The sequence below is a fragment of the Chenopodium album genome, chromosome 18 (assembly GCF_948465745.1).
Source record: "Chenopodium album chromosome 18, dcCheAlbu1.1, whole genome shotgun sequence".
NCBI classification, from domain to species: domain Eukaryota; kingdom Viridiplantae; phylum Streptophyta; class Magnoliopsida; order Caryophyllales; family Amaranthaceae; genus Chenopodium; species Chenopodium album.
Genome location: NC_137851.1, coordinates 44413904 through 44485992, shown reverse-complemented (window position 1 = coordinate 44485992; position 72089 = coordinate 44413904). Strand labels below are relative to the sequence as shown.

Sequence of the window (72089 nt, the reverse complement as noted above, 5' to 3'; positions counted from 1 at the left end):
TACGCACATGAGTAGTAGTAATGAGGCCCTCTTGAATAGCATCTCTAACAAAGTGGCAATCCACTTCAATATGTTTGGTGCGTTCGTGAAACACGGGATTTTGAGCAATATGAATAGCCGCTTGACTATCACAATAAATTGGTATAGCACGTGGATGTTGAATGCCCAAGCTAAGAAGTAAGCCCTTCAACCACTTCATTTCACACGTAATAGCATACATGGACCTATATTCAGCCTCGGCTGAGGACGTAGCCACTGTATCTTGCTTCTTCGTTTTCCACGCAATTGGGGAGTGGCCTAAGAAGACGAGCCACCCCGACAGGGACCTCCGAGTGAGAGGGCACGCTGCCCAGTCGGAGTCACACCATCCTTGCAGCGCAAGTTCACTATCCGACCTTAGTAAAATGCCTTGACTCGGGGTACATTTGAGGTAACGAACAACTCTAAGGGCAGCATCCCAGTGTTCTTGCTTTGGTGCTTTCATGAATTGCGACAAAACGTGCACCGAGTATGTGAGGTCTGGACGTGTAACTCCCAAATAAACCAAGCGTCCAACTAGCCTCCTATATGCTGCTGGGTCCGTGAGCAGTGGGCCTGTGGCACGGGCCAAACGATGGTTTTGTTCCATCGGGGTGTTGGCAGGTTTCGACCCCATGAGACCCGCCTCCTCAATAATGTCAAGAGCTTACTTACGTTGACACAAAAATAGCCCTTTAGAACTCCTAGCCACTTCAATGCCGAGAAAATACTTGAGCACACCCAAGTCTTTCATGTGAAAACAAGAGCTCAAATAATTTTTGAATAATTTTATAGCATTCGAATTATTTCCGGCCACAATTAAATCATCAACATAAACAAGAACGTTTAGTTGAATGGACCCATTAGTATAAGTTAAAAGAGAGTAGTCCGGGTATGACTGAACAAAACCATAGTTCTTCAAAGCAGTTGTGAGTTTGGCAAACCAACACCTAGGCGCCTGTTTAAGACCATATAAAGATTTTTGAAGTCGACAAACAAGATCAGGGTCATCCGCAGTAAAACCCGGAGGGAGTTTCATATAAACTTCCTCGTGTAGATCACCATGAAGGAACGCATTGTGAACATCCATTTGATGTAGTTCCCAATTTTTCGAGGCGGCTATAGCAAGAAAAGCACGAACAGTTGTCATCTTGACTACCGGGGCAAAAGTTTCATCATAATCAATGCCTTCGGTTTGATGATTACCGTACACGACCAAACGAGCTTTGAGTCGCTCAATACTTCCATCAGATTTGTACTTAATTTTGTACAACCATTGGCTACCAAGGGCTTTCTTCCCGGGGGGCAATTTCTCCAAGGTCCACGTACCATTATTTTCAAGAGCACGCATTTCTTCACTCATTGCTAATTTCCAATCTTCATCTTGCATTGCCTCTTTGAAGGTACGAGGCTCTCTACCTGCTGTTATTGCTGCAACAAAATTTCGATGTTTTGCAGAAAACTTATCACAACTAACATAATGTGCTATAGGATACGGCATATCTGAGGGAGGTGGGATGCTTGGATTAGGTGAAGTAGATGGACTATTTCGAGAAATCCGAGTATGAGTGACAAAATCCTTGTATTTGCTATTTGCAAATTTTTGACGATGCCCACGACCCATAGCATCGGGGTCCGTGGCTGCCATATGCGGCTGCTGCTGTACAGGGGTCTCGGCCGGCTGCTGCTGTGGAGGTGGCGCACGAGCCACAGTCGGCTGCTGCTGAGGAGGAGCCTCGAGAGTAGTACAACTCTCCTCGGGGTTATATGGAAAAATCAAGTCACTTTCCATACCAATACTTGACTCAAAATTTGGTGTTGAAATATCAATGTTCGTACTCTCAACATCCAAATAGGGATACACATCCTCAAAAAATCGAACATCCCGTGAGGTAAAAAAAACCTTTTTATCTAAGTCATATAAATACCATCCTTTCTTCCCAAAAGGATAACCAACAAAGACACATTTACGACTTCGACTTGCAAATTTATCACCTTTTGCCTTTTGATTATGAGCAAAACACAAGGACCCAAACACACGTAACTCACTAAACAAAGGTGGGGTGCCAAATAACAACTCATAAGGGGTTTTATTATTAAGAAGTATGGAAGGTGTCCTATTTATCAGATGAGCCGCAGCAAGAGCACACTCTCCCCAAAAATAAATTGGTAACCCCCCTGAAATCGAAGGGCACGGGCAACATTAAGGATATGTTGGTGTTTTCTCTCAACCCTCCCGTTTTGTTGAGGAGTTCCCACACAAGAGGTCTGAAAAATAATGCCTTGAGCCAAAAAATAATTTTTCAAAGAAAAAAATTCGGTACCATTATCACTTCGTACTATTTTTATTTTCTGAGAAAATTGTCTATCAATCATGGCTATAAAAGACATAAACATCTTAAACACCTCAGTTTTATCAATCAATAAATACATCCAAACAGCACGAGAATAATCATCCACCAAAGTCAAAAAATAGTGAGCACCACAAGAGGAGGGTTCGGTGTATGGCCCCCATAAATCACAATGAACTATTTCAAAAATACGAGAAGCTTTATTATCACTTAAAGGAAATTTGTCTCTAGTATGTTTAGAACGATGACACACTTCACAATCTTTATTTAAATGACCTCTAGAATTACTAAGAAAAGGTAGGAGTTTTACAACTTTCTCGGAAGGGTGCCCCAATCTTTTATGCCAAAGCTTCAAGTTGGATGAGTCTTCAATAGAAACGGCCGCTATGGATGCCTCCTCTCGAAAATAGTATAGTCCATCTTTTAGATCACCCGTGCCAATCACCTCCCTCGTGCGTTGGTCCTGTATAGTACAAGTGATAGAGTTAGTTATGACTTCACAATTATTTGTAGAGCATAATTGCGAAACCGAAATTAAGTTACAATTTAATTTTGGGACAAAAAGAACATTATAAAGAGTGATTTTGTCCGTTAATTTTACAACTCCTTCTTTCATGGCCACAACACTTTGGCCATCCGGAAGACCAACATTGCAAGACGGGACATCATGAACATCAACCAAGCACGAAAGATCGCCGGTTACATGATGGGAGCAACCGGTATCCACGATCCACTTACCATTCACACGGTTGGTTGGTGGGGAAGAATTACCCATGATTAATTAAAAAAAATTCAAGATTTATTTATTGAAGCAACCTTAGCTCCGATACCATGATAATATTAAGAGAATTAGAAGAATTTAGAATTGTATTTCTTGATCATAATATTCCACCAACATCCATATTTATACAAGATCTCTCCTTGAGCAACAAGGAAACCAAAACTTATCTAACTTAGGAAACTAATTATCTTTTCCTAAGATAAACTATGAGAAAATATATCTTGTAATCAAATAATATATCATATCTTTCCTAATAATAATCATCTCATATATGATCATTACATTCTAAAAACACCATACTTGGTCTCTTCCGGAGCACAGATTCATTGAAGCAGAAACTCATAGAACAATAATTTTTCATGTATCTGCAGGATCAATGACATCAAGTGACCCGTCTTATAAAGAAATTGATGTATGGAAAGATAACATTTGACTGTCTTGGGTTTAAAGAATAGTATAGATGGGGAGTATTGCCCTTTTTTTTTTTTAGGGAAAATCCCTGTTGATCTTCATGATTGCTGAACTTTGTTAATCTAGGGGCATTTATGGTATTTCAACCAATTACTATGAGGATGCAATGGTAACTTCCTTGTGATGAATTGGCAATCTGCCATGACTAAGCTTCCATGTCATATTACCAATTGTTGTTTAGAGCTAACGCCATATGACAGCCGTTTATTAGCGTTGATTATTGCTCTTCAGTCTCTTCTCTGTAAGTTGCAAAACCAATATGGAATGAAGCAGGTTCATTATTTCTGATTTGTTTTCTTTACATTGTTTTGGTTTTATTAGTTTGACATTTTTTATTGCAATTATTTTTTTTAAGGAATATCTTCAACTTTAGCAGCACTCAATTTTATTTTTAGTTTTGGTTTTTTATTTTTAACCATGGTTGTGAGACTTGTGACGTTGTGTGATTTTTTGACTTATTTTTTTATTTTAATTCATTGTTCACTAGCTGACAGTGGCCTCAGTACTCAATAGGTTTGTGCTTTGTTGTTTTTTTTTTTTTCTTTTTTTTTTTTTCATTTAAAATGGTTATGATTATGTCTATTTAATGGCTACATAAAAAATGTAGCCATTTTAACTTATTTCAATCTTAATCGTTTAAATATTAATGATTAATCTTGTCCATTCATATATTTGACTTATTATTAAATAATTTTTAAAAACTACTTTATTAAAAAAAAAAAAAAAAAGTAACTGTCACTGCCATTGATAGATACAACTTCATGTATTCAATCTTCAACCTAATCTCAATTAAATACATATGGAAGAACAACTATCATGTATAGGATTAAAGTATAACCAATTACAATCAATGAAAAACTGCCAAATGACTTGAAAAAGGAATTAGATTTTATATAGTGGATAGTTTTATACGAACTACACTGATAATTGGATAGGATAATTTAACAGTTTATAATTATATAATTATTGCTCTTCATAACTCTCCCTGTTCATTCCTGCACTAATTGGTAGATTTCATGCTAAGTGGATTGATTTGCTATTCATTCTTTGCAAAAAATCGTCAATGGAGTAGTTTATTATGTAGAGGATTAAGGAAAAACAATTAAAGATTTTTTTTTTTTTAATATTTTTATGATCAACTTAAATCAACGGTCCTAATTTACATAATGAAAATCAAGGGTGTAGATTTCATTTTTGTGGTGGCTACAATTTTATTGCAGCCATTGCAAGACTGTCCTATGATTATTATGTAATTATGTGATGAAAATGTTACCTTAAGTGGAATTTTCTTTTTACTTATGTTGTATGGATTTTTTTATAATTATTTTTTTTGAAATTTTTATAAATTTATATTCAGCTGAATTTTTTTTACTGTACCCGTTTTTTGAAATTTTGATTTTGTCGTATCACGTCCTCGTCATACCCATTTTTGTCCTCGTATCCGAATATGTGCAACCTAGGTGAAAGGTACCAAAAAAAAGATGGTATATGAGAAATTGGACTTTTGGAATATGATGTGAGTGATGTTATGACCAAAACTACGGATGATCTTCACCACTACAAGTTTTTTGACTAGTAACCTATTGTATTTTGGTCAACATGCAACTTAGGACTTTTTCCCTCCCAAAAATACAATTACCTTACATTACTTACCTAACTGCATTTACTCCAAAAGACAAAGTGAAAAACCCCCATTAATGCTACAATGTAGAGTAGTTTATACTTGGTATAAAGCTAATATTGAATTGAGGAGTTGAGGAAGAAAACATAAACAGTGAAATAACATGTTATCATTGAGGTGGTATAATTATTGCCCTAGCTAGTTGATTATGAATACTATTGTAATTTAATGTAAAGTGAAATGTATTAAACAAATCTAATAGAATTACATGAAAGTCTAATTCATTCAACAAAGCTAATTGAATTAATAGAAAGTCAAACGTATTGAAACTACAAAGATAATTAAATAAAATCAAAGTAAAAAAATGTAGAAAAAAAAAATTGAAACATATGAAAGTCAAACACATTCAAATAAAGTTTAGTAAATCAAATGAATGTCAAATGGATTCTACAAAAGCTACTTAAATAAAATGTAAGTCAAACACATGTAAACAAAGTTAAATGAATTAAATGAGCGTCAAATGCATTCAAATTCAACAAAGCTAACTAAATCAAATGAAAGTGAAATACATTAATAAAAACTAAAAGAATCAAATAAAAGTCAAACACTTTCAAACAAATGTAATTAAATCAAATGAAAGTCAAACACTTTTAAACAAAGGTAATTAAATCAAATGAAAGTCAAATGAATTCAACAAAGCTAATTGAATCATATAAAAGGTCAAAATACTATATATGATGTATTAGTTTTGTTTTAGTTTAACGTGTTTTATGATGTTTTTTAGTTCATATTATCTGTCAAGTACATACAATTTGACCCTTACATCCAATAATTCTGAGTTTATCCGAGACGAGTTTGAGTTTGGGGTGGGTCGAATCGACTAGTAAACATATTAATTCGAGCTAAAATGGGTCTAGTTTTGATCGAGTCAATATCGAGTAGCTTGCTAAATGATTTGGTCTTAGTAGATCGAACCCACTATTTACCATAACATTTGTCCCTTCTCTTTAATATTGTAAATATATGAAATATAGATCGATGTGATGATTTGAGTACTTAAATATTATAAAATTAATAATTACGACTAATAAAAAAATATATTGTATAATATAATAATATTTATATTAGATATTTTCATCATTTCATAATAATCACAACACTGTTTTTTTTTTCATCCGTTTCATAATAATTGCAACACTTCTTTATTTAGTAAGGACCCACAACAATTTTATTGTATTATTTATCTTTCTAACCAACCCCATTTACACTACTTTTTATTATAATTATTATTATAATTATTATTATTATCATTATTTCACTCAAATATACTTTTATTAAAAAAATCTCTTTTTGGTCCTTACCTTATAATTTTCCTAAAACCTTGTGCCAAAAATATTGTTGCGATTATTACGAAACGGAAGGAATATAATATTTTATAAAGTAAATTGAGATTATCACGCAATTTCGAGTCGATTATTGAGATTATCGACTAGACTCAAAGGCCTGTTCTCTTCAGCTTAATTTCATTTCAGTTCATTTCATTCAGCTCAGCTCGGTTCAGTTCAGTTCAGTTTCTAATTTGCTTTTCTCATAAACAATTCAATTCAGCTCAACTCAGCTTAGTTCAGTTAAGCTTAGTTCAATTCAGTTCAATTCAACTCAGTTCAGTAAATGAGAACAGGATCTCATTAACAATTCGAGTCAATGTCAAGTTTGAGTCGAGTTAAGATCGAGTTTTACTGACTGGAGCTCAAATATCCTGCAAATTTTCTCGTACCATAAGTGTTTTGGGTAAAAATACCCCGCACGCATGGCTCAATCAGAGAGGGACACGTGTCACTCCTGGGTAGGTCCAACATGGACCACTCACCAGCTGACACGTGTCACCCTTAGATGCATGGCAAAGAGAATTGTGGCCTTCAAGGCCCAATTCCCGAGAAAGCCGTAAAACGACGCAGCCTACCAAATCTAGATCAGAGTGACCTAAGAGAGGGCACATTTTCCAATTACCCTTGTTTTGGGTGTTTTTGTCCCTTGGGAGAGTTACAACTCGAAGACTGGTCCGGAGGGCTTCTGTACCTGCAAAATCAACGAAGACACCGTTTGGGTGGTGCTCCACCTCCAACGCTCAAGTTAGTAACTTGAAGGAGAGTAAAAAGTGCGGAATTTAAGGTGGGGATCTGCTTGGATTCCAAGCTCAGGAGTTCTCTGATGAGAGAGAAAATAGGATGTAATAAATGTTTGGTGAATTTCTGAATTGTCCCCCATTTTGGGGGAATATCTCCCTATTTATAGGGTCCTTGGGAAAGGTGCCCTCCCCTAGGTCATCTGACCTAGGACAGATGGGTTGCGCCGCAATCAATGCATTTGGGAAATTGGGCCTCTGAAAGCCGCCATTTTGAGAATGTATCTGGGAAGGCCACGTGTCAACTGGGGATAGGTCAGAGGTGACATGTCAGCCCTTGACACGTGGCAGCCCCTCATTGGTTCACGCAGCTTGGGTAAAAAATCCCATAATCATTTGCCCCTCACAGGTGCCACGTGGCAAGCCACGTGGTGCCTGTGACGCGTGTCACCCTGTGAGAGGTGAGCAGTAAAAACGGCTAGGGTTAACGGTCATTTTTCCGTTTACCCTGCCTTTAAATAGGAGTTTACCCCCCCTCCCCCTTTCTCTTCTCTCACTTCATCATTTTCATTTTCTAGAGAGAGAAGGAGAAGTTTTTAGAGAGAGGTGCTCTAACTCCGACTGTGTACTTGCCATTTCAAGATTCCCGCGTGCTCACTCAAGAACACCCGGTCACCGGCTGTAGTTGCTTTCAGATTTTTCAGAGCTTTTTTTTCAAAGTAAGGTAACTATCCGTTTTCTTCCTTCAGTTTTCTTTTACTTGTATACATTCTTTTTTCAAAACAAAATAGATGGACTCTTCATCCACACACCGGCACGGCCTAGGACTCTCAGCCGGTCTCCTGGTACGGCTGAGTCTAGAACCGAGGGTGCCCTTTCCAGACAATCAGATCTCCTTTGCTCATCCCCAAATCCCTCCCTCTCTGTGTCTGTGCAGGACACAATGGCCAGATTTAAACAAACGACTATCAAGCCGAGACACCGGCGCGCTAGAAGAGTGCGCGCTGACGAGGTTTCTAGGGAGGAGGGCTATGAGAGTCTGGATGAGCCGGAGATTTCTGAAAGTGGCGCCTCCTCTCAAGAAGTGAGTGAGTCAGGCGACGAAGAGGCCGCCTCATCCTCTGAACCAGAGGAAAGAAATGGGTCAGGCGGCGAAGAGGCTGCCGAGAGATCAGGGTCGGAAGCTTCCGGCTCTGCACAAGAGAACTTCGCGGCCGACTATCAAGTGCCGGCGAAGACTGCAGATAAGCCTGACCCCAGAAAAATAAGAATGCTGCCGGCTGACAGGGCCCTACTAAAGAGCAGCTTCAAGGTCTTTAAAGAAAAGCATCCATTTGGGAACGGGTGGTATGTGACGGTTCCGCCTGCGGACGCCGTTATGGCCTGGAAGGATGATATCCCAAATGCAGACAACTACTTCGTCTACTACGAGGCGGTTATTGAAGCCGGCCTCCGATTCCCCCTCCATACTGGGATCAGGAAGATCCTCAAGGGGTATGATCTAGGGGTCTGGCAGTTAACCCCGAATTCGTGGGGGAATATACTCGGGTATATTGCCGCCTGCGAATTTCAAGATATAGAGCCTAGTTTTTCGGCCTTTGCTCATATGCACTATTTAAGCAGGGCCCCAGGCGGTCATGGGGCTTGGTATACTCTCACAACCTTGCCCCAATATCAAATAACTTTGGACAAGGTGTCCAAATGGGCTGGATGGAGGGAAAGGTTTTATTTGATTTCCTCTCCATCCCTTGAACACAACCGGACACTGCGCCGGTACAATCAGGAGCCGGCACTCCTGGGCGGGAAATGCGCTCTCCCGGAGCTTTCTACACGAGCCCGCCGGCAGATCATTGATCCTGGTTTCTTTGAAACCACCATGGCGCACATGGACGACGGGACGGAGATAATTGTCCCTAAGAATTGGATCCCCCATCCGGATTTTTTCAAGGATGAGAGGTTCCTATCCGCCTGTGGGCTTAGCACAATGTTTCCCCAGGGTAGATCCCTATACTTGAAAATCTTTGCCTTGCTTTCAATAATAATTTCTCTTATGTTTTTCTGTGACTGATATTCCGTCTGACTTTGCAGCCGAAGCTAAAAGGATGGTGGACCCAACAAAAACTCCGGCTAAGCCTGCTGCCCAGCTGCGCAAGGAGCAGCTGATGGCCAAGAAAGCGTCCTTGGAGGCCAAGGATGCAAAGAAAGGCGGGGTAAGACCGCCTGCCCCAATGCTCATTTTAACGAATTCGCTTAAGTATTTTGCCGGCTACTAACATTTTGTTTTCCTTGCTGCAGGGCACCAACAAAGTTATTCCACGCTCCTTCACCAAGCACGTAAAAAGGACTGGTGAGGAGCTCAAGACTCCGGCTACCAAGGTCAGGCGGACCCCTTCCCAGACAACCTCCACTGCCAAACCAGATCGTCCTACGACTGGTGGCAAGTCTCCCTCCAAAGTACAAGCGTTGAGCGAAAGCTCAAAGAAGACGGAGGGGAAAATGCCGGATGCCTCAGAGGAGGCATCGAAGAGTGGCGTGCCACTCAATGCTGCAGCCGGCACTGTAGCGGCTGGGGAGGGTTCCACTCCACAGCAAAGAACTCAAGGTAAGGCTACCATTGAAATCCCTTACCCACTTGACTTTCTGAGGGTCAAGACTAAGGTAGACCCATCCGGTGGCTCAGTGAGCAGCTGGGGACGGATGAATGCTGCCTATGCCGCTTCCCTCTCACCAAGTACTTCTTTTGGTGCAGATGCTACCTCCGGGGCACCTGACTTCCCGGGTTTTGCCAAACGGATGGTGAGGACCCTCACCCGGACAGAGAAAACCTCAGTACCTGATTTACAGGTAGTGGACTTTGACCGGATAATGGGCCAGCTGGCGGAGGTAAACTGTCTTAACTCTTAGGCTTATATTTTCGTTTCATTGTGTTAAGCGCTAACTTTCCCGGCTGGCTTACTCAGGTACTGCTGAGAGTAGACGGGCTCCGAGTGCCCTTCAAGCGGAAGCAAGAAGAGGTAAATGACGCCAAAAGAAGGGCAATCGAAAATCTCAACTCTGCTGAACATGCATATTATATGTCTGAACTTTCAATTAAAGCAGTGGAGTTGAAACAGGAGGAGCTGATTCAGACCCTGACGGCTGCTAACGAGGCTGCGAACAATCGGGCCAACGACCTTGAGCAGAAATTGAAGACTGCTGAATCTAGCCTCAAGGCGTTGGAAGGTGCTGATACTGAAAATACTCGACTCCGGGCTGATAACTCCCGGTTGGTGGTGGCGCTGGCCAACCAGAAGACTGAGCACCAGGATGAGCTTGCCAAGGAGATTGCCAAGGAGCAGGCCCGTCTGGTCCAGGAGAATGAGAAAGACACAGAAGCCCGCCTGCGGCTAGCCTGGAAACTCCTCAACCCAGAAGTGGACTTCGAATATTACAAGCTGAGGTACGATTATGCCACGGCTGTGTATGATGCTCAAATTCTGGGAGAGGAAGCACCGCCTCGCTTCAAGGTTTGGGCTGATGAGCAAGGATATGATGTCTCCGACGAGGAAGAGGAGCAGGCGGGAGAGCAGGCAGACGGTCAAATCGAAGAGGACCAGCCTGAAGAGGCTGTGAATGCTGAAGCAGACCTTCCCCGGCGCAGGACCAGCCGGAACCCCAGCAGCCAGCGCAGCAACCAGAACAGCAAACTCCCCAAGAGTAATCAAACTCTTGGATTCAGCGGCAGTATGCCAACCAATCAAACTTTAATTTTCTTTTGAATTTCCGGCCTGCGTGCCGAGTAACTGATGTATCCTTTACCGACCACGGGGTCGGGTAACAATGGTTTCTCTTCTATTTATGAAGTATACCGACTCAGTCGGTCTTTCTTATACTTGCAATTTTTCGGTTTTCTCAATTTTTCACTTTTGCATATATACTCAATATATACTTGTGATTGTGAATTTGCCTATCTTATAAAAAGCATGCGGCAGGCACATATCCGGCTGTCCTTGCCCCTGGACGGCTGTGTGGTTGGTTTAATCCAAACAAAGAGAGGATTGATTGCCTTGGAAACTTCTCATCCTTAAAAGAGTATGGGATGTTTGTAAGGCAATCAATCACAATGGTGATTTCCCCAAACCAAGTACACAGCCGGCCAAATAACGGGCATGCAACCTCTGCCCCAGTCGGTATCAAACCGTCTGAGTATGCTTTATAGCCATTACGCAAAAAAAGGGGTTTGTCCCAAAAGTACGTAACTTGAGGAAAATTTCTCTAAGTAAAAGACTTTCGATGTTATTCCGGCTGATACTTGTAGACAGCCGAAAAATTCTTAACCAGAAATTACTTAAGAGAAGAAATATGGACAGATGACTATGAGTTGACTGTTTTAGCCACTCAATTGTTGCCACCCGCATGGGCTTATAGAACAAGCATGGTGGCTGTTCTCTGCGACGATTGCACCCGGAGGGGTGTCGCCGGACGCCTATAGCCATGTTGGAATAGACGAATTTTGAGAAAATGGACAACCATCTGGCCCTTGGCCTCAGGTCTAGCTGTTAGACCGGCTGATAGCTACGAAACGGTTTTGTGCTTAGTTTTAGGATCCGGTTGTTTGCCTCTTGTCACTATGGACTTTTGATTTCATATGCTAAGTATCAAACTTAGTTTTTATCTGGCCATTGGCCTCAAGTTATTCACACGTTAAATTTACTACTGTACTTTTTCAACATTAGTATGGGTAAACCCAGACGAAAATAAAAAGACAATACATGAAACAAGAGCATTTCTCATTAATACTCCTTGTTACAAAAAACTTACAATACTCAGAAGTAGTACTTTTTTAAGTTGTCTACATTCCAAGTTCTAGGCAGGCGTCTACCGTCTGGGGTTTCCAGGCGGTATGTGCCATCCCTAACTTCTTCATAGATCCGATAGGGGCCTTCCCAATTAGGAGTTAGCTTTCCAAGCTCATTGGCCCTACCGGTTGCCTCCATTTTCCGTAACACAAAATCGTCCACTTTCAAAGGGCGTTTGTGCACTCTTTTGTTGTAGGCTCGTGTCATTCTCAGACGGTATATCTCATGTCGCAGGTTAGCATTGCCCCTGCGTTCCGGGAGGGAGTCCAATGCCAGCCGCATGGCCTCCCAATTTGCCTCTTCATCATAGAGCATCACTCTGAGCGTAGGCTCATAGTGTTCAATGGGTAAAACGGCTTCAGCCCCGTATACCATGAGAAACGGGGTTTCTCCGGTTGACCCCTTAGCAGTTGTCCGGATGGCCCATAACACATGAATTAACTCTTCAGCCCATAGGCCACCGGCTCTTTCAATTTTCTTTTTGATTCCGTCTGAGATGAGTTTGTTGAATGCCTCAACCTGACCATTTGCTTGAGGACGGGCGACTGAGGCAAAATAACTTGAGATGCCCTGATCTCCTAACCAAGTCTTGAGCTGAGGTGTTTCAAACTGAGGACCATTATCAAACACCATAGACATAGGTACCCCAAACCGGGTGATAATATTCTTCCATATGAAAGAGATGACATCCTTTGTCTTGATATTCTTAACTGCCTCCGCCTCCACCCATTTGGTGAAATAATCCACAGCCACCAAAATATAGCGCTTTTCGCCTGGAGCAGGCGTATATGGACCCAATATGTCCATGCCCCATTTAGCAAACGGGACTGGGCTGTGGATTGCCGTCAGATCAGTAGCCGGGCGATGTATTAGCTTGCCAAACCTCTGGCATTTATCACACTTCTTCACAAATTCCTTGGCGTCTGCCTCGAGGGTAGGCCAAAAATAATGCCGCCTGGCTCTGACGGCTAGGGACTTGCCGCCTATATGGGAGGCGCAAAATCCCGCATGCAGCTCTTCGAGTACCTCCTTCCCCTTTTCAGGGGTAACACATTTTAACAAGGGCTTGAGAAAACCAGCCTTGAAGAGTTCTCCGTTTCTCAACTCAAAGTTTGCTGCTCTCTTTTTCATGACGGCTGCTTCCTGAGGTGAATCAGGGAGCGTGCCGTCTGCAAGATACGCCCGGATGCCATCCATCCAAGTAGAACTTCGATCCAGAATTCCAATGGGCTCTTCATAAATACTTCGTTTTTCAAGAACTTCCCAAAAGACTGACCGAGGCGTATCATGGCAGGCGGATGATGCCAATTTTGATAGCGCATCCGCCGGGTGGTTATCTGACCTGGGCACTTGATTCAACCTGAACTCCTCAAGTGTCCCAGCCTCATCCTTGACAGCCTGAAGATATTTGATCATTGTCGGATGGGTCGCTTCATAAGTGCCCTCATACTGGCTAACAACCAACTGAGAATCAGAATGGGCGTCAATCTTTGTTGCCCCTGCTGCCTTACACATGCGGATTCCGGCTAGCAAGGCTTCATACTCCGCCTCATTATTCGAGGCCTGAAACTTGAACCGTAGTGCATACTCATATCTATCTCCTTCTGGAGATTCACAAACTATGCCTGCACCACAGCCGTTCTTTGTAGAGCTCCCGTCTACATACACCTTCCAAACCTGATCAACATTATCCGGGAGAACCGGACGAGTCATTTCAACAATGAAGTCGGCAAACGCCTGACCTTTCACTGCTTTCCTTGGTTCGTAGGAGATTTCAAGACTTTGCATTTCAATAGCCCATTTCAGCATTCTGCCGGATGACTCCAGAGTGGACATTGGCCGCTTGAGGGGCTGGTCGGTGTAGATTACAACCGGATGTGCCAGGAAGTATGGTTTCAACTTTTTGAAGGCCATATATAGAGGAAGACCAAATTTTTCCACCATGGGGTACCTGAGTTCAGCATTTTTTAACACATGGCTAATGAAATATACCGGGAGCTGTGTACCGTCTTGTTCAGCAAGGAGAACGGCACTGAGAGCATGGTCTGAGACGGCTAGGTACATGTACAACTTTTCTCTTGGCAAAGGACTAACAAGCCTTGGCAAAGAGTGCAAGTGTTCTTTCAACTTCTGGAATGCCGCCTCAGCATCATCCCCCCATTCAAATCTAGTCTTCTTCCTGATTGCTTGGAAGAAGTAAAGGCATTTGTCACCTGACCGGCTAAGGAACCTCCCCAAGGCGGCCAGGCAACCGGTGAGTCTCTGAACTTCCTTGACAGTGCGGGGTGACTTCATGTCAATTACCGCCTGTATCTTCTCAGGGTTAACCTCTATCCCCCTTTGATCAATCAGGAATCCGAGAAACTTCCCAGACTCAACACCAAAGACGCATTTCTTAGGATTTAACATAACCTTATGCCGCCTGAGTGTGGTGAAGGTTTCTCGGAGATCAGCAAGGTGATCCGCCTGCTGCTTGGATTTGACTATCATGTCATCAATATACGCCTCTACATTCCTCCCAATTTGATTAATGAAGACTGTATTAATCATCCGTTGGAACGTAGCCGGCGCATTCTTCAAGCCAAACGGCATCACAGTATAGCAGAATAACCCCTGATCAGTGACGAAGGCCGTCTTTTCTTGATCTTTTTTCCACAGAGGTATCTGATGGAAGCCGGAGTAGGCATCCATAAAACTCATCAAGGCATGACCGGCTGTTGAATCGACCAAGCTGTCAATTTTTGGAAGCGGATAACTATCCTTTGGGCATGCCTTGTTGAGATTTGTGTAATCTACACACATCCGCCAGGTACCATTCGACTTCTTTACAAGAACAACGTTTGCCACCCAGTCGGGGAAATTACAAGGCCGAATGAACCTGGCATCCAACAGCTTTTTTACTTCGGCAGCTGCCGCCTGACTTCTTTCCTCGCCGTGGTTTCTCTTCTTTTGCCGGATGGGCTTCATTTTTGGATCCACGGCAAGTTTGTGGACAGCAAGATCCGGGCTGATGCCTGGCATCTCTTCCACTTCAAAGGCAAACACATCTTTGAACTCTTTCAGCAGGAGGTGCAAGTCTGCACCCAGAACAGCATTAGCAACCGTCCCAACCTTAACAGTTCGCTCTGGACGACTGTCGTCCAGAACAAGATCAATACTTTCACCAGCCGGTTGGGGACGGAGTTCCTCTGACCGTTCACCGGTCAGTGATTGCTATTTCTTTTCTTTCTTCACCACCACCAGCTCTGCAGCTTTTCTCTTTTTTCCGGCTGCTGGTGGAGGTGAGGGAGCATCCTTGACATTGTCAAGGTCTATTGGTTCCTTCCCTTGGCCGTCTGCAGCCACAGTATCCTTGACGGCTGAGAGGTAACACTCCCTAGCCGTCTTCTGATCCCCGTTCAGGGAACCAACAGAACCATCATCCCTCTCATACTTGATGAGCATGAGAGAAGGGATGATTACAACCTTGGCTTCGTTGAGGGTTGGCCTGCCAAGAATGATGTTGTAGGCGGTCAACTCCTCAACGACCAAGAATCTGACGACTAAATGTCGTCCTTGGCCCTTCTCACCCAGCCGGATGGGTAGGTCAATTCTTCCGGCTGGATAGACCATCCCACCCCCAAAACCAACCAAGGGGTGGGTAACCGGATGCATGCTGTTGGAGTTGTATTTCAGCTTCTGCAAGCACCGGAGACTGATGATGTCTGACGAGCTGCCGGTGTCAATAAGGATGCGCCCAACTAACTGGTTGGCGACCTTGCATTCAACGACAACCGGATCGTCATGCGGGCGGCGGACACTGCCCCTGTCCTTCTCAGTAATGAGGACATCCGGAAAAGTGGAGCTGGCAGACGGCTGCTCCTCATCATCCTTATCCATCTTTCGAAGATGGCTTTTGGTGCCCCGGATGGTAGGGCCACCACAGGAAAATCCGCCTGCTATGGTGTAGACCGGATCCCTGTCGGTTTCCGAACTACTTGCAGGCTGGGAGGCAGCCTTAGAGGACTGGCTCTTGTTCTTCTTTTTAGCCCTGGCTGGGGACTTAGAAATATAGGACTTCAAATGTCCTTTGTCAGCCAGACAGTCCAACGTCCGCTGTAAACTGAAGCAGTCGTTGGTGTCATGGCCAACCTCCTCATGGAATTGACAATATTTGTTCTTGTTCCGGGATTGAACGGAACTCTTCATTGGATTCGGCTTCTCAATGGACAGCCGGTCCTTTACCTCCATGAGGATGGAGTTACAATCCTTGTTAAACTCGTACCGGGGAACGTACGGTTTAAATTCTTTTTTCTTTTTCTGGGACGGCTGCTCAGAATCCCTGACCGCCCAGAATTCTTTTCTTTTCTTGCTCTCTTCTTTTTTCTTCGCCGGCTGAGCAGACCAGCTCTCTTTTTGTTTGTCAGACTTCTTGGAGTCTGACTGGTTACCAGACGTACAGAGGTCGGTTGCTTGTATATAGCTTTCCGCCTCCCTCAGGGCCGCCTGTAGCGTGAAAGCCCCTTTTCTGACGAGGTCAAACTTAAAAGTCGACCCGTCTCTCAGACCCTTGAAGAAGTCTGTAAATGCTACCTCGTCAGACAGCCCCTGGATCTGAATTCTGACCAGGTTGAACCGCCTGACATATGAGCGTAGCCCTTCTCTCTCTCCCTGCTTAATGGTGCTCAAGTCTAAACTTGTCTTCTTAGCAGGGATGTTCATTGAGAAGTTGGTGGCAAACGAGAAGGCTAGCTTCTTGAAGCAATCAATAGATCCGGCTGGCAAGTTGCCAAACCATTGCTGGGCAATGCCCTTCAATGTAGCCGGAAAGCAGCGGCACCAGGTGGCGTCATCCCAACCTTGTAAACACATTAGGTTGGTGTATGCCATCAGGTGATCTTCAGGGTTGGTGGTCCCATCATAAGCACCCACCAAAATGTTTTTAACCTTGGCCGGCTGAGCCGCCTCGGTTATATTGGCTGCAAAGGCAGACGGTTGTTCGCCTAGCCTCATCAGCCGGAGCTGCCAGTCCAGTGGCTGGGCATTAGCATATGCCGCCTGACCTCCGAATGGGGGTGGTTGCATGAACTGGAGGCCATATTGCCCATACTGCGCCTGGGGTGCGTATGGCATAGACCCTATCATCAGCTGAGGTTCGGTGTTGACGGATTTACCGCCTGTCCGACTCTCATGCAAGGACATAGAGTTCCTTGAGGAAGCTTGCTTGAAGCTGTCTGGAAAGCTTGAGGTAGAAGCTGACTCAGACTGTTGCTGCCTCCTCCGATTGATGACTTCTCTAGCATCAAAGGTGGACGTTTTTCTAGCCTCCGGCTGGGGTCGCCGGGGCATCAGAATCTTAGACCAATCAAGTGTTACGGCTGCCTTCTCCTTTGGATGGGGAGTTGGCTGCCTGTCCTTGACCGGCTTCTTCTTCTTCCCATCATTGGGAGTCTTTTTAGCCGGCTGACTCTTGGAAGAGCCTGCCTTGTTGTTGATCATCTTCTTGATTTCACCCTTGAAGGAGTTCATGAATTTCATGAGCTCGTTCCGGGTGACTGGAGCTTCTCCTCTGGTCTTCCGGGTTTCCCCATCTGACCTCCCAGTAGGCCGGCTGCTAGGGCCTGCCTGATCCAGGTTTCGTTCCAGCTGATCTCTGGAACGGATGGATTTAGAGATGAGAGAACCATCCCTAGAGATGTAAGTCTCAACATCATTGTCTTCTTCTTCATCCTCCTCCTTAGTGAATACCTCTGGCTGAGGCTGAGGTGGAGGCTGGGGGATTTCAAATCCTACCGGCTGAATAACCGGTTGCAAGTCTTCCGGGTTACCCGACTGAGTACCCGGACGTAGAGAGGTAGAACTGTGAATCGGTACAGAATTTTGAATCATCTTGAGGTACTCTCCCCACAGACGGCGCCAAATGTTTTGGGTGTTTTTGTCCCTTGGGAGAGTTACAACTCGAAGACTGGTCCGGAGGGCTTCTGTACCTGCAAAATCAACGAAGACACCGTTTGGGTGGTGCTCCGCCTCCAACGCTCAAGTTAGTAACTTGAAGGAGAGTAAAAAGTGCGGAATTTAAGGTGGGGATCTGCTTGGATTCCAAGCTCAGGAGTTCTCTGATGAGAGAGAAAATAGGATGTAATAAATGTTTGGTGAATTTCTGAATTGTCCCCCATTTTGGGGGAATATCTCCCTATTTATAGGGTCCTTGGGAAAGGTGCCCTCCCCTAGGTCATCTGACCTAGGACAGATGGGCTGCGCCGCAATCAATGCGTTTGGGAAATTGGGCCTCTGAAAGCCGCCATTTTGAGAATGTATCTGGGAAGGCCACGTGTCAACTGGGGATAGGTCAGAGGTGACCTGCCAGCCCTTGACACGTGGCAGCCCCTCATTGGTTCACGCAGCTTGGGTAAAAAATCCCCTAATCAACCCTATAAATAGGGAGATTTCTCCCATTTTTGGGGCACGTTCATTTATTGCAAACACTAAATTCTCTCACCATCTGATCTCGGAATCCGAGAAAATCTCACTTTTACCTTTTTTGCACCTTCGTACATTCCGGTTCTAACTTGATCGTCGGAGGCAGAACTCCAACCACTCGGAGTTTCCGTTGTTTTACAGGTACAGACAGCAGAATCCAGTCTTGGTGTTGTAACTATCCCGAGGGAATAAATATATTCGTATAATAAAACTATCATAATATTATTCCAAATCTTTTATATATATCTGGTACAATAATTAATATATTCCTTTAAAGCTATTATTATTCCATTTCCCATATATTTTAAAAATGAGACAATAAATCATAAAAAATATTTCGTATTACTTTGTATGTCACATCTTCATAATTTATTCCTTCAAATGATGAATATAATTTAAATTAGGTAATTTGTAACAATGTTTAAAATGATGAATCTATTAAATAATAGATTTGTACTACACAAATTATTATTTTTATTATTATAAAACAGAATTTTTGATTTTTTAATGCTTTATTCTCACCTACTTCTATAATGAATAACATAAAAAAATGAAGAGGGTTTAACAAAATAGCGTATCATTTATATACACTTTATCTATGTACGTAATCATGTGAGAAATTTTGATTAATTAAAATTTCCATTTTTATTTGTATGTCTCATACTTTTATATATTATCATATTTTAGGAAAAAAAATTTAACCAAATATCATTAAATCAGGGTTATTATTCATGTCATTAAGTGTAACAAATAACTTTAAATACTTATATTGTTAATAATTAAAAAAAAAAAATTGATACTGATTTATTATTGAAATTTTAAATTATTCATATGGTCTAACATGTAGTTTTAATATACTCATTTGTCTAATCGATTATTTTCATTATATTTCATGTTTTATATCATTATGTATGCAAAATAGGAAGATATTACATAGGAAGTATGTTGTAGTTGTAATTTATCTATGTTATTTTTTATACAATTTTTTATATTTTATTATTTAAATGTAGTGAAATTACCATGCATGACACGGAACCTAATCTAGTTAGTATATTATAATTATTACTCGTATACAAAATTATTTAATTATGTAATGAAATAATTCTTTTACCTAGCAACACCCTTTATATGTATTAACACTTATTTCAACTGTTACTGTTGAGATTAATATGAAAAGGATGAAGTAAATAACAAGTATAATAATAAGTTGGATTTTCATATGAAGCGCACATTATGGATATTTACCCATAAATATCCAAAGAAGCAAGAAATTTTAATTGAAGTAGATAAAGTATCATACTGTCATACTTGTTAGGAAAGAAATAATTATAAGTCAAAGTCCTAACTTTGTATGGTCTATAAACAATCACCTACTTACAATAAATGAAAACATAATGCACCGTCAATTAACTCCCCAACTAACTAACGGAGTAACTTAGTATAAGCATCACCGTTTTGAAACCGTTTGCCACTGTGTAACTTTCTCCTGCTGACTTGGCTTGCTTTTACTCCATTTTCTGACATGGCATCAAAGATTGACATAGTATAGCAATCATGAAGATTAACTAGGCAGCCCCCTTTTTTTTAATGCTTTTATTGGTTCCTTCCTCAATTCCTAATAGGAGAAACAGCAAAAAAAATTGAGGGAGAATTTATATACTACCTGCGATTTTTATTATTTGCAAATTTGGGTATTATTTGTGAGATATAAAATATTTCAAAGTCGCAAATAATAAAAATCGAAGGTAGTAAAAAATATATCGTCTTTAAAGTTGAACTTCATTCTCGGAGTGGAACATATAGAGCTATCATCGTTTGTTCTACTTAATAGACATGAACACATAACAAAATCAAATTAAATTTGGAATAATGGAATTACATTGATAAGAACTCAGACATAAATTTGCATTAATCATATGAAACATTTCACTTATAGACAGACTTATATAGTGGTTTAGGGAAGCACAAAGAAATTTATGACCAAATACATAAGAAATGAAACCAACATGAGTGTTCCTAGGCTTGACTTTTCAGGTGCTCTATTATAAAAAGCATTAGGATTATTCACCCCTTTCTGATTATTAACTGCGAAAGGCAAATTAGGAGAAAATTGCCTATTATTAAGATTATTATTATTGTTATTATTATTAGCTAAAAATGGGATATTACTGCCTTTTTGAGGGTTGCCCAATTGTTGTTGTTGTTGCTGTTGCTGATAGCCTGTTTGAGATTGCTGAGTTGGGTTGTCAGAAGAAGCAGCCCCAATAGAGGGGATAGTCCCATCATTTGTAGGGGTACCCAATTCATTTGGGACACTTCCCAAGCCAGCTGACCCAAAACTATTGGGAAATGGTTGATCTTCTTGAATGATGGGTTGTTGAATTGATTCAACATTTTGAACAATTAAAAATGATATGGTAATTATGGCAAAGATGAGATTAGTGTTATGCTTGTGAGTTGCAAAGGTTTCCATTTGAAGTTTATTTGGAAGAGTGATTTGTGTTTAGATATGAATAATTTGATGGCACAAGAAACATACTAATATATATGCTTCATTTAGTGCATTTGGTTTTAGTTTTAAATAGTAGTTGAAATGTTGTATGCATTTCCAACAACTTTAAGCTTCAGATTGATTGACTAGTGTAGAGGTTAAATTTATTGTTTGGGTTGAGTAGAGAAAGTCTAACTAATTCATTTGAGTAATTTAGTTGAGCAAAGTCATACTATAAAGAGAAGACATAGATAATTTGTTTTATTTTGTATTATATATTCACATTTTTAATGGATTTATAGTTTATTAGATGCTTTATCATCACTTACAACGGAAGAGTAAACCGTGTTTTAAGTTGAGTAAAGAATTAAACAACTTAGTTTATGAAGTGGATATAGGATGGAGTTACGTGGTTTTAATGTTTTGACCACCTGATCAAAACACTACTTAATTCAAATAAAGTGTTTAACAACATATTAATTAATAATAACTTTTAGTATTTGAGTTAGTGTGTCGAAAATGGTGGTAAAACAAGCTTTTGAATAATGTTTGCCAAAATATATTAAATTTACCTACTCCTTCCGTCTCCAAAACTTCGACCCTTTTGGCCTAATTTTAGTCTCAAAATGATCGACCCATTTGCATTAAAATACCCACCAATTTACAACAATATTTATGTAAAATTAGCTTCCTCATATAAGATTTTGTTTTTCCATGTATTTTTAAACTGTATCTCTCTACTTCTTTTACAAACCACATGTAAATTTGTCTTTCCAATATGTTTTTATTTCTTTTTATTTAAGTTTCTTAATAACCGCAAAATCAATCCAACAGGGTCGAAGTTTTGGGGATGGAGGGACAACTGATTTTCACTCCTTCACTTTTTTAATCAGTGCAAAAATTTTCCCTTGGAATATTAAGGAGGTAATTAGAAAGGGTAAATAGACAATCAATCAATCAATAATTATATACTAAAAGACACATTAGCAATGACACGTGTTATTTCCTGGTGTATCCTTTTTTTTGTTATTTTTTTAGAGAATATAAAAAAAGATTGACCTTGATGATACTCTATTTCTTTGTAAGGAAAATAAAATATTACCTAAAATATTTTACTTAATATAAAACATCTTCCTATATTATTATATTATAAGAAATAATCACTAAATAAATTTGTTACTCCTTACTTAATATAACAAATTTAGTTAAGATCGTAATCATATGTTTCATCATAATATATACGCACAAGGTAATAGTCAAATAGTGAATATATATTTCAAAGAATTCTTGCATACATTTTGCTAAGAAGGTAGTGAAATACTTCGTATATACTGTCTCATCAACCAAAAAAAAAAAAAAAAAAAAATTAAATAAAAATTATGCAAACAAGTTACTATGATAATTTTTAATCATTAAAATCTAGATATTTTTACTTACTATAATATAATACATATGTATTTCATGCCCAAAAAATGACATTTTATAATAGTTACCGATAAATCAATCTATCTATCTATACATATACTAAAGTAATCTCCGTAAATATCCCTAAAATACATATGCCATCACCTCTTTCTCGCCAAAACTTTATTATATTGTTATTATTTATTTTTTTAAAGATATTTTATTTTGTAACTATATCTCAGGAAGAAGTAATATATCTTAAGAAAAAGTTTCGGCCTTACATTAGGGAATGAAGCTCAACAAGAATACTAGATTAATAGTGGTAAAGTATAAGAATGTTATGTAATACCATAAAATAGGATATTAGCTAATTGTATTTAAAATTAACAAACTCATATATAGAAGTACAGGTTTATATTACTCTTAATTAGACTAGATTAATAGTACATTATAGTTAGGGTCTGTTCTCTTCACCTTATTTTCAGTCAGCTCAGTTCTTAATTTCCTTCTTTCATAAATTATTTAGTTCAGTTCAATTCAGTTTAGCTCACTTCAGTAAATCAGAACATGCCCTTAGATTCACCGAAATACTATAAATAGAGTAGATATTGTCGAAAGTATTCATAATTAATAAACTCCTACTTATTTATTTAATTTCTTAAAAATATAATTAAAATAAACGAACTTTTTATTTTTTAATTTTTTTTTTTTTTTTTTTTTTTTTTTTTTTTTTTTTTTTTTTGTGTGTGAAACAAGGCCCAAAAGACAACTAATTTTCATTCATAGGGTCATAGGGACTGGGGAGCTCTACATTCAAAATTGGTACAATATAACAAGGATAAATTAAACTGACTTTATATACATTTACAATTCCTATATACATAGTTACTTCTATAACAACCTTACTCATTTTCAAAACACTATTCTACTAAGGTCTTCCACCTCATTATGGCACGACTATATAATTACGCCTTATAGTATATCATACATGAATATGTTTATTGTATTGCTCTTATTTTATTTTTTTACTTGCAATGATTCGGTTTTGTACATTTTTTAATAAACGAATAATGAAATACTATTGTATACTGTGCATGACACGGGTTCTAAACTAGTTAGCTAATATAGGCGTGTTATGTTATTGGTGTATAAGTTATTTTAGCTAATTTCGTCGGCCAGTTACTGGAACCAAAACTTGAACCTGAGAAACTCCACATTACAACCATTCAACAAATCTGAGTTAACTATTTGACTATATATATATATATATCTCCCATTTATATACCCAATCAAGAGTATGGTGTCAGTTGAATATAATGCATCTATATCTAAGTATGTACTACACAAAAACTCGCAATATGTGCCATTATATACATTAGAAATATAACGAATGAAGGGTGATGGTCTTCAGGCAAAATATTCAAGTAACGATTATGCAACTCCTCAAAATGGTGCTTCAATGCCACCACTCATCAAGTCCAAGTAGCCAACATCATAATAGCTCACAGTGCGATAAGATCTCAGCTCCTTGTATGGAGAACTTTCACTGCTCTTACTCCATGTCCAAGATTTGCCCATACTTTGAGAAGTCTTGCCAAATTCCTGACTTTTGCTAATTCCAGGAGTGCGTTTTGACTTGCTCATTATTTCTAGCAATTTTCGGTCCTCCTCAGTGAGCTCAACTCTAAGGGGCTTATTACCATCACATAGGGATGAGAAACTATTCAATGGTGAATTAAGAACCAGGATCTTTTTGCTAGGAGATTGCAGTGGGTGTAAAGTCTTTAGCCCATAATCTCTGCGTTTCATCCCGCTTATCAGTTGATGGAGTAGTGTTACAAGCACAAGGATGTAACTATCCATCCTCTCCCTACTTGCATGATAGAGAGTTTGGAGACGAATTAAGGTGCCATTTCCTGCTGCCTTTTTGCTGTATTCAATGCTGCACAACCAGAATAAAGATCTTAAATCCGGAGTAATAATAAATCTATCTCCAAGAATGGAAAAAGTGTGATCACAATAGCATTTTTGCATAATTAAGATACATCTAATGGCATTCTGGAGTTTTGTAATAAAAATAATAGAGATTGGATCATTTTTGGGAAATTCTTAGGTAACACTGTTTTTTTAATTCTCTTTGGTAAAAGAGAATTTCCCATCATTTTTTTATCCAACCACTGATAGAAGACGAGTACCTTCATGAATTTTCTGTCTTATGATGTACAAGTAGAGATGTAGAACTATGAACAAGAACTTAACAGTTAACACTATTGCCCCATACCCTCAGACAACTGCTCATGCTAAAGATAAGCACACAATAAAACTCAACTCTCATTTCAAACAAGTGGAGAATGAGCGTATGGAATATGAAAGCAGAGTTGTTACAAACCTGGAATTAGCCCACTCTCCAACCCAACCAAAACCTTGATGCATTCTGCTCCAAGTTAAAGGAAACAAAAGATAAATGAGAAACTGTAAATGTATAAGAATTGTGCACATGAAAATTTTATACTTTGAAAAAGAACAAATCAGGGTACACTAATAGAAGCATCAAAAGGGGGGGAAACAAAAACAAAACATAGCTTACTTTAGAGTGTTTGTCGCCATGGGAGCAAGCCATTGAAGAGTCTTCTCCATTTCAGCTTTAATTTGAGGGACATCAACCTATACAGATTATCAGAGCATCTTAGAATACAGTCAAATATTGATGAGTGCAATAAGCCAGAAGTGCTAAAGGCCTAAAGCTTCCAATGCCTCCCCCACAAAACAAAGTTCCAGTAAATTGCATAGACTTTTTTTTTTGTTATTGGTGTGAGAACGTGACAGAAGATCCATTTCGTTCCAACAGAGGCATACTGACATTACATTTTGAGGAAAAATGACATTTGTGAAAAGATTACTAATATACCTCCTCATTAATACGGACTTTCTGCAAACTGGAGCGCATAGAAGTCTTTACACCATCCGGTAATCCACGATACAATGTATCCCTTATATTAGGGGGAACAGAAGTGGGCCTGGACGCCTGAAGAGCATATATATTTGTTCAATATCATCATTTACATAAAATTAGGATTAATCACAAAATAAAGGATAGCCAAACTTACAATGTTGTCGATTTGGTTAATAATATTTGCATAATGTAAAGCAAGACCAGCAGGACCTAGCCTCTGAGCATCTATACCGGTCTCTTCTCCAGCTTTTACTCCACCTGCCATTTTATAGTAACCATCATCAACCATTCACCAGTTGGGGCACTAGTATTGTTGTATACCTAGGGATTCTAGATTACTCCCTCTATCTGAAATGAAGCATCTAATAGGCTTCAAGCAGAATTTTGGTATAGTAAAAAGCAGACAGTAATTTTGGAACAAATTTGAAATAGACCATACATATTAGGAAGGAGAAGTTTCTAAATAATCAGTAAGGCCAAAAGACTGAGTTAATCCCATATAGCAACATATGCCTTGTCTTTTCCAACATGAAAATCAGTGTAATATTTTAAGTGGAACACCAGACACAGATGTCTCTGTGTCATTAATAAATTTTGGATCTTAACCAGAGTCCTAAGAAATCCATCATGTCTTTCAAAAACAGATAAGGAGTACCTTAGGCTTTTGTATATCAGAAGTATATAATTAAAAGAACAATAAACAAGATTCAAAAAGCCATATGTACATTAATCGAGATTTAGAAACATGTTCCAGTCCCACAAAGATTGATAGACATATACCTGCTCCAAACACTTCAGTAATCTCTTGATGTATAAAGGCTACAATATCGACAAGCTTCTCAATGACCTGCAATTTGGAAAGAAAATGGCAAACAAAACAATGAGTTAATTGCGATTTAGGAGGAAGAAAACAAAAAAATCATATCAATTAAATAGAAGCAGTAAATGACTGAGATTTAAGTATCCAATATTTGCATTCAGAAAGATCAAACTGTATCTTCTATTAGAGCAACAGAACCAAATTGGAAGTTTTCTGTACAAGATGAGACAGACAGTTTACAATCAGGGTATATTCAGCTGTAATCATTCCATCACGTGTTGAAAAGCAGAAGGCAATAGATTGCTTAATACTTAACACTTCAATATAATGAGATAAAAATATATACCATATGAACCAATGACTACTTCAGCAATTGAGATGACAATAACTAAAGATAATACACGAGTAAAAGAAAAAGAAATCAAAGAGAAATGCAGCTTGAATTCAATCAATTTGCAGATAATCCCAGGCTAGCATAAACAAGTAGAGCAAGGTCCTTACCTCCTCCAATTTTTTTGACCAAAGAGATTTCTTTTTCAAGCTCATTACAATCTTCTTTTGTTGTTTTAGTTCATTGTTTAACATCACGAGATGCTCTCCTACAGTACAAAATAAACAAATATACAGAGTATATCAGTAAGGTCGTACAAAAGACGACAAGATTTCAATCAAGCAGATAAAAAGTAATCAATTTAAATAAATATACTTCAAAGATTTTTAACAGGCTGATAGCAGTGAAATATATTCTTTAGAGGGATCCTTGTGCATGATTAGAGATGTACTGAAACAATAATTCTTCTGCAGACCTCGAAGAAGTAAAAAAAGAAAATTCAATGGTAGACAATGCATTTTTGCGGGACATTCTTGACCATTTATTCAGTGAAGATAGATTTAGCAACTCCTAGCAACCCAAAAATGTGGCATTCAACGTCAATCAAGATAGATTTAGCAGCTGCTAGACTTCAGCTGGAAAGCATGAAAGTTCTGCAGCTGAGCTACCTTATTTTTAAAAAGCAAATTAGGTTTAATGTGGCGTTGAATGTCAACCAAGCCAGGCAGCTACATGTAGCTTATAATCCTGATCCTTAAACCAAGTCCCCAATTCATTTTCAAGCTGCAACATCCCTTGACAAAAGTATGCTTTTTAAAGGAACCAACATAATCTAGCTAAGGTTATTGCTTTAAAAGCACTAGTTGAACGAAGTAACCAGAAAGGAGATTAAACTCTTCAGATGCACTAATGAAAAGGTTTCACATAGTCAATCAGATAAGACCAACCTTTACGAGGCAACTTTAAGGACTTCAATTCTTCAACCTTCTGCCGATAATCTTGCTCAAATCTATCATAAGCATTCAGCTCATGGTACAATTCCTACGCACCAAAAATAAAACATTGACTGTTTTCAGCACATGTTGGAATGCAAATATTCAGCTATTGTCACTCTGACAAGAAATGCATATAGCTACCCCAAAATGGGCAGCCTCCTTGCCCATCAATGTGTAAGGACGTCTTTTCATAACAATATTGAGCATTCAACATTTAACAATGCAGAAATAATGATCTAAGTCCCCACCACCCCATATAGATCTGAGAATGCAACTTACAGAGGTATTCTGAGCTAAAGTCATCAATTCTTGCATTTTTGCTTCGACCTGTTCTCTTTGAGGTTCATGTACTGCATTTTCGGAATCCAGACTGAAACAACAGAGCCAGTTCCAAAGAGAATATGAATTCAGTTAGAATTAAACAACACAGCTTCAATAGAATTCAATATAAATAAAAGTTCTACCTTACTTTTGAAAAAATCGATTTAAGTTGTGCCATTGTGGGTCTTTACAACGGTCACCGAATCTAATCACTTCTTTGCAAAAGACATCAAGTTCCTCCCTAGAACCCAATAAAACATGTTATATTTTGTAATAGAAAACAAAAATGTTGTAAATTAACTATTTAAAGTTCCCTATAACAACCTTTTGTCCAAAGCAACTAAACTTAGCAACACCTTAGTGTCTGAAGAAACCAAAAGCTGAACCCCTTCTGATGGAATTACTTCCTCCTTTATGTACTTAACATTTTCCTTGGAGAGAGATTGCATGAGATTCACACCTCGTGTGATTGTGTTAGCTACTTCAAATGCCAATATCGATATCTTGTTCCCCTTGGCCACCTTTCCTGTCAAAAACCCACTATGACTCAAGTTTGTCATTCCACTTCCAAGTGCATCTATGACATCAACAGCCTTTTCCATTCCAGCAACGCTAGCTCTTCCTATAAATGAAGATCCTCTTGGAGGAGCCTGTAATAATAGTCAAATAAACTGAGAAGACCATAATCCCAAAGTAGAGATATAAGGTGAGGGCATATGGCTTTAAAACCATATTCATGTCAAAATTCAACAACAATGGCAACAACCAGCTAGTATATCAATCCTAACTAGTCAGGACTACACGAAAGGCTTGTTCTAAGAATAAGAATCAATTTCTTATCAAATGCTTGATTTTTATTCAATTAGAAAATTAAAGTGCTAGTGAACAACGGTGAGCTGTATCATTATGTCCAAGAAAGACACAACTTAAGAAGATTCATCTACAACAGAAACTATCATGTCTTTCCTCCCACAAGTAAATTTATCTTCAAAAAAACTTTCCAATAGTGGAGCAGTGGAGTTACAATCAAGTAACTTGAATTTTGATAAGTCGAAAGCAGCTTAGGCCAACAAACACTATATAAGTTTATATGTAGAAAGCTCCTCTCTATTTATGGTACAATGCTTCAATCTTTTGTGATTTTATACGTATATTTTTTTCAACTAAATATATTAAGGGCTTGTTTGGCATCATTTTTGGTTTTCAGTTTCCTGTTTTTTTGAAAACTAAAAACCAAAAACAGGAAACAAGAAAAAGGTGTTTTCACTTTTTTGTTGTCAGTTTTCAAAATTACCATGATTTTAATAAGTCTAAATATTTTTTGATCCATTATGTGACATATGTAATATACTTTTAAAAAACAAAAAACCAAAAAACAGAAAACCACAGCGATGCCAAACGAACCCTAAGTTATCAACCAATATCTATGCCAAAGTTATAGGTCTTTTCCTTTCCAAAAAAAAAAAAAAATATAGCTCTTTTGATAACCAATATAAAGTTTTTGGAAATCCGAATAAAATATAATTTTTAAAAAATGCATTCTTTTCAATTAAATAAACCAAACAACTAAGTAAAATTTTAAAAAATAAAAATCTCTAATATTACACCTCTTCAAATATCAATCAACTCTATAATTCAATCAATTCACCAAAAAAAACAATAACCCAACACAAAATTACTCAAAATACACCAATGTTCTCTTATTATTACTCAGACGGAATTTAATCACAAATCTTTCATACCCGCCCTCGTCTTTAGCCAACTAAGCTAGTTACTAATTATCGTTACTCCAAATTTATTAATTTACCATATAAATTAAAGAAAAAGAAGATATACCTTGAGATCGCCGGAAAATCTCAACTCGCCGGAATAAAATCTCTGAGGAGAAGCAGTAATAGGATCATCATCGGAATTCTTATTTTTCTTCTTTTTCAAATTTCCAAAGCTTTTAATCCTCTTCAACTTATTGTTGATCGTATTTTTGCTGCTGCTTTTGTTCTCCATCTCTTGCTCCAATTCTTCTGAACTAATCCTCCCTCCCATCGTCCCAACTGAACAAGCTCCTCCCATTTCGTTTATCACACAATCTAATCAAAATTGAAAAAACCCAAATCCCTAAAACCCTGATAAATGATTAAAATTGGGAATTTCCCAAAACCCTGGAAATTTATTAATTTTTTTTTTAAAAATCCCAAATTTACAAAAAAAAAAAAAAAAAAAAAAAAAAAAACAAAAAACAAAACCCTAAAAAAACGAAAATAAAAGAGGAGGATTGATTGAGATGATAAAGAAGAAGAAGACGCGTGAATTGAATAGAATGGGAAAGAGAGAGAAAAAGGAAGAAAGAGGAGAGAGAAAATTCCGGTAAGTAGAAAATTCCCTGGTTTTGACGAAGGAAGGTAGGTAGCAGTGTAGTCCGTAATAAAATGGGAGTTGAATTTTCAGCATTCTATTTCTTTAACAGTACCGCGCGCGTTTAATTAGTCGTCGCCCTAGTCCACGTCTTTTTTTTTTTTTTTTTTTTTTTATTTTGTTAATCTTGACTTTTTCATTGCGTAACTTTCATTGTACTTAATACTCGGGGACTGTAATCTTCCACTTAGTTCAGTTCAGTTTTTAATTTCCTTTTTGTATAAATAATTCAGTTTCAATTAGTTCAGTTCAATTCAGTAAATCAGAACAGTCTCTCACTCTGTATTTTATTATTAGCTCTATTTTTCGTGCGTACATATGATAAAATATCATAAAATTAAAGTTGGTTGAAGAATAAAAAAATTATTAAACAAAAATGAGTATAAGGCCTTGTTCACTTCACCTTAAAAAAATAATATTAAGTAAAAATAATTTCAGTTCTATAAAAAAAAGTTTAGTTCAGTATAATTAATTTTAGTTCAGTAAAATTAATTTAGTTCAGTAAAATTCAGTTTTCTTAAGAAGAATTATAACAGAAAATCAATAAAAATAATTTCAGTTCAGCAAAAATAATTTCAGTTTAGTAAAAATTAATTTCAGTTCAGTAAAATTTATTTCAATTCAGTAAAAATAATTTAAATTTAGCAAATATAATTTTATTTCAGTAAAATAATTTCAGTTCAGCAAAAATCAGGTGAAGTGAACGGGGCCTAAGTGAAGAGGAGAGAAAAATATGATATGAGGAGATTTTTAGTGAAGAGGAAAAAAGTAAAATATTATTATAAGTTTTCAAAAAAATCAAGCAAGTAATAAAATACGGCAGCAAAAAGAAAGTGAAACAAGTATGGAGTAATAAAATATTGAGAGTGGGTTTTTTTTTATGATGAAAAGTTTTATACTCAGTACTCTATAATAGTTTTATGTAATTTTGAATTGGGAAAAATTAAAAAACAATGATATTTGAAAATTATATTTTGTTATTTAGAAATATACTATAATGTTCAAAATTTTGAAATATGTAGTGTAGTTTGATTTTTCGTATCATTATAATAGTACTTCGCATACAATGAAATATGTAATAATTGGTCAAATATATGTAGTTAAAACCATACAAAATGCAAATAAGAACACCCTCTGTTTTAATATTTGACACTGTCAATTTTAAACACATAACTTTATTTTAATATAATTAAATATAATTAAAAATTATATTATGAAACTTTATATTAATACCTATCTAACAACATATTTTATAATTAAATATATTTTTATTATGTTAATAAAAATTACAATAAAATCTAATATTTTTTTTTTTTGAAAGAAATAAAATCTAATACATAAATAGTGAAGAAATACCCAATGTCCTATATAGTGAAGAAATACCCAATGTCCTAGATATGTTGAAGGGGAAGACGAATTGAAGAGATGGTGACGGAGGAAAAGGGGAATTAAATGTTGTTGTTGATAAGATTTGTAAGGAGTAGTGAAACAAACGGAAAAAGAAAGAGTAAAAAGAGGGGCAAAATAAAAAGAGAAAAGAGCTTCAGCTGACCTAAGAAATGTTTGTTGTTTATTTGTTTGTTTGTTTTTTTTTTTTTTTTTTTTAAAACAATTAACATGATGACACTATAAATTGTACAAAATCAAAGTCTGACTTTCTTTCATTCGTAAGAGCAACCACACTGTTCGTGTTTGTGTTCCAAACTTGTTAATTAATTAATGATGGGTCCCTTCGCCCCTTACCCACTAACCGTTCCACACCTACACTTATTCATTTCATCCAATTGGAAAAGGAACCCCTACTGTATTCATTTTAACATTAATCATTTAATGGTGAAATGAGTTTCAATTTTTTTATGTACCGAGTCTCAATTGTTAGAGTAATCTTCATAATAGGTTTTGCGAATGATGGGAATTTAGATCTTGTTTAGTTCACCTTATTTTAACTTATTTCAGAGAAAATAAGTTAATATCAAATCACTATTTTATGTGCAGTTTTTTATCGCTAAATCTAATATATATATATATAAAGGGGAGTTTTTTCCCGAGTTTTTAGAGAGCCACGTAGTATTTAATTTTCTCAGCGCGCCATGTAGGATTATAAATCTTAGGAGTAGCCAATTAAATAAGAGATTATTAATTTCTTTTAGAATTAAATAATTCAAATGCCACGTAAGCAAAATCTAACCTAATCTAATCTAATCTAATATATATATAGGGGAGTTTTTTCCCGAGTTTTTAGAGAGCCACGTAGGATCTAATTTTCTTAGCGCGCCATGTACGATTATAAATCTTAGGAGTAGCCAATTAAATAAGAGATTATTAATTTCTTTTAGAATTAAATAATTCAAATGCCACGTAAGCAAAATTGGCGAATGAGATTTTTAAGTTTAAATTAATTGAATATTAAATATTATCTTTTAATATTAGGAATTTTATCTAAACATATAACAAATATTAGCTCATAAAAAAAATAATAAAAAACAATCAAACAAAACGTGCATCGCACGGGCTTCATCTAGTATCTTTAATTTCGTGATAATAAAATTATGAAAATCACGTATTAATAAAACAAACATTATTACGAATCTAACAAGACACCATTTGATAAAAAAATTTCGTATAGATTATCGTATATTTAAGGTCAAAACTTGGTCAAATTTGACATTCAAATCAGACTAGATTAACAAAAATAAGGTAAACCAAACAAGGCTTTAGTCCTACATTGGTAGATAGAAGTTGGTTATATAGGTTAGTCTATATACCTTAACATTGGGATAGAAGTCCTACATTGGTTGAATGGAAGAAGTTAGCTTGTTCAAATCTATTTAACTTGTTTAGGAAGAAAGTTCCACGTTGGTTGAATAAGGGATATTAGCTTACTCTATTCTATTTAACTTGATGTTGGGAAGAAACTCCCACATTAGTTAAATAGAAAAGTTTAGCTTGGACTCTTGGAGCTAGTGTGTAAGTTACTCTATCTATTTAACTTGATGTTGGGAAGAAACTCCCACATTGGTTAAATAGAAAAGTTTAGCCTGGAGCTAGTCTATAAGTTTAACATTTGGAGCATAACAAAATTTTAATGTGAGTCATAGTTTATGACCACTGGCTCGGTCGGGCGCAAGCATATACTTAGAAAATAATATTTGCTCGCCCGATAGGGCAAAGTTAGCCCGATCGGGAGAGAAAACTTATTTTGAGAAGTGTAAATGGCCCGATCGGGCGGGCTTTGCTCGGTTGGGGCCTACAAATTGTTACCTACACCCCGGGGAAGGGAACACTGCCTACACCTCCTACATCTTCCGCGCGTGTCTCACCCTTCTCTTTTCATTTATGAATTTTCTGTAAATTTTTATAACATGTTCATTTCTGTAATGGTTAATGTTCATTTTTGTTTATTAAATGTTCATTTTTTAGCAAGGAGTTTTTTATTCTAATTAATAATTCGTATATTTTCTGAATTGTATTTTTAGAATATATTATAGATAAACCTGAGAACAAATTTATCTATCAGGATTACTGCACGCAAATCATTTTTATTATAAGAAGAATTACATTATCAAACATTCATTTTTTTTATGGTTTTTTTTTTTTTTTATGTTTCAACATATATTCTTTTTTGTTTCATCAAATATTCATTTCAAGAGTTATGTGTAACTGTGTAAGTAATATAATAAGTTGCATGCAAATACATACATCTAAGAATTCTATTTATTTAAATAACATGTTGTTAAAAAATAATCTCCAATATAAAATAAATTTAATTTAATTACAATAATAACACATTTCTATTCTATTTCATGTAATTGCTTCATAAACATGAAAGTGAACCATTTAATCCTAAATGTACATATGTGTCTTGTTAAATGAACATTATTAATTGTTACATTTGGTATAATAAAGTGTCTATATAGATATATCCTCCTTGTTGCACCTCTAATCATATGAAATTTGTGTGTTTTCCATGAAAAATATAATCCAATGAGCACAATATATTTTCCGCCTTCAACTTCTTTGCTTGATTATCCTGTATAATAAGATATCATGTTTTTCAAAAAAAATTAATAACAACCATGAACACATTCCAAACAAAAGTACGTGTAAGGATTCAAAATTGAACATTTACGAATGAATAACAATAACGAATTCGAAAATGAACACACTGTAAAGTAATAAATTAATACTACATTTTGTACGATGAATGAACAACATGTGATGATTTTTAAACATTTTATGATATGTGAATGAACATACATTAATATATGTGTAAATATACATTAATATATGTGTGAATATACACATATCCAAATGAAAATCTATGTATCAATATTCAAATAAACATTTGTCAATATTAAAGTTAAAATGTATGTATATATTAATTTAATATAAAGTTGAACATGTTTTATTATAGCCTATGTGACTATTTTCATTATGAGAATGAACATGTACGTATTTAAATCTAAATGAACAATTGTTTAAATCTCATTATACATTCATTAATATCCCAAAACTAGGGTAGTGTTCTCTCAAGACTGGACCCTAGTTGATCTTATCTAAGGTAAGAATGCGAATGATCATATACTAATATCATAATGAACATCTATCAAAATAAAAATGAACATTTATCCAAAAATCATTTTCATTATAAACTAATTCAAATTTCAATAATTCAACGAAAGCTCAACTATTTATGAAAATTAGCACAATTATACTCTATATTTCAGTGGCAAATAATTTCATTATTCCTTATGATTTCTACATATGAGCATTATATAAATATGTGAATATACATATATCCAAGTAAGGATGAACAATTTATGTATTAATATTTGAATAAACATCTATCAATAAACAATTTTCATGCATATAGTATCATTATCCAAATGAGACTCATGATCATTTCTAAATAAGAGAATGAAATGAATGTGAATTTAAATCTAAGTGACTATTTTTCTCAATATGAGAATGTACTTATATAACAATCCAATTGAACATTTATAAAAATTAGAATGATCACCAATTAATATGTGAATGAACATATATATAGGTCATAATGAGCATTTATCAATATGAGAATGAATGGTATAAAAAAGAAATTTCCATTATAAGTCATAACAATTATAAGAACTAGAACAAGTTGTACATAGTTTTTAACAATTTTAGGCCAACAATTAATAATATAAAATCATGCCTTAACACAAAACTAGAGAATATCAAACAATAACATAATTCAACTACAATTATAAGACTCACTTACTTCCACAAAAAAGTTTAAGAAGTCACAAATTCTTACTCAAAATCTTTAATTCCAGAGAAAAAATTTGATGGAGATGACAATAATATGAACATATATCAGAAATTTAATGCTCGTATATTAATATGCGAATGATCATCTACTAATATGCTAATGAACATCTATCATAACAAAAGTGAACATTCTTCAACAATTATTTTCCACACTAAACTAAATTTATATCTCAATAATCTGACGAAATAGATCAAACTATTCAGAAAATTAGGACAACAACACTCTGTTTTCAATTAGTTATGTCTAATAATTATATAATATAATAACACACCATAAACTAATTCAACACAAGAGTACATCAAATATTGATATAATTCAATCAACATATTAATTTTTTTTCTAAGATTGACAATCAATTTGGGGGAAAAAATTACAGTAATCAAATAATACTTAAGAATTATATCAAATCAATGAAATGAAAAAAGGAGAGATAAATTAGTACCTCATCAATGATTTGCGTCAACAATGAGCCTCTCATAAGAAGTGACATGAATAGATGATGATTAAATTTCTATGATGAAAAATATAAAGGTTTTTAGAGAGAGAACATTAAGGATGAAGGTTTTTAGAGAGAGAAAATGGATATGTTGAAATTTTTTGGAGAAAAAAATAAAGAATGATGGTTTTTGGAGAGAGAAATTGTAAAATGAAGCTTTTTAGAAGATAACAATGATGATATACATATAATCTGTATTTATTTGGGAGAGAGGTAAATTGATGGTGGTGGTAGGGGGGGTGTAGGTATATTTACCTACACTAGGGTGTAGGCATTAGTAATTAGGTCAGGACCTAGTTAAAACTTTTGTCCGTTTTTGCCTGACTGGGCCAAAGTTGGACAAGACGGGCTTGGCCCGATCAGGCTAGTGTAAACGGTTACTTTTCTACGATTAAATTTGATTATGATAATAGTGACTATTCATTAAAAGTCAGATTATCTTAATTAATGATAACCCCGATCGAGACATTCGTTAGTATTTGCTTTTTAATAATACTCTGCCTATGTTGTTTAAAACTTGCATGTCTTACAATAGCTTAGTGGTATAATGGTACATTTATATGTGTATAAATTTGACCTTATACATTGAGACTACTTCAATAATATGACTAATATCCTACACAATAATATATATATATATATATATATATATATATATATATATATATATATATATATATATTTAATAAGTAAATGTGATAAATAACACATGTTTAATATACCTGAATAAAGATAAGTTCAAAGGTAATAATGACCACCTTTAACTTACCGCTGCCTCTACATTGACTACATATGACTTTGTGGGACAAGTTTAAAATAAGGAAAACTCAACCCTTAAAAATGGTAAATAAACATAAGACGTGGTCCATACAATTAATCATATTATCTATACAAGTAACCATATCATCCAAACATTAATATCATCATTTCAACCTATACACTTAAAGATATCGATCATCCATACAATTAATCATATTTGTAGACACCTTAAAATGTCTCCCCAAAACCAAATCCGATGATGAACAATATTTCACCGCCATTATTGGTTGGGTTGAGTATTTTAATCTTTGGAGTGCTTAAATCCATATTCAGTCCAATACATTTCATAAAGCAACCCAATTCTTAGTCCATTTCTCCAAATCATAACTTATTTTCCTCTTTTCGTGTCCACATCACAAAACCGTGCTTAAATGATTTGGTGGCCCTAAATTTTTGATCCAAATATTATTTTTTTGGATAGGCCTTGAAATAAGCTTTCTAACATTATATCACAAACCCTATTCCGATTTAAAACAAAGAAGATATGAGCAAAACACTAAATTCGGCCCAAAATCAACACCCTTGCTAAAACGGCCATATCTTAAAATATACAAAATATTTTGAACTAATTTTAATTGGATTGGAAATTAGACTTGATAATCTTTCCAACGATATATTAAATGTCTTATTCCGAGTTACGAATCAAAAGTTATCATAGTTTTAAAAACGCGTAAAAACTGGAAATTACAGCACCGCGGTAAAAATACCATGACACGGCAGACATTGCCGTGTCACGGCAATTTGCACCGTGAAACGGCAATTTTCACCGTGACACGACAATTTCTAGGTTTAGTTTCTTCGCGGCGCTTCAATTCTAGGGTTCCGTAGCTCACCCCTCATATTTTCTCTATAAATACGAAGTTGATTTCTCTAGTTTCGGGGCACCAAATAATTCTCTCTTCCTCTCTTATACACCACATAATTCTCTCTTCCTGTCTTTGGCACCAACAATAATTCTCTTTTCTCTCTTTAGCCTAAACACTAGCCTTCCTATCCTCTCACAATACTTCCCTTTGGCACTCCAAGCTAAGGAGTCCATACTTGACTCGAAGTTCGATACCTAAACCAAGGCGTGAAAAGGTAGAATTAACTGAGGGTTTGGACCAAATCAACTCTACTTTTATTAATTTAAATTCAATTTATTTTTATTTTTTTATTGAATTTACTAATAATTTATTCATGATGTAGCAATTTAAAGAAGCGCGGAACGTGAGTAATTAATTCACTTAATTACTCTTTTTATTATTCTTGTTGCTAGTATCATGATTAGGTTTATTATTATTTGATTTGACTAACGGTATTATGGTTAAATTGCTTCTAATTTTGATGTTGATTTTTATTATGTTTGATGATCACCGTATTGCATGTTTAAAGGGAATATGTAATTGAATATTATGCTTAATAAGATAATTTGGACGACCAGTTTAGGTTCCTTTTTAATCTTGTTGTTTAATCAAGTGATCACAATATTTTATAATTATGTGTTGCATTAATATTTAACCAATTTAGCCTAATATTAGTTTGGAGCAAATTGAATCTTTGTTTTCATGCCTTCGAGATTACAGGAATCGAGTAGAGGCCAATACGAGCGAATGTGACTCCATGACTCACTTCGTACTATCATCCCCAATCATCCTTTCATGCTTCCGAACTATATGGAGTTAGTAATCTTATAGATTATGAATGGGGTGTAACCTTCATGGGTCAATCATTGTTGCCTATCATTGTCCTTTTTATCGTGGTTGCCTTACAATGATCCGTGAACGGTTTACAAGTTCCTTAAAAACTTGTTAGCGGCTCCCTACTTTGCTTTGTCCCTAATCGTATCCCTAATCATATGTCAATTCCCACTTCCTATGAGTGTCAAGCATATTCACAACATGCTTAACGTATGTGTGCTTCGAATGACGCCTACAATATTATCAAGACAATTAACCATGTCATTGATCCAAACAATCACCCAAGTAATTATTGATATCATCTAGGCAATTAACCATGTTATTTAGCCAATTAATTCATATCATCTAGCCTATACAATAAAAAATCATTCAAGTAAAAACCGATATCATTAAGATAATTAGCAATGTCATTTAGCCAATTAATCATATCATTTAGGCTAGACATTTAAAAAATATCATCCAAGTAATTACTAATATCATCTAGATAATTAACCATGTCATCTAGCCAATTAATCATATCATCTAGTCTATACACTTAAAGATATCTCCAAGTAGTTAATGTTGTCATCCAAACCATTAACCATTTCATTTAGCTAATTAATCATATCATCTATCTTAGACTCTTAAAAATATCACAAATCTAAGTAATTAATGATATCGTCTAGACAATATCATTATTAGCCACTGATTTTAAAACCCTAGAAACCGTACATCAGAAAATTCATAAAAGTACCGATACTTGCAATAAACAAATTGACTAACTCCATATTATGTTCTTCGTAATTTAAGAATTAGAAGAATTACCATCGAATTTCCAGCAAATTACAGAAATCCACTTAAAATTTTGAATTAAATTTCCAAATACAATCATTAAGCTAGTCATCCACTAATTGCAAAAACCCATTAAACCCCACATACAAAAAAAAAAAATAAAAAAAATAAAAATAAAATAAAATAAAATAAAATAAAATCATAAAAATACCAATTAAATCACTAAACTAATATTTGGGCCCGAGCATAGGACAAAGCATCACATTATCCTATAAATATATAAAAGACCATATAAAGGTCACATGACTGAGTCCGAATCCTCTATCCCATTATTGTGCCTGGCCCATTCCATGTACCACTCAACATTATTGGTCCATATCTTTTTAACTATCACTTATCTCTCTTTCTTTTCTTGTATACTGTTTTGGGTGTCTTTGTCCCTCGGGAGAGTTACAACTCGAAGACTGGTCTGGTGACGCTTGTACCTGCAAAATAACGGAGACTCCGGGTGGTTAGAGCTCCGCCTCCGACGATCAAGTTAGAACGTGTTGGAGAATACGAAAAGGTGTGGAAAAGTAGAGTGAGATCTTCTCGGATTCCGAGATCAGGTGTTTTCTCTGATGTAAGAGAATGTAGGGTTGTTGTAATAAATGTATATCTCCCATAAATAGAGGAAATCTCCCTATTTATAGGGTCATTGGGAAAAGTGTCATTTCTTAGGTCATTCTGACCTAGTTTGGTGGTCGTAATACGACTTTCTCGGGATTTGGGCCAGAAAGGCAGCCTTTTCTCCCATTTGTTTGAAGTGACACGTGTCATTAGGTGAGAGATCCATTTGGGCCTCTCAGAGGCTGACACGTGTCAACTTCTGATAGGGCCACGTGTCTTGGGTAATTTTACCCAAAACATTTGCCCCTCACAGATGTGACGTGGCTTGCCACGGGGCATCTGTGACATTTGTCACACATGCATTGGGTGGTCAGTTTTACTGTTCACCCATCTAGTAAAATTGCAAGGTTGCCCCTGGATTCACCCTCTATAAATATTATTGTTGCCCCTCATTTTTCGCATATTCACAAAAAAACTCTTAAGAGAATCTTTGACTTTTCAAAAGAACTTTTTGCCTGCCGCTTGCTTTCATCCGTCTGACACAGTCGGCTCAAGCAACTTTCAACAGCACCTTCACGAGGTAACCGTATGCTCTTTCTCTCTTTTTATATTTCGCTTTTCCGTCTGTGTTTGTTTTTCCCTTTTTACAAATGGTATCACAAACACACATAGCACGGCCTAGGATAGCTGCCAACCAGTCACCTGAGACGGCTGAATCTAGGACTAGGGGTGTCGCCTTCCCCAATCTGCACTCATCCCCAAATCCGACCGTGTCTGTGTTTGTGCAGGACACTATGGCCAGAACTAAGAGGACAACTCAGGCGTCCAGTAATGAAGAGGACGAGAGTCCTATTAGGGTGCCTAGGATTGAAGTCTCCTATCATCCGTCTGGCATCCCAACTACGTCGGATGACTCTATTTTGGATGAGTCAGAAAATGAGTCTAGCGAAGAGACATCCGGCTCCGAACAGGGGTCGTCCCAGTCGGATGATGTCTCAGGCGGCTCTAAGAGCGAAGAGAGGCCGCCTGAGGCTGTCGAAGAGGAATCTGAGGGGGAGGCCACCTCCGTCGAACAAGGCCAGGAGGAGAATTCTTCCTCTCTTCAATAGCGGTACACCCCATACTTTACTCACATTTCTGCTGCAACTCAAAGGCTCATGCGGAAAAACTTAGAAGAGATCCGGGACACCTATGTGATGGGGGCCGGCTATAAAATAAAAGTCCCAGCCCTTGATGATACAATCGTCTGGCCGCCTGACCAAAGCTATGAGGATTCTTGCTTTGGATGTTATGCGGCCACAATACAGGCGGGCCTTTGGTTCCCACTGGATCTGGCCATCGAGGAGATCCTTGATGGGTACTGCTTGGGGGTATGGCAGCTAGCACCCAATTCTTGGGTCAATATTTTAGGATTTGTATCTGCCTGTAGGATGCAGGGAGTGGAGCCCAACTTTGAGGCATTCACCCATATGCATTACCTAAGTATAACTCCCAAGTCATCCGGACCTGGCTGGTACACTTTATCTTGTAACAAAGGTTACATGATGACTCTGGGGAAGGAGAATAAGTGGAAATATTGGAGGAATAAGTTCTACATCATCTCTTCCCTAGACACCATCCGGAATAAAAAGTTCAACTCTTGGAACTAGAACCCTTATCTTTTGGGTCAAAAAGCAATTCTCCCGCCTGTGTCTGATGAAGGCTTGGATCAGATTTTGACGCCTGGCTATTTAAAGTTGAAATAAAGACGGTAAAAGGGGGATCTGAGAAGGAGATCATCCCAAATAGCTACATCCCTAGGTTTGAATGGCTCATGGGTCCCTTTTTCCTAGCCGCCTGTGGCCTAAGCATAGAAAAAGGAAGAGGTGGGCAGCTGGATGAGTGTTTTGTAGAGCATTTAAATTTTTACTTTGCTTGTTTTTCTAACCACCCAGTCAGCCTTTTTGCAGAAGAAGTTATGTCTCAACTGGACCCCAGCAAAAAGCCAGGCAACTTAGCCGTCGCATACCGCTAGATGGTTCGGCAGAAGAGCCAGATCTTCAAAAAAGATCAGCTGGAGCATGTAAGCTCTCTTGCATCTGCCAATTTCTTTTTGGACTTGAATTTTATGCTTTTGCTAAGTGTTGTGTTTTTCCAAGAAGGATCCGTGAAGCCTCCTGTGTTGCCGGCTTTGGAGCAAAAGCCCCCCAAACGGCCCGCTTCTGAGGAGGGGCCAACGCCCACAAAGCATCGGAAGACGATTGCTCACAAACCTTCTGCGAGCCAATCCGAATCCCACCCCTCAACAGGCAGCAAGTTGCTGGCTGCGATGGCTGCTCTTAAGCAGGTGGAGGAGTCCAAGTCTTCAAAGGACAAGCCTCTGATGGGTGCTGCCGGCTCTCCAGGCGGTCTTTCTAACAAGCGGAAGGACAAGAACGCCCAGGATCTAGTCGTGGTTCCAGGTACCTCCGTCTTTGACCCTTTTCCTTACCCTTGCAGGGTTAAGACTTATAGCCAGTCGCCATCAAGCTCTGAAGCCAGCCGGTCTTATGGCCGGACCTATGCCAGCCTCTCACCCAATGTTGCATGTGCAGATGCTCCTTAGACGCCGGATGCTCAGCAAATAAACCAAAGACATGCTCAAGTCCGTCTCTATTGAACAGCGTGACTCCATTAAAGGAGTTAGCTCCCTCAACTTCGATGTCATTCTGGAAAATCTAGCGGAGGTAGCTTTCTTTTTAAGTTAGGCTATTATTTTGAATTTTGACCTAGCCGACTGCATATTAACCGCCTCCTCTATTAACCGGATGTAGGCCATGATGAGAGTGAATGGTCTTAAAAAACCATTCAACGACAAACAAAAAGAGGTAAGGGCTGCCAACCTAAGGGCCGCTTCCAATCTTGATAAAGCCATGTATGATGTAAATAAGACTGAGTTGCTAACTCAAGATATCCTGTACTCATAGGCAGCTGCGAATTTACGAGTCAAAAAAGATTTGGAGGCGACCCAAAAGAAGGTGACTGAGCTGAAGCCGGAGCTGAAGATGGCCAAAACTGAGTTGGACAAGCTACAAGATGTTGGCAGGGAGACGGATAGTCTCAGGCGCTTAAATGAGAAGTTTCAAAAACAGCTTTCCAACCAGGAGAAGCAGCTCACGTCCAAGTGGACCGCCCGGATTGAAGAAGAGAAGAAGCTGCTCATATAGGAGAATGAGGCCGACTACGTCACTCGCATGAAGATGGCGTGGAAGTCTCTTTTCCCCAAAGACAATTACGCCGTCTGGGAGTATTGTTATGAGCAAGCTACTAATGAGCTTGATGCGCATGCGGACCTAGAGGCGGAGGGCGGGCCAAATGTCCACGATGAGGATAAGGAAAAGGAGCACAACGAGCAGCATCCGACCAACGAAGAAGTGGCCGATGAAAATGAAGCTGAGTCCTCTCCTGAAGCCGATTAAGTTTTTTCTGCTGCCGGATGGCCATTTCAAATACATTTCCGGCCTGCATGCCGAGTATCTTTGTTTTTACCGACTGAAGAGTCGGGTTTATTCAACAATTTCTCTGTTTCCCCCTGATGTATTCTAGGTACAATGTTTAATTTTGCTGGCCAAGGGTTAGCTTTTGTTTATGAATCAGCCGGCCATCTGGTCGGCCTTTCTTTAAAAGTTAAGCTCTTTTAAATGCTTGCGCGTATGCTGCATCTTATTTGATACAGGCGGCGTACCGGGTGTTATTGCCCCTGGACGGTTATATGCTTGGGTTCAAGAGTGGGTTGATTGACTTGAAAATTTTTTATACCTAAAAGAGTATGAATAATTTCTAAGTCAATCAATCACTATGGCGATTGCCCCAAACCAAGCGTACAACCAGCCACTGACCATCCGGTTCTTTTAGACAAACGGCCTTGAACCTTTTTCCAGGCGGCCGAATGACTATTATGTTTGAGCCTTAGCCCTTGAATTCTCACCATTACGCTTAAAAGAAGCAGGTGGAATACAATGTTTTATCTGCTCTCGTCCGCCTGCATTGCTCCGTTTGCAAATACAGACGGTCATACAACACTTGAGGTATAGCAGGCGGTCACATAGGGGCCGCCTGCCCCACTTAAACAGGTGTGAAGGGAAAACTTAACTCATAAGTACCCAAACGAGCAATAATAATGATTTTTATTCATAATTTCCAAAAAACATGTTACAATTTGTACTTCTGAGCTACTAAATTACAAAATATTGAAGTACAGCTAACACCACATGCATTTTTACCCTGCTCCACCGAAGTAATTTTCGGGCTTTACTTGTGAATTAGCAAGTAAATTAATGCATCCATTAGCTTAGGAGGACCACTAGCCCCACAATGTACATGAAGTACACCCGTATCATCCTCATGTCTTCCTCAAAAGTAAAGACATGCTGATCTTCTTGGTTATCTTGAAACATGGTGGCCGAAATTAATGGTGGTTTTTGTTTGGTTTTTTTGGGTAAGGAGCAATGGCGGACCTTAGTAGGGGCGAAACGGGGCCTGGCCCCTGATAACTTTTGAAGAAAATTTTTTAAAGCCCATTTAAAAATAAAAAAAAAATAAAAAAAAAAATTAAAAAAAAACCAAAACTGATGCTTTCTATCTTCTAGGCGGCAGTTAAATCAAAGAAAAGGAAAGATTCCTTCCCAATTCCCAATTCCCTAAAAAATCACTCTAACAATTGACAAACCTATAAACCCTTGGTCTTTCCCCTCCCTTTACTCCTCCGTATTACAGAGTACATATTCCATTAAACAATTCACTTTTTCGTTCCAATTCAATTACAACTTCCAAGAACAAATTACAAATTTACAATATCACTATATCAGGTATATACTCGACTACTTTCTCAATTTTTTGTTTTTAAGTTTTTGTTTTCAATTATTTTTTTTACTTTTTGCAATTAATTTTTTTTATGTTATTATACTATGTACTAATGATTAATTTGAGCATTAATAAACAAATTGATAATTTTAGGTGACAAGACGTTATCAAAGTTAATTAATTACTTAGTTCAAAGTATAGAGCACGTTTTGCCTTCGGTACGTCGTTCTTTATTTCTCTATTAATATTTATTGATTGATAAGTTATTTTTAACTTTTGATTTATACTTGTGATTTGTGAATTGTAATGCATTGATGGTTAACAAATTAGTCGCTTATGAATGTATGCTTGATTGCTTAAAGTTAGTTTCTTGTTTTCTTTCATATTATTTTCTTTGATTGGTTGCTACTTGTTAGAATTAAATAATTAATTAAAACGTAATTGTTGACATTTCTAAAATAAATTTAACATATAATTAATTTCAGGTAAACAAATATGAACAAACAAAAATCTATTACCTCCTTTTTCAAACGAAAAGAGCCAGAAAATGACACAACACCCGACGAAAATAATCCAGTTAATGAAGATACCCCTACCCGAACACATAATCATGAAGAAGGTCCATCGATTATTGATATTGACAATGTGGATATTAATTCTTTAGAACGTGATCCAGGGTTACGTCCTCCAATATGGGCTTACCCAATTGGAAAACGAAATGAAATAAGACATGCTTATATTAAATTGGGGCCTTATCAACCTCAATTGGCAGAATATCCATTTTCAGGGCCTACAAAGCATCGTCGCCGATTTCAATCTACTTGGTTTGCTAAGTTCCCAGATTGGTTGGAATATTCACCTTCTAAAGATGCTTCATTTTGTCTACCTTGTTATCTGTTTACTGAAACACCAAATTCTCGGGTAAAATCGTTGACTTTGACCGGATTCAAAAATTGGAAAAAAGTCAATGACGGGAAACGTTGTGGGTTCCTTGCTCATATTGGAGAAGGTCCATGTACAACTCATCGAAATGCGGTTCAATTATACAGGACTCTTCCTAAGCAAAAAGCAAAGATTCGAAATTTTTTTTACAAACAAAGTGAAATGCAAATCAAGAAAAATCGATTGCGTTTAAAGGCCTCTATCGATGTCCTCCGCTTGTTGACTACACAATCTTGTCCTTTAAGAGGTCACAATGAAATAAATAATTCTGAGAATCAAGGAAACTATCTTGAATTCAGAAAGGTGTTGGCTGCATATAATAAAGATGTTTCCAAAGCTATACGACAAGCTCCTTATAATGCCAAATATGCTGCTCCCTCGATTCAAAAAGAGATTCTCCGTATTATTTCAAATAAGGTTCGCAACTATATTAGAGAAGAAATTGGTAACTCTAAATTTTGTATTATAGTTGATGAGGCTCGAGATGAATCTAAAAGAGAGCAAATGGGTCTTGTTTTAAGGTTTGTTGACAAATATGGAACAATTAGGAGCGATTTTTTGACCTTATACGAGTTTCCGATACCACGACAGCAACACTTAAAAGAGAATTGTGTTCAGTTCTTGCTCGACATAATTTATCTGTTGAAAATATTCGAGGGCAAGGATATGACGGTGCTAGTAACATGAGAGGTGAGTGGAATGGTTTTCAAGCATTATTTCTTTCTGATTGTCCCTATGCTTATTATGTCCATTGTTTTGCTCATCATTTACAATTAGCATTGGTTGCCGCATCTAGAGATGTTAGAGTAATACATCAGTTTTTTTCAAATTTGACTTTCATTATCAATGTCATTGTTTCATCTCCTAAACGTGTTGACCAATTGCAATCCATCAAATCTGATGAAATAAAAAGGCTTTTATCTATTGGTGAAATAGACAGTGGTGGAGGAGCTAATTAGACGAGTACTTTAAAAAGAGCTGGAGATACACATTGGGGTTCACATCTTTACTCTATTCGTAGCTTGATGAAAATGTTTGATGCAACAGTGTTAGTACTTGAACACATCTCGAATGATAAGTCTTGTAATTCTTCTCAACGTGGGGATGCTGATGCTGCTTTAGATCTAATGATTTCCTTTGATTTTGTGTTCATTGCCCGTTTAATGGAAGAAATTTTGGAAATTGCTAATGTTCTATGTCAAGCCTTACAACAAAAGTCCCAAGATATTGTCAGTGCTGTGAAATTAGTGTCTACAAATCATGCACTAATTCAGGAAATGAGAGAAAATGGATGGGAAAGTTTTTTAGAGTCGGTGGTGTTGTTTTGTCACCAACATGATATTTTAATACCTGATATGAATTCTCCTTATATAGCTCGTAGGGGTCGAGCTCGTCTTCAACAAGATCGAGTTACAATGAATCATTTTTATCGAGTTGAAATATTTTTAGGTGCAATTGACAAACAATTACAAGAGCTAAATCGGAGATTTAATGATGACGCTTTAGAGCTCTTAACTTTATCATCTTTGTTAGAGCCCAAAGACGGATTTAAAAATTTTGATCTTGAGAAGGTTTGCTTGATTGCAGAAAATTTTTACCCCATGGATTTTACGGAGCAAGAAAGGTACAATTTGAGGTATCAATTGCAACACTTTTTTTGTGAAGCAAAAAATGAGCTTAGTTTGACTCATCATTCTACCTTGGAGGAATTTTGCGAACACTTGGCACAAACAGGAAAATCAAATGTATACTTTTTGTTTGATAGACTAATACATCTAGTTTTGACCCTTCTTGTCTCCACAGCTACCACTGAAAGAGCATTTTCAGCAATGAAGATCATGAAAACAAGACTACGTAACAAGATGGAGGATGAGTTTTTGGCCGATAGTTTAGTTATTTCCATTGAAAGGAAGATTTCTAAGTCATTTAGTACTAAATCAATAATTGATGATTTCAAATTATTAAAAGAAAGACGAACCTTACTTTAATAGTGTGCTGAAGAAATAGATTGTGACATTTGTATTAGAAATAATTAGATTGTGACACTTGCATTTTTTTTTAATTGTTTGGTAATATTTATTATATTTAGTATTCTTATACTCCTTATTATTATTGTTTTAGACGTACACTTATGCTAGATATTATTGGCCCCCGAAAGAAAAGATTTCAAGATCCGCCACTAGTAAGGAAGGAGATGGAAGAAGATAAGAATTAAGTGGTGAGTGAAGATTTTGGATAAGGGTAATTTTCTTTTTATAGTAAAAAGTAGGCAATTTATACTGTATTTTTATACATGTATATGTATAATAATCGTATAAGTATAAAGTACAAAATTTTTTGTTACACCAGGGGGAATATGTCATTTTCTTTATAAACAAGCATTGTTTACTCCTTTAGAGTATAATAAGTATATTCGTATGTTCACTTAGATTGTTAGAGTATTTTTTTTTTATTATTTTATCTAGTGATTTTTGCCATTTGTGCAATACCCTATTATATGACCAATTTACTTATAAAGTCCGCTACTCTAAAGACTCATGCCCAACCAATGTAGCGAGCGCTGGTGCGGCAACACAATGCGTGGCCCCATGTTAGATTATGCAGACCTAGTGTAGCAATTTCCGGGTTCCTTGGTACGCCAGTTAGCCCCTATAAGAAATTTGACATGATTGAGAAGTCGGCTTGATTACAATCGCAATAAGTGATCGACCTGACAAAAGATCGTCTCACTTAACTTAAAGCGCCTAAGCATTGGCTCATCGCAGGCACCGACGTAATGGTTCACAAAAAGAAAATGCGCTGACGTACTGGCACAACAGCAATTTCAACAAGTATCTACAACAAAAAAATTCAAGTAGCATTAAGGATCAACAAGCGTTGGTCTTCGGTAGTTTCCTTTGGAATATTATCGCAACAACTGAGGATGACTTCAAGTGAAGTTATCTTCGACAGCATTCGCTAAGATTGTGGAGGTTGTCAGTAAGATTTGAGAAGATAACACGAGATGGGTGGTCTTCGACAGCATTCACTAAGATTGTGGAGGTTGTCACTAAGATTTGAGAAGATAGCACGAGATGGGCGGTCTTCGACAACATTCGCTAAGATTGTGGAGGTTGTCACTAAGATTTGAGAAGATAGCACGAGATGGGCGGTCTTCGACAGCATTCGCTAAGATTGTGGAGGTTGTCACCAAGATTTGAGAAGATAACACGAGATGGGCAGTCTTCGACAGCATTCGCTAAGATTGTGGAGGTTGTCACCCAGATTTGAGAAGATAGCACAAGATGGGCAGTCTTCGACGGCATTCGCTAAGATTGTGGAGGTTGTCACCAAGATTTGAGAAGAGCGGTTCGTGATGAGGCGGTCTTCGACGACTTTTTCTATGATTGGGAAGGTCGTCACTATGATTCAAGGAAAAGGCTCGAGATGTAGCAGCATTGGTCGATGACGTTCCCTAACTTACGGAGGGTTGTCACAAACAACTGGAGGTGATTTCAAGCGAAGTTATCTTCGATCATGTTCCCTAGCTTGCGGAAGATGGTCACAAGGCGGTAGAAGATCGTTTCAAGCGAAGCAATCTTCGATAGTGTTCTCTAGCTTGCAGAATACTATCACAGTGGAAATTGGAGGCAGTTACAAGCGTAGCAGTCTTCAGGCGGTATCCCCTAGCTTAAGGAAGATCGTCACAACAAATCAGTTACCTTTAGAGACGTGTGCTCGACGGTGCAAGATACGCGTTTCTTAACTCTCTTATCTGTTTAACTAACGCTAGTTTGCAGGTATCAGCGTTACAAGAATGATTTAGGATCGCAGAACGTTCTGAATCATTCTCCGTCCCTATCGCTACTTTGAGTTTCGTTTTCGGGGGCTTTTATAGACACCCAAATGTGTCTCCCCAAAACCAAACCCAGTGATGAATACCTTTCATGTCATTTTATTATCGAACGAAGTGAAAGTGTGAAATGTCTAGTGATGAGGATGATTTTATTAAAATATCTCTTCTTTCTGTTTTTGAAAATATTTCTTTTCTCACCCTATTTTATGAAAACGTCCAGTCCAGTTTAGTTTGGTACATGAAAAGAGCTTTCCAACGATATATTATAAGCCCAATTCCGATGAATAACGAGAAAGTTATGGCCAAAATACTAAATTGGGCCCAAATCGGATTTTACCTACGGCCCAATGATCGTGTGGAGGGTCCAAAGGTTTAATCCTATTCCTAAACTAATTAGGATTTATTAGAAGCTTCTATAAGTTTCTAAAAGATCTTAATTATCCTTTTTTGAAAAGATAAAATCATAGAATTTGAAATTGAATAAAAACTTTCCTTTTTTAAAACTTTCTTTTTTTAAGTCCTAATTCTATTCGAATTTAAAGATGTTCAAAGACAGTCAGATATTATTTTCGTGCCTCATAATTTTTATCCAAATCTTATATGGTTAGATATATCTTGAAATTATCTTTCCAATGATATATTATAATATTAATTCCGAGCTATAACGAAAAACATATGAATGGAATACGAAACTCTATCCAAAACTGACACCCTTCCACTATTTCGGCCATATCTTTTTATCTACAAAATATTTTAATCTGATTCTAATTGGGTTGGAAATTAGACTTCAAGATCTTTCCAACGAAATATTATATGACTTATTTGGACTTCTGGATCAAAAGATATGATAAAAACAAAATTTGCAAAAACTGCTGACCGACGAGTTTTATTTCGATTCGAATTCGGATTCTTTTCTTATTCTTCGACTCTCTTTTTTCCTATAAATAGAGGTCATATCTCCCCTTTTTTCAATCATCTACAATCCACAATCAACAATCATCATCTATTTCTTTCTCTCTCTAAAGCTAGAAGCTTTCTCTCTCTATTCTTTTTCTAAACCTTCCCTCTTACAAAATTCCTCATACATTAGCACTAGACACTCCTAGCCAAGTTCGAAGTTGCCTTCGACCTAGACGTGAAAGGTTATAAGGGTTTGGTCCCCAATCTCTATTTCAATTATTTAGTTTAATTGTTTGTGTTATTATTTTCCTTGAAGTTACAAACACGTGTATTTTGTTATTAGAAAGAGATACGAGGCATCAAAGTATGTAGTCTTATTGCTCTATTCTTGTAGAAAGCATGTTTGTTATTTATTAATTCCTAGCATCATGTTAGGATGTTATTATTGCTTTCTAGTATCATGTTTAGGGTGCTTCCTATGCTTTCTAATATCATATCAATATCATGTTAGTATTACGTTAGGGCTAAAGCTTTGATTTTTATTGTTTAGTGACATGCTAGGGTTTGTTATTAATCTTGTTAGTATCATGCCTAGGATCTTGCTAATATTATGCTTTAGCGTTGATATGATTATGGTTATGATTATGATTGTTAATTATGATTATTATGATTGATTATTATGTTGCTTGATGTTTATTATTATTGCTTGATCACACCTTTTATGCATGTTTAAAGGAAATTTGTACTTGTAATCACGCTTAATAAAATAATTAATAATCTTGTTTAGGGCTAATATGATTATAATTCAAGTGATCGCCAATAATAGATTTATTTGTGCATTAAATTCAACCAACATAGATAAACAGGTTTAGGTTTAACCTATTGATTGCATGTTAGTCAGAAAGCGCACATGAATACGAGAAGAATGAAGTAGAGGCCTATTTTTTAGGGCAGGTTCAATCTCTTTTAGGTTGGATTTGTACCTTCATCCCCGAACTTCCAGTCTTGGTTCCAGACCTATTGGAGTTGACGATCTCATGGATCGTTAAGGGGTGTAACCTTCACCCTGTGAACGGTTTACAAGTTCCTAAAACTTGTTGGCGACTCTTTTGCTCTAGCTTTCTTCCCTTTGGACGCCACCATATTTAAGTGTATGATCACAGTGGGGTTCAAGTTTGGGATGGCTTGAAATATTCCCTACAGATACGTATGTATAATTGTGTATGTTTGTTATGCGTAGCTTTAGATGAATAGTATATTTTCAGCGTTATTTTAGGATCGAGCTTTTTCATTCTTTCTCTTCGCTGATTAAATGCATGGCTTTCTGACATATTGTTTTGGCCATTTCGTTTTGTTGTTTTGTATTACTTTTTTTTTATTTTTATTTCTTCTTCTTTTTTGTCTTTTATCTTTTTTTTTTAATTTTTTTTTATGATTTGTTTATTCAGTCTAGTTTGTGTATTCTTTCGTCAATTTTGATAAACAATCGTCAATAGTGAATTAATGTTACCTTTTTTTATCCCCCGCGATTAATATTGTATCCAATAAATTTCAATTTGGATCAATTGTATCAATATTAATCTGACACTAATTGGGACAACTAGATTTCATACGCGTCACATATTGCATATCACTATTCAAAACACTATTTGACACTATTCAAACACTATTTGACACTATTCAAATAGTACTTTCCGTTACGTTGCCGACGTGAATTTGGTCTCCTGTTTTATTCGTTTTCCTGTTGTTTTGATCTAGTTTTGTACCTTTTATATATTTTTTCTCCTTACGACTATGATAAATATAAATTTGTGTTTTAGTAGAGTGAGGTAAGATAAGAGTTTACCCTTTTTTTTTTAAGGTTATTCTGTTAAGGGAATATATTTTACTCCAAATTACCTTAAATTTATGTCGTATGACTTAATATTGTGTGATTTTACATGGTGTATTTTCACTTTGATCATGCCAATCTTATGATTTTATATGATTTACCTTACTTTATACTTTTAGTAAGAGTTATTATTTGTAATGCTCGTATTTATAAGGTTTTTGTCGTATGGTTAGATGTTCTTGGGTAAATGTACTGTCTAATAAGGACAGGGATTTTTTTTTTTAACTTCTTATATAAACTCTGAAATATTATGTCCAACCCTACTAGTATTGTAACCTAATGTCTTTGTGTAACTTTCAGACCTGACATCTCAGAGCTGATATTTATTTTATAAGTGTTGTTTTAGTACCTTGGTGAGTATAATAGTCACTAAATATAGGCATTCTGTTATCGTATACCATGTGAGTATTATTTTTGAGTTATGACATGACTTGGTCATATATTTTCTTTTTTATAATACCATGACATTTTAGAACCTTTTTATTATATGAATATTAGAGTTGATTTTATTACGGTTTTCTTTATTTTATCAGTTTAAGTGTTGCAAAACAGATTAAGTAGTTTGTTACATATAAAACGAAAGAATTTAGTATCAAGATTCTCATTATTACCAAAATCTTGATATTTACCAAAATAATCCTTGAATTATATTTTATTTATTTATTTTTTTATTTACAAATTAACCCCTTTATTTTCCTATAAATACCCCCCTAATTTTCTCATTTGAGGACACCAAAAATTTCCTACAAATTCTCTCTCTAAAAATTCTCTCTAAAAAATTCTCCTCTAACATTTTGCTTTAGTTAAATTCTCTCTAATTTAGCCTTATTTTTAAGTTATTAGCTTATAAAAAGCATCATATAATTAAGTTATTTTTATTTTTATTTAAGTATTGTTATTATCTTCAATTCCTATAAAAAAAAAATATTTCAAGTTCAAGTATTGTTGTTATTTTCATCTTTGTTAAAAATTTAGTTAATTATTTAAGTATTCCTATTCTATATTAAAATAAAAAAAAAGTTTATTTGTTAAGATTTAGTTTTATTTTTCAAGTTTATTTTCTATAACAAAAAAAAAAAGAGTTCATTAGCTTTATTTTGCACTAATTTCTTTTAATATCTCAAAATTCCAAAAAATATCACTTAATCTCTTTCATTGCATTTTAATTAAGGAGTTATCACCTTTTCATCCTTGAAAAACAAAAGAGGTTATCCAAAAATTGCTACATCTAGCTCAAAGTATTATCTTTATTCCTTTCTTAATTTCCTTAATTATTATTATTATTATGCTAACTAATGTGTTTGTTTCCATGTGATGATACCAATAGGGGTAATAACGATATTAGGTGTTAAATTAGCCCTAAATATTTCATTACTCCAAATTAGAAAGCCAAGCCTATTGGTGAGGTGATGGGTTACAAAGATGGGGGTTAATTGCATTTTGCATTGCATCTCTTTCTAATGCATTTTAAACATGAAAGGTTAATACATTCATGTGTTTGTCTAAGATATATGTTTTAAAAATAATTTTCTTCTTAAAGTGAGCTTAAAGACCTAAGGAATTAAGAGTTTATGTAAAGGATGTTCAAGAGTAAAGAGTTACTTACTATGTCGCAAAGATGGCCTATAAAACAACCCTTACGTCCAAAAGCAGTTCTATTTATTTAGCTCAAGTGATAGAACTTTTCAATTGCTTTCCAACCGCATCTCACAATAATTTTTTCGATTTTTATATGATTTTTAATGATTTTTTTAGTTTAAGCTATCAAAGAAATGAAATATGCACGTTTTTCTCTTAATTGAATTAATTAATTTCAAGAAACTAATGGTGTCATGAAACCTATATTACACTATATCATGTATTTATATTTGTAGAACTTTAATTATTGAGAGTTTTAAGTAACTTTAATTTTATCTAGAGATGACTTTAGAAATAAGAGTTTTTCACAATCTTTAATTCTAAAAAAAATGTTTTAAAATCTTTAATCTTATTTTAAAGATGACTTTAGAAATAAGAGTTATTAACCAACTTTAGTTCAAAATGTTGTTGTTTTAAAAAAAATATTTAATATTATTTAAAAAATGACTTTTGAAATAAGTGATGTCTTAAGGACTTTAATTTTATTTTAAGACGACTTCAGAAATAAGATTTTTAACAAACTTTAAAATCTTTTATAATTTTGTGAACCTTCTTATCTCAAACCCTTTCGCGACACAAGAATGAATCGTAACTTTGCTTCTTTGTTTTAATAATTATAATATAAGGTTATGACCTCATTTCCAAACATGAGGTTTAAGATTAATTATTTAGTTGTATAAGGTTGTAACAATTATCCATCTCCATAAAAATAAGCTTATATCCCATTATAATTACCCGATGGATTAATTGACAATCGGATATGATTAAATAGTTTATTGTTCCCTTTTATTTGGAAGTAAGGTCTTGACAAGTGTCGTGTTTTATTTGGTCAGTTCCATTAAGCCTAAACACATAACCCTTAAAACCTTACAAAAATTACCCTTGAGTGAGATTATACAGTGAACCCTTCCAGCTTCACTCAAAAAATTCCTTGACCCACCAAAAAGTCGTCAATTGGGACGCATTTGTTGAATTGTCTGGTTCAAAAGACATTTTTGGTGATCACTAATCGGGGTGATTTTCCTCAACCAAGGCGGTTCATTTTACTTTTATGAGTGAATCCGTCAAAGATCACAAAAATCCCACTTACAAAAATGGCATTTATGTTAACTACCCAAATTAAAAACCCAATGGAATTGGTTACTTAAAACATGGCATCAGTCTGAACTACGAAGGTTTTGATCTGTGAGTGAATTCAAAATCTCACTGTGATCAGTACATAGTGCAACTTTGGTGCTCAAACCTACCTTATATTAATTATTATATCATTTTTTTTTGTGATTAACATGTCTTAAAACTTGATTTTTAACAACGCAATAGTAAGAGCCCGTTCCTTAGAACGGAAGGGAAGACGAGTTCCAGACGTTCGATTCTCTTAACCTAAACCCTGAACCCTGTGCCTTATTTATCTTTATGGAGTTAACAGTTGATTTCTTTTAGTTTTATTTCTTAAAATTGACTGTTTTAAAATCCGTCCTTATTCGAATAAAAATAAGGTGGCGACTCTAAGTTTTGTTTATAAGTCTTATCAGACACTTAAGTGGAACCTTTATAGACTAATCTTTGTCCACTAAAAACTAGGTACCACAGTCTGGCGACTCCACTGGGGACTTTCTTTTTATATAAAATGTGTAGTGGTTTAAACCTGAATTTGTGTTGTTAATTCGTTTTAGTGTACTTATGGGGTCATTCATCATTCATCAATTGTCATGAGTATAAGCATTTTTTTTTCTTTTTTAGGGCGACACCTCTGCCTATTGGTAAGGTCAGATTTAGATAACAAAATTGATGATTTAAGGGCGTAAACCTACATCCGTGCGCTGTTGCATTCGGCTCTGTTAGGAACGTCCACCCTCGGTGTTCACAGTTGGAAGTGATACGAGGCCACTTGGTTAATAATTTCCTCAAAACAGATTGACCTTTAGATTAAGAAACATGTGTATCAATACATACATAGAGTCTCTATGGTCATTTGTGTTAATGATTCTTCGTGTTGTCATGAAAGTCTTTTTTTTTTTTAATTTTTTTTTTAATATAAAACCCTTTTTTTTAGAAAGCTTACTTATGGACCCAATAATAAACTAAGAGTTATCCTTATACCTTCCCTCATATGATCTCAAGAGATTTTAACTTTCTAAGACTAACGAACACCACATGTGGTGCATTTTAAGCAATGTCAAAATCTCCCTTTAAAACCTTTTCAACTTAAAGAATGGTTTAATCACTATCGATGAATTAATGTTCTTTTCAAAGGAAAGTCTTACATCCCTCAAAACCTTGAAGGTTTGCTTAACCATGTTCTTGAAAATTGCAGTTCACTTGTTGTTTAGAGACCGAGATATGGATACAGGAGCACAAATGTGTAGTGGAGGAAGCCGTTGGGGTTCTATCCGCCAGATTTACTTTAGGAGGTGTGAATCACTAAGTGTTATATATAATTGGTTGAAGTTACAGGGTTTCCTCAAGTCAAAACACAATAACTACACTATGCCGTCTCCTAGGGATGATATGGGAAAGTATTGTAACTACTGTCATGACTATGGGCACATAAAAATGTTTGTAGTGATCTAAAACATGTAGTCCAACAACTGATTGATGATGGGAAAATTCCAATTCCAAGATCGTGGACTCCACCTACTTTAAGATTTACCGATGCAGATTTTCTAAATGACTACAGTAATGACCAGCCCTTGTCCATTACCTTGGTATCGGATTGTTACAAGGTCTCAGGATTTTTGGTAAACAGAGAGTCCACATTCAACATCTGTAGCAAAACCATTCTCAAGAAATTAGGGTGTGAAGACGCTCCTTTAAGACCCATAAAAAAGGTGGTTAGAACAAGTGATCGCACTCTTAAGAGGGCAATTGGGGAAATCACCCTACCATTAGGGTATCATGATTGGGTCTGTAATGCTGAGTTCCAAGTAATCGATGACCCGGAAAGCCTCACCTTTACCTTGGGAAAATCATGGTTACAACACATAGGGGCAATTGCCTCTGCACTTCATCAGAAAGTCAGATTTTCAACCCCGGGCGGTGTGATAACCACTCATGGGGATGCAGTCTTACCGAACATGGCAACCACGGTGTGCAATATGGTGAGTTTTGGGGAAGGTTCGACTTCGAGACCAAAGAAGGAGAGTTATGAAAGATCATTATGGGACTTACTATCAAATTCCTCAATGTATCGTGAGGCTTTTAATGATTATCTCAAAAGATAATCATAAATGCCTCAACCCCTTTTAGAGATTTGAGGGAAATCTTCAAACTTGATCCTCACTAGGTCAAAGATGATTTGATTAGAAAGGGTTTTTATAAATGACTCACTGGATCATGCAATGATATGTCATAACATCAAGTATCATCATGTTCACATTGATGAAGAGTCTTCCATTAATATGTGCCCGTACCATACATTTGTTGATTGGGAGTTCGAGGAGGAAGAACTTAGACCTGTAACAATAGATGATTTCTGTAACTACGATGTATATGAAAATGTATGTGGTAAAATTGATGCAATTGTTAAATACAAAGGTGTAAGTTTCACCACAAGTTTCATAATTTGTGATATACCAGTTCCCTATGATATCAAACTTGGTCAGCCTTGGATTTACCAATTTCATCCCCTCATGTTAGTTCAATCCCAAAAGACGCCGGCACAGCTTCGTAAATATTTAACTTTTCATGATTGCTCTAAGATTTTAACCTTACGGCCTGAATCCCTAAATGATAAAAGCCCGCATCCAAAGGTTTCCACTATAGAACGATCCAAGGCCTCTCGCCAAGAAAACACTGTCCCCCATTCTCGTCAAACTAGCCCCGAATTACTATATGATGTGCCTATCCATGAATCAATATATTCTCAAAATGTATGTAAAACCTTAGACGCTTTTCACTCTTCCTCACGAAAAGGGAAAAGCATCGAACATCACAATGTCGATCCAGGGCTCACCTTTACAGATAGCGATTTACCCCCTAATCACTATCATAATGAACCACTGCATATCACTCTTCAACACAGTTCAAGTTATATTAATCACATATTGGTTAACACCGGATCTGATGTTAATCTCTGTTCCCAAGAATACTTGTACGAACTAGGGTACAATGATTAACATATCACTTACCGCTCCATTCTTCTCAGAGGTTTTGACCAATTGCCAAGGGAAGTGACAGGGTCTATAGTCTTACCTTTGGTACATGAGAATGTTCTGTTCAGCATATAGTTTATGGTAGTGGATTTTCGACTCTCATGCAACTTGTTACTAAGGAGACCTTGGCTGCACGAGTGTAAAGCAGTCTCATCTAGCTTACATCAAAAGTTGTGAATGAGAGCATCATGGGGCATCATCACTATATGTGGTGACTATAGCAGGGGAGCCTATGAAGGTGAAAGCTATTCGCAGTATGGCGGTTGGATAAACACCATAAGCACAACGGGTCATTACATAGAAAATGATGAAGCGGTTGAAATAAGACGCCCACCCTTTGCAAAATGAACAATATATTTTCCTATTCCGGAGAATGAACGGGACAAGCCAAATTGGATGCCCAATAAGGCAAAGGCCGATGATATCCGAAGGAGGTTTAATTGGCTTTATGACAAAGATATAGAAGTTCCTTGTGAGGGGGTTGAAACATCTGCAAATAAAGTGGCATCTGTTCGAGAAATCATGGAACCCTACATCTTCCTCAACAACATCGACCTTTTTACAACGAAATCGTGCATGGTAGTATGTAAAGCATGGGCATCATGAATCTTGGACAAAGAAGATAACCCTTTCTATGTTGCCAAACGGAAAGCTGCTTGGTAGAAGCGACTTTTGACCGGGGAAATAGATGCATGGTAGTGACCTTAGTTACATTTTCATTAAAGTTATCTTTGTAAAAGTTTTTTTTTTTTTTTTTTTTTTTTTTTGTGAACTACGAGCGACTTGATCCCTGAGAAAAAATGAAATTAAAAAAAATGAAAAAATAAAAAAAAAATCTTATAACAGGGTACGTAGGCAGCTCGCTTTGAGTGCAATCGCAAAAATTAAAAAGTTGGTTTCCTTTTTATGTTGAAATACGATAGGCCTGATTTCTTGAATCATATTACACTCAGCACATTTCCGCACTCAGGAATACGTAGGCAGCCTTCGGGCCCGGCCACTAACAGTTTGTTACTGTTGCAGGTTTCACTTATTTATTTATTTATTTATTTATTTATTTGCTTTCCTTCATCATGAGGTGGAAAATAGACGGAAAAGAACATTAATTCATATTTTTATAGTGATACAACCATAACAGTGAATTAAAAAAAATACATAATACAAAGGTTAAAAAGGCCCTAACTGAATCTCGGGAGACGGTGGAGCTTCAAACTCCTCTGTTTGACCCCAAGTAAACCCTTGGCAATGATCAACCATAAGGCAGACTCCTCAAAGCATGTCTTGAGGGGAATGTCGAATACTAACTTCCTAACCACGAGAGCGCATTAGGAGTAGTATGTCACACAACTTTTGCTCAGCATTTGCTCGGTAGACATTAAGCCTATTCAGAGATGAGATGAAGCGGTTAACATCCATCACTACTTCTAATTGTTTCACCTCTAGAGAGCAAGCCTTTTGCAACCCATTTTGCAGTAAGCAAAGCGAGAAAAAGGAAAAACTAGGCCCTTTGAGTCTTGAACCAAAACCAAACTTCCAAACATTCCCAGGATCTCGCAATATATACCCACCTCTACATCTATCTGAGCCATCTGATAAAGCGGCTAGAGACAGAGTATGGGGATCTCCCTGTGACCAACAAGTAGTTGAAAATGCCCTAGTTAATCTATCTAAAATTATGAAGAGACTCCTTTGACCTATTGACCATAAAGTCTCAGGGAGACGAGATACGTAACGCTTATGACGCGGAGGTAGTTTCTGAAGAAAATTCTCCTTAGATTTTCGATAGTTTGAAGGACCACCCATCATCATTGTTAAATGATTATAGGTTATGAAATCTGATATACCCAACCAAGGATGATTGACTGAGCTTTGAGGCGGGCCTCTCCCTTAGCGTGAGGAAGTCCCATAATAAATACTGCAAGGGGTATTATAAGCCGATATGACTATTGATCCTTCAGACAATCGAGTGAGTGAAAAGAAACATGTGTCACTCCATAGGAATAGAGTTGATGGGAGAGAATTATGCCCTGCAAGAATACAAGACTTTGTTACGTCTATGTTTTCAGAGACCTCCTTGCCGATTGACAAATTAGAGATGAGTAGAACCAAACAAGTAGGGAGATAGGTTTTGTGTAATATGGAGATATTATGTAATATTTGACTCGTAGAGTACCCATGAGCATCCCAAAACAATAACCTGAGAGACGAGTACACATGAAGATTAAAAGGGAAATATGATGTTAGGTTTGGACTCTCTACGAGTTGGCTAGCAAAAAGGAGGTTTTGTTGACTTATATTAGCTATGATAGGGTAAACCGAGTCTCTAGAGAAACATAGGAACAGAGACAGGGCTAACACCATTGTATCTGCCACAAATAAGAAGATTGACTCTAGAGAGCTATTTATCTCGAATACCTGGGGTGGACCAGTCACTAGTGCAAGTTTCACTAGAGGAACCGAAGGTGGGATAGCTGTAGAATTTTGATCATAAGGGAGAGAGAGGTTCTCCCTAGAAAATTGAGATGGATGATCTTCTGGCCGTATTGAACTAAGAATCTCGTTGTGTTCTCTCTCTCGTAATTCTTGGAGGGAAGAGCGCGAAGTGTCAGAGAAGAAGTGAATAAAATCTCTATCGCGTGAGGCATTAGGATCCATAACTCAAATTTGAGCAAAGTGAGAATAATCTCAAAAGAAAACACTTGAGATTTTAGAGAGAGAAGAAGTTTAGGTGAATAATCCTTATTCAAGTTTTAGTTTTTTATAAGCCGAGAATCAATGGTGTGTTCAACACACAAGGAATCTCCGTAGTAGGGTCCAAGTCATTTTTGAAAAAAAATTTCTTTTTTTTATTTTAAAAAAAGGGGTGTTCATTTCTTTTAAAAATCTTTTATTTACTTTTTTTTTTAGTTTGTCGAAGAAGTTATTTTTGTAATGTTCCTTTTCTTTTTTACCCCAGGAAATCTACCTGGACCCGCACAGGATCTAGGCTTGTCCGTCAAACCTCTTCTCACAGTTTACAATCTGATTCAGTAGCCTTCTTACCGGGTTGTTCGACGCCAAGGGAAATTCATTCTCTGCCACCAAGCGAAATGTCTGAGATTCCTGGTCATGAAAGTGCGCTAAACCCTGATCCATCTAATGATCTTCGAGGAATGATGCGAGCTATCCTTGATCGTCAAGATACCATGGAACAAACCATACAGAGTTTGTTAAGACAGAGTGCTAGTGCTGCTCCCCCTCAACATGATTCAGAGGTAGCTTCTCCATTACATTTAGATGATGGAAACGATGATAGAGAAGCTCATACCAAGATCGAAGAAGATATTCTCAGGCTCAAGGAAGTACTAAAGGGTATGACTAAAGCGGAACCTTGGTTGGATATTCATGGTCTCACCTTATTTCCGAAAGCACGACTGCCATCTGGGTTTAAGATGCCGAATCTCACGAAATTTGATGGTACAGGAAGTCCCACTAATTTCTTGAAGCTATACGTAGGGGCTATGAGTCCTTGGGGTGTTGATGAACCTTTAATGGCACAATTGTTTCAACAATATTTAGATGGGGTTGCCGCTCATTGGTTTCTTAATCTGGAAAATTCAAAGAAAACTTCGTGGGCTGATATTGTGCGAGAATTTTCTAGCCAATACAAATATAATGAAGAGATCGATGTAACAAGGAGGGATTTGGAGACAACTGCCCAAAATCATAATGAAACGTTTTTTGCCTTCATCACTAGGTGGAGAAATAAGGCTGCAAAGATGGTAAATAGGCGAAATGAAGAAGAACAATTACAGATGATTGTGAAGAATCTTCTTCTCGTTTATCAAGGACGAATGGCTTTCCAGTATTTTCCGTCATTCAAGGCTCTCATATCAACCGGAACCTTGGTGGAGGATGCCATTAAAAAGGGAGATATCAAGAAGGATGAAGGGAGCAGTAGTAACACCTCTTACAATCCTAAGTTTAGGGGCAACAGGAAAACTAATAACAATGACTCAATACCTTCAAAACCAACAAACTTGATACATAATATTGGCGCCGCTCCAGCATTTCAACTCAGGCCATAGAGAAATTTTTCTCCTTTGAACATGACCTACGCTCAAGCTTTCTCCAAACTAAAAAAGGCCAACCTTGTTCAACCTTTGAACCCAAGGCCACCCCCAAGAAACCCTCCTCCTAGTTACAACCTAAACCAACACTGTGAATTCCATCAAGGGCCTGGGCATGAAATTGAAAATTGCACAACATTCAAGCACCGTATTCAAGATCTAGTTGATGGAAGAAGGCTTTCAGTTGGGGCATCCTCTGATAAATTTAAAAATACACAACCAAGCATCACTAATAATCCTCTTCCCAATCATAAGCCTCCTGTCTCTATAAACACAATCTCCACTTCTAGTAACCAGATTGATCCAACATTATTAATGGTTTGAAATGCCCCTTCGAATGTATGAGATGACATTATCTGAGAATTATGTGTGTGTTGTGTATGATCACTCCACTTAGAAAAAGGTCAAGCTTATGCCATGCAAGGGTTTCGGTGTTACCCTTAATAAGGATCCGTTCTCGTTGTTGTCAATTGCTGAGAAAAATGTTGGGGCACACCTTAATACCCCTAGTAATCTTCAATGTCCTATTTACCTTGACGATCTTAGTGATGATGAAGATCTACATGTGGCTCATTTGACTCGTGCAGGTCGTCACTTTAAACCCTCATATCTTGAAGATGCGAACCCCGTGGAAGCCTTGAGAAGGAAAGTAAAAGACAAGGAATTAACAGAGGAGAATAAGGAAGAAGATGATGCAATTAGGCGCATGAAGGAGGTTAATGCAAATGTTTCTATATGGAAGTTATTGACTCATTCACAACCCCATCGGGCTGCTGTTCTGAGACATCCCAATGAAGTTTCAATTGATCCATCCATAACACCGGATCAAATGGTAGGACTTATTCATGGAGCCGACCGCACTTTAATGTTTACCGACAATGATCTCCCAGAAAGGGTCAACCATAATAACTCTTTGCACATAACTGTGAAATGCCATGGGTGGACAATACCTCGGGTACTTATTGACAATGGTTCTGCCATCAATGTATGCCCGTATCGAGTTATGAAAAAGCTTGGTTATCAAAAAGGAGATTTGACACCTTTAAGCCAGGTTGTTAGGGCTTATGACAATGCCAAAAGAGATGTTTTAGGGTCAATTGAGTTACTTTTTGAATATGGGCCAGTGGCTAGAAATTTTGAATTTGTGGTAATTGATATTGAAGCATGCTTTAACCTTTTGCTTGGAAGACCTTGGCTTCATGAGAACAGGGCGGTAGCCTCTACCTTACACCAAAAGGTGAAGCTGCTCACGGATCATGGTGCAGTAACACTTGTGGGTAATCCAGAAGTTATGAATGTTTCTAGTGTTGGAAAATTGGTGCTCCACTTAGATGATGAAGAGGGTAGTCGATTAGATGGATTCACTATTCATAATATTGGATTTGATTCAATTGGCTCATGGAAGGAAGAAGAAGAAACTAAAGAAGATCCGAAAGAGGACTTAGAGGAAGATGAAGAAACTGAGGAAGATCCGGAGGAAGAAGAAACTGAGGAAGATCCAGAAGAAGGGCTTCAAGAGGATGACAATAACTCTGAGGTTAATCCTCAAGAAGTTAGGGGTGGAACAAATTGGTCCAATAAAGACGAGGCAGAAGAAGAGCCTAAAGCTCCAAAAGACAACGACCCATGTTTTAGAGGAGAATCTTGGACTAGTAATTCTTTTAGACAGGGTCATGATGAGGGATCTCGGAAAAGGTCTAGGGCCAAGGATTTTGATTTGGATTTCGATGTCCTGTGTTATAGAAGGTTAGTATACCCGGAGGAGTTGATTCTTTTCCCTAACTACAGACATGTAGATCGTTATCTTAATCTCCCCCAGTTTGAGAAGTTCAATGGGTTGGGAGATCCCATCCTCCATTTATACAACTTTGTGAACACCTTATATCCTTTAAATGTTCCAGAAGAACATTTTCCTATGTTGTTCAACAGAAGTCTGGGTGGACCTGCGTTATCCTGGTATTATACCTCAGGGGCAACAAGTAAAGGTTCTTGGGGAGAAATAGCTCAAGCATTCAGTGATTGGGAATTTGAATTTCGACAGACTGACACCGACTAGTGAACATGGAGCAAAGTGATCGGGAATCATTTTCACATTTCTTTTCAAGATGTTCTTACATTCGGGCTCAACTTCGTTTTCCCATTACTGATCGGGAGTTCATGTTGATATTACTAAGGAAGTTAAATGATTTTTATTATCGTCATATGGTCTCCATCAAATACGCCGACCTCCTGCACATGGAGAGACATGGTTACGAAATTGATGCCTATCGACTACAGGAAAGAAGGCCTAAGGTGCACCCTCAAGGTGAAAGAGCTAACAGGAAGATATTCACTCAAATCGACGAACCATTGAGTGTGGTGTACGATCGTTTGAGCAAAAAAGGTATTCTTCGGGCAAAAATCTATGTGTATTCATTACCACCACATGGAACCGATATGAGACATTATTGCAGTTATTGTCATCAATATGGGCATAGAACAGATACTTGTTATGACCTTAAGTGTGCAATCTAGGATCTCATTGATCGTGGGATCTTCACTCCAGCCCATCCTAAGTCTAACGCACTAGAGGCAAACCCGGCACAGCCACAGGCCTCTCAAGCTGATTTGTTCCTTCAACTGCTCGAAGAAGGTCGTATCAAGCCACTACCTCGTCGAGCAGGAGCTATCCTGTTGGGCCAAATATCAACAAATATTGTCACTATCATCAGTTACATGGCCATGATACTAACGAATGTCACGCCCTCCGTTGGTGTATAAAGCACACAACTGGAATTTCCTGCCCGAATCAGAAAATGTCCATAAATGCCCTTTCCATTTTGACACGCGAAGACAATCCCACTCTTTTGATTGCTCGTCACTATTCGGAAAAGATATCTCAACAAGACTACAAGAAAGATTGTTGAAAATCCTGAAGCCTAAGGAATCTCTACATGGGGAAGGAGGCATCCGCAACAACATGGTGATCTCTATCTTACCCTCCATCAAGAAGGATGAATAAGACGGGTAGTATGAACTTTGTAAACCAAGCATTTTTTTCTTTCTCTTTATATTTTCTTTTGGTACAAAGAACTACATACAGCTTGATCCCCCAAAGCACTATTTCATGATCATACACAAAAATTGTACTTGCACGCACATTGTTATTGGGGTACGTAGGCAACTTTGATCGAGTGCAGCTGTTTCAAAAAAAAAAATCTTTTTTTCTTCCATTATGAACTACGACGGGTTTGATTCTCCAAAAAAAAAAGGAGAAAATGCACAATCTATCTGGAGATACGTAGACAGCCTTATGGCACGACCCGAAATAATTAAAAGATTTTTGGAATGAACACCTTGCTAACTTATCTAACTTAACAGATTTCTTTGTTCTTGCATGCATTTTTACATTTATCATTTACTTTTTATTTTTTTATTTTTTTAAAAAGGGAGGAAATCCTAATCTCAAGTATGTCATGTTTAGGTATCCTTCGCCAACCTATGACTTACCAAACTCGAAAGTCTACTCTACCCCTGGATTCCATTCAAGAAATCCAGGATCCAATACCACAAACACTTACCAGAGGACTTCAATTAATGTTGAAAGTGGGTTATGTTCCAGGAACTGGTTTAGGACGGAATGGCGAAGGCATGAGGCACCCAATCCCAATAATTGATAAGCAAAATCGTCATGGCTTGGGTTTCGATGAAAAAATGAATTCCAATGTTATGAAAAGGAAGTCTCTCACTTTGAATGGGCAATTTGTGTTACAAAACGACACTGAGCTATTTTATGAGTTTCCTGAACCTTGGTGTGACTTGGATAAAGAAAGAATTCTCCCTGGGTTAGAAATTTTCTTTGCAGAAGCAAGGAATGAAGAATCTATTAAGAAATGGTTCGATAAGAAACCGATATTTAAGAAAGATATTGATTGGGCTAACCATCTGAAGCAAGGAGTTCTAAGAGGCTTGTTTTCACCAATTTCTTATTCTGAAGTCCATTTTGATCCCATTACTCTCATCACTCCAATAAGAACAAAAGTGAAAACAATATCCGACCCAAAACTCAAGAACAATTCCTTCCTTTCCCCGAACTATATCCTTTTCAATCCTCTTCCTCAGACGGTTATGAAACTGATAGCTCATCATCTAGCCAATCATCTATCCATACATGGCATGATATCTCTTATCACGAAGATATCGAAGGAATTGCTTGTAAACATATTTGCATACAAGAAATCGATCTTGATCATGATGCATTTTCTAATAATGAACTTTTCAATGAACCTAAATCATGTGTGACACCCATGGAAGAGTCTATAACTGTAAACATAGGTATGAATAATGATGTAAAAGAAGTCAAAATAGGATCGACCCTTTCCCTTGATGAGCAAAATGCATTCATTATTATACTTAAAGAATATGTGGATGTGTTTGCATGGTCCTATGCTAATATGCCTGGTGTCGATCGTGATATTGCTGAACATCGTATACCACTCTACCCCGATAGCAAGCCAAAGCAACGAAAGCTTCTTAGAATGAAACCAGAAGTTAGTCTCAAAGTTAAAGAAGAAATTCAAAAGCAGCTTGCTGCCAACTTCATCAAACCAATCAAGCATCCCGAATGGCTGGCGAATGTGGTAGTATTGCCCAAAAAAGATGGAAGGGTCAGAGTATGCATTGATTTTAGGGATTTAAATTCAGCATCACCAAAAGACTATTTTCCACTACCCCACATTGATGTTATGGTTGATAACACTGCCGGACACGCCATGTTTTCATTCATGGACGAATTCTCACGATACAATCAGATACTCATGTCGGAAGAGGACATGTCGAAAACTTCTTTTATTACCCCTTGGGGAACCTTTTGTTATAGAGCAATGCCCTTCGGATTAAAGAATGTTGGGGCCACCTATCAATGGGCTGCAACGACGATTTTGCATGATCTCATCCATGATATTGTGGAGGTCAATGTTGATGACATGATTGTCAAAAGTCATGATCGTGAGACGCACATTGACGCCTTAAAATCATTCTTTGACAGAATTAGGAAATACAATCTGAGACTGAATCCTAAAAAATTTGTATTTGGAGTAACTTCAGGAAAACTTATGGGCTTCGTTGTGAGTCAAAACAGAATTAAAGTCGATTCTGACTAAGTAAAGGCCATACAAGAGCTTCCTCCACCAAGAACGGAAAAGGAGATTCGGGGATTTTTTGGTAGAATCCAATATATTAGTACGTTCATATCACAATTGACAACCCGGTGTGAACTTATATTCAAGTTACTTAAGAAAAATGTTCCTACAAAATGGAATGACAAATGTCAGGCTTCATTCGATTCAATGAAAGAATACCTCTCCAATCCTCCAGTTTTAATGCCACCAAAGCCGGGGCAACCCTTGATATTATACCAAACTATCACGGAAATGACCATGGGAGCTCTTTTGGCACAATACCAAGAGGGTACAAGGAAGGAAATAGCTATCTACTACCTAAGCAAAAAGTTCCTTGAGTATGAAACTAGGTACACTCCTTTGGAAAGAGCTTGCATTGCCCTCATTTACGCAACGAAGAAGCTTCGACATTATCTGCAAGCACATACTATTTATCTAGTTTCGAGGTTAGATCTAATCAAGTACATTTTTGAGAAGCCAATCTTGAGTGAAAGAATAGCAAGATGGCATGCGATATTGTTAGAATTTGACATTCAGTGTGTGAATCAAAAGTCTGTCAAAGGGAAGGCTATATCTGAAGCTTTGGCAAATGGACCTATATCAGGTGATGAATTTGATGATGATTTTCCAAATGAACATATTTTCTGTCTTAGTACGTCACAATGGAAGATGTATTTCGACGGAGCCTCTAATAGAAGGGGCAATGGTTCAGGGGTATTATTAATTGATCCTTACGGAGTACATATTCCCTTCGCTGTGAAGCTTATTTTCCCAACGACGAATAACACGGATGAATACGAAGCTTGCATCTATGGAATCAAAGCAGCATTAGCAGCTGGTGCAAAAAATCTCACGGTATACGGTGATTCTTATCTCATAATTTCCTAGACTATTGGAGCTTAGAAAGTTCGGGATGAAAGGTTGCAAATGTACACGGAGTATCTTCAACAATTTATCCCACTATTTGAAGAAATAGAGTTCAAACATCTCCCTCGCGAGCAAAACAGTTTCACCGATGCTTTGGCAAATCTTGCGGTAAATTTGACTTGGGACGATGATATGAAGGTACAGTCGGTAACGACTAGAAAAAGAAATTCCAGTGGTTAATTTTGAACCAACAATTGCTCTATTAACCCAAGAAGATAATGAGGACACTTGGTATACTGATGTTGAGAAGTATCTAATCGATGGAGAATATCCTGAAGGGAGTCACAAGAAGGATCAATTGGCTATTCGAAGGCTAGCTTCTCATTTCACAATATTAAAAGGTTTGTTGTATCATAAAAGTTTCGATGGAAACTTGCAATTATGCATCGATGGGGAACAAACACAAAGGATCATGGAGGAAGTACATGGGGGAGAATGTGGGCCTCATATGAATGGACGGATGCTTGCTCGGAATATTCTTCGAGCAGGGTATTATTGGACCACCTTGGAAAGTGATTGCATCCATTTTGTACGAACATGTAAAAAATATCAGCTATTTGCAAACCTTAATCATATGCCGCCTGTTAGCCTGAATAATTTTACTTCGCCATGGCCCTTTTCTAGCTGGGGCGTAGATATCATTGGGCAAATACATTCGAAAGCTTCGAACACGGGCATCAATATATATTGGTTGATTATTTTTCAAAATGGGTGGAGGCATCATCATATTCAAAACTAGGGGCAAAACAAGTTTCAAAATTTGTGATCAATAACATTATATGTCGGTATGGGGTACCTTTTGAAATTATCTCCGACAATGGTTCTCAATTTAAAGGTCATCTTAAAGAAACCCTTGAGAAGTACAAAATCAGGCATCACCAATCATCGCTATATCGTCCTCAAACCAATGGAGCTATTGAAGCAGCTAACAAAACCATCAAGACGATAATCGCCAAGATGACGGATAGGGCTCGAGAATGGCCTGATAAACTGCCCTATGCACTGTGGGGATATAGAATTTCTATCCGAACGCCAACTGGGACTACTTCATATTCTTTGGTATATGGAATGGATACACTTCTTCCAATCGAAACAGAGATTCAATCGCTTCGCGTAATGAATGAAAGCGAGATATCTGAAGAACAATGGTTTAAAGAACGATACGATGAACTTTCTTTAGCAAGTGAACGAAGGTTACAAGCCCTCCACAACATTCAAATTTATCAAAGACGCATTGCTCAGGCTTTTAATAAAAAGGATAGGGAAAGGAACATACAAGAAGGAGATTTGGTACTTAAGGAAAATCGAGCACCGATTCATGATCCGCATGGAAAGTTTAAGCCAAACTGGTCTGGTCCATTTCTAGTCAAACATCTTACACCGACAGGAGCGGTAAAATTGATGGATCCGGATGGAAATGACTTTGTTCATTTCACCAACCTTGATCAGTTAAAAAAGTATTATGCTTGATTGGTATAGTGTTGTATTTGTGAGATTCGCAAAAAAAAAAAAAAAAAAAAAAAAGAATGTGAATCTCCTACTAGCTTTAGATAGGTATATGTGTATCATGTTGAAGTTTAGATTTCATTCATGTTTGCATTGCACGCTTAAGGGTCGTATAGAGATATTCATTATTATTAAAAGATCATGATCAAGTCGATACTTAACAAAATATGATTACAACAAACAAACAGTTTTTCTTTTATTCAAATATAACACAAACTCCCTCACTTTTTGGCGAGATTACAGCCATTTTTTTTTCTTTTTTTTTTAAAAAAAAACCATGAAAACAACAACCATGTACACCATGCCCGAAAGACCATTGCCTTTGGATATGATTTCTTCTTTTGGAATTAAAAATACACAAACAAGGGAAACACGAGTACAAGTATTGAAGTACAATAAGGAAATCCTTCTAAGGATTTGTTTAAGCATCGTCCTCGAAGTCCTCCAACAGCCATGTTGTGTAGGACGCGGTAGGAACATCATCTACAAGAACTGGAAATGTTGGGAGCATTCGAGCAAATTTCTATACACGAGATGATGCCCTAAGAGCTTCCACATTACCAATTTCATAGGTGGTACAAGGTACCACTGGGAGCTCATGGAGTTTTAGGAGTCGTTGGAGTTGGCCCGCTTGTCTCAAGCATCTCCAAGGAAGATAGAAGGTGACGTGACACAATCCTGGGAGTTGAACACCTCTGCGCCTGCTAGTGCTAATTGTTATGGAATCTATGTTGAGAAACGAAATGATCCATTACACATCAGCTTCGGCAAAAAGGTTTGTCCATGCACCATGGTTACAACATTGACGGAATATAGGGAAAAAACCTCTCTCCCGAATATGTCGGGTTTGGTAAGGAATTCGAATAGGTGGTCTAGACAGCTTGAATTTCTCACATAACCAAAGTTGAAGCACAATTGGACATCCTTTAACGAAACCCCCAGATTTTGTTTCAGATGGTCAAGCCCCATCATAAGTTCCCCTAGGATAAGAGGCCCTAAACGGTTCCCTGACTCAATCTGTGACAACAAAGAAAGGCAGCGAACATGACAGGAAAATAATGATTCTTTGAGTAAAACAAGGCCAAGCAATAAAAGGATTCAAGCTCTTTCTTGGCACTTTTGAAAATTTTCATTGTTGAGAAATTCCCAATGAGATAAAGAGAAAGCCTCAAGGAAGTTCTCCAACATTAAAATGCCAAGCAGGCGATAATTGCTTTCCATATTTAACGGTATACCTAGCAAATCCCTCAAGACCGCATCAGTTGCCCTTGGGTCAGCAGGTGTAATCACACGGCCTCGTTTATGAAGACCTAATAAACCCTCCACTTCTTCCAGAAGAGGAGTCATTTCCGTCTCTCCAAAGCGAAAAACATGGCGTTCTTCATCCCAAAATTCAACTACAGCATGAATCATATCATACCGAGGTTGAATAGCTAGGAGAGGGGTGATGATTCTGGTAAAGACACTAGTATAAGGGGAAAGGCGAGGTGGGGAAATATTTTCTACCACCCTTTTTAGTTGAAGCTTTCTAGCTCCACTGATTTCATTGATTTCCTGATGCATTGCATTCATTTTTCTTAAAAAAGGAGGAGAGAAGAAATAAGACTTAAGAAGCTTGAAAGAAGAAGGAGGGAAATGATTTGGTGTAGAATGAATGAACATCACCTCCCTTTATATAGGGATGGTGGTGATAATGGTGCCAGGAAGAAAAGGCCGAGAGAATTTGCTTTTCCGAAAGCTCAGTACAAACCACCTGATGTTTTTGCATCCGAAATCCATAGGATATGTTCTTTCAAGAATGATTGTTATTTTCCCTCAAACTTATGCAAATTAGAATTTTGATCTTTGCCTTGAGGATCTAATAAACATCCATCTAAATTAGACTAGTGCAAGGTTAAGCCAGTTCTTCAACTACACCTAAGCCAACATTTGTGTTGGTTGAGTGAGAATTTCACTCTATTTTTTAGCCAGATCTTCAACTACACCCAAGCCAACATTTGTGTTGCAATTGAGTGAGAATTTCACTCTATTTTTCAGCCAATTTTTCAACTGCACCCAAGCCAACATTTGTGTTGCAATTGAGTGAGAATTTCACTCTATTTTTAAGCCAGTTTTTTTACTGCACCCAAGCCAA

At 37.0% G+C, this 72089-nt stretch overlaps 3 protein-coding genes across 3 annotated transcripts; 2 read left to right on the top strand and 1 right to left on the bottom strand.

Moving 5' to 3' along the window:
• Nucleotides 1–23793: 23793 nt before the first annotated feature.
• On the bottom strand, nt 23794–30400 carry LOC145592431 (protein PSK SIMULATOR 2-like). Its single transcript, XM_081648883.1, has 12 exons — nt 29816–30400; nt 28304–28629; nt 28128–28220; nt 27938–28028; nt 27611–27704; nt 26834–26931; nt 26293–26359; nt 25667–25770; nt 25468–25584; nt 25147–25223; nt 24949–24993; nt 23794–24501 (listed from the first exon to the last, which is right to left on the bottom strand). Exons 1-12 carry the CDS (start codon nt 30047–30049, stop codon nt 24003–24005), a joined length of 1845 nt encoding a protein of 614 aa, XP_081505009.1. The 5' UTR covers nt 30050–30400; the 3' UTR covers nt 23794–24002.
• Nucleotides 30401–45392: 14992 nt separating this feature from the next.
• Nucleotides 45393–47827, top strand: LOC145592190 (uncharacterized). Its single transcript, XM_081648650.1, has 3 exons — nt 45393–46256; nt 46388–46529; nt 46887–47827. The coding sequence occupies exons 1-3, from the start codon at nt 45393–45395 to the stop codon at nt 47825–47827; spliced, it is 1947 nt and encodes a 648-aa protein (XP_081504776.1).
• Nucleotides 47828–67774: 19947 nt separating this feature from the next.
• On the top strand, nt 67775–69919 carry LOC145592189 (uncharacterized). Its single transcript, XM_081648649.1, has 4 exons — nt 67775–68377; nt 68426–68587; nt 68700–68790; nt 69285–69919. Exons 1-4 carry the CDS (start codon nt 67775–67777, stop codon nt 69917–69919), a joined length of 1491 nt encoding a protein of 496 aa, XP_081504775.1.
• The last annotated feature ends 2170 nt before the right edge of the window (nt 69920–72089 follow it).

Excerpts from the sequence above, each read along its gene's own strand:
- LOC145592431 (XM_081648883.1), bottom strand. The coding sequence starts at position 30,049 with ATGGGAGGAGCTTGTTCAGTTGGGACGATGGGAGGGAGGATTAGTTCA. Across the intron at positions 28,630-29,815 it reads GATTTTCCGGCGATCTCAAG|GCTCCTCCAAGAGGATCTTC; the intron begins GTATATCTTCTT and ends CTATTATTACAG. Across the intron at positions 24,502-24,948 it reads GGAGAGTGGGCTAATTCCAG|CATTGAATACAGCAAAAAGG; the intron begins GTTTGTAACAAC and ends CTGGTTGTGCAG.
- LOC145592190 (XM_081648650.1), top strand. The coding sequence starts at position 45,393 with ATGAACAAACAAAAATCTATTACCTCCTTTTTCAAACGAAAAGAGCCA. Across the intron at positions 46,257-46,387 it reads TCCGTATTATTTCAAATAAG|GAGCGATTTTTTGACCTTAT; the intron begins GTTCGCAACTAT and ends TGGAACAATTAG. Across the intron at positions 46,530-46,886 it reads CGGTGCTAGTAACATGAGAG|TGTTAGTACTTGAACACATC; the intron begins GTGAGTGGAATG and ends TTGATGCAACAG.
- LOC145592189 (XM_081648649.1), top strand. The coding sequence starts at position 67,775 with ATGACCATGGGAGCTCTTTTGGCACAATACCAAGAGGGTACAAGGAAG. Across the intron at positions 68,378-68,425 it reads CTGGTGCAAAAAATCTCACG|AAAGTTCGGGATGAAAGGTT; the intron begins GTATACGGTGAT and ends ATTGGAGCTTAG. Across the intron at positions 68,791-69,284 it reads TCATTTCACAATATTAAAAG|GTCATCTTAAAGAAACCCTT; the intron begins GTTTGTTGTATC and ends CTCAATTTAAAG.